General features: G+C 35.5%; 1 protein-coding gene across 1 annotated transcript; it reads left to right on the plus strand.

Moving 5' to 3' along the window:
- The first annotated feature begins 8,058 nt into the window (after positions 1–8,058).
- On the plus strand, positions 8,059–39,681 carry LOC126828565 (protein Wnt-16). The gene is made up of 4 exons (XM_050558409.2): positions 8,059–8,287; positions 9,869–10,098; positions 16,860–17,146; positions 37,058–39,681. Exons 1-4 carry the CDS (start codon positions 8,190–8,192, stop codon positions 37,520–37,522), a joined length of 1,080 nt encoding a protein of 359 aa, XP_050414366.1. The 5' UTR covers positions 8,059–8,189; the 3' UTR covers positions 37,523–39,681.
- Positions 39,682–72,089: the final 32,408 nt, after the last annotated feature.

Below are 72,089 nucleotides of genomic sequence, written 5' to 3' on the forward strand. Positions count from 1 at the left end.
TCCGAAACATTCGTAAAAACTGCAGTTATTTACTATATAAGGGATTGCCGCCCCAGGTGAAGTTGAAAGTAAATGGAAATGTATGTTTGTCTTTCGTGTTACTGGCTAATTGAAAATATAGTCAGCACATCAGAGACGCCTGCAATAAGTTTTTGAGATAGTCGTGGAACTTATATCTTGAAGTTATATACTTGAATCTATTTGTTTCAATATACATGTATGTCGATATACCTGCCGAACTTCGTCGGTTATCTCAGGGTCCTCCGGTTTCCTCCCACTGCTGCAGACCACTACCCACAAACAAGCTATTGAAATACAATTTCACAATATGCTAATTTAGAAATGACCTAGTTTATGTGGAGTGAACCTTAACCCCCTCCCCATCTCTCTCTCTCTCTCTCTTTCTCTCTCTCTCTCTGAGAATCAGAATATATAAATATTGTCTAATATTTCCGAAGCAATGGTTACGAGCATTATCCGCCCAATAACCCTCGCTACACTGACATTACAAATCGGCTACCACACCATCTGTTTTTAAATCGACATGGGGGTAAGCACGAATATAATTATTTTTTCTACAAGTAGTTCCAAGTTATAGCCGCTGGGTAAGTTATGACTTGATACAGTCGCCTTGAGATTTTCCCTAATAATTTTACCTGTGAACGCACTATTACATATCAGAGGATAAATGAAACTATCTACACTTTGGAACGAAACAATTTACCGTTCTGGTATAGATATATAAATACTGGAATAAATATGTGACACTTATCGTTAAGGTTCAAAACATGATTTAATAGGCCTAACTATAAATAAAAAAAGTTTGGTTACATACGATCCTATAGAAGAATCTGAATCAGGATTCATTTTAGATTCAGTATCTGCTCATCTTAATTCTGTTCGAATTTGAAATCATTTTATAAGTTTAACGTTTGCTGACTGGAGTCTAATTAGAAGAAAATACCGAGTAAAGAATGCTATTTAAAGGAATACAAATTTGGATAGTGGCCAAACACACGTTAAATTATCAATCCCTGGAAATAACTCGACTCTTAAAAAGCCCATGAGCCACGGTCGCATGGTGGGTATGACACTGGCTCACTAATCAGGGGGTTCGATCCCGTGTTGACCGAGGAAGTTTCCCCCCTTCAGTAGTGCGATAAACGTAAGACGTTAAAACTCTCAACATGATACCGAAGAACCGTCAGTATTTGTTTGTTTTCTCATAATATGAATGATACCCTGGACACTTTATGTGAAGATACCAAACACAACTCTTTAAAGGCATAAATCATCTGGTCAAAGGCATTGTTTATGTTATATTTCAATATTAAGAGCTTTATAAAGCAAATATCATATTTTCTTATCAAGATGTTGAGACATTTGTTTGTCCGTTTTTACCACACGTACCCAATGAAGAACAACAGTGTTTTCGTGAACGTGTACGGTATCAGTTTCTTCAAACTGTTGGTGTTTGCTCATAACTTTGTATCTTCTTGTATTTGTGTGCTGGTTGATACAAACCTTTAATAGTTGGTAGCTTTGTAGCGATTGCTCGAGTTATCATCCATATTTAAACTCTATTAGCCGCATATAATTCCAAAGTTTCCATTAAAGACTCAAGGGTAGTCAAAAAGTTAGGAGGACAAAATTTGCTATTGCTAAAATTGTAAATAAAAATTCAGTGAAAATTACACCCAAAGTAATTCGTTGTGTTATTTCTATACCAGTATACTAAACATCCTAAACTCTTGCATGATGAATTTCGACCGCCCAGCTGACTTAAAACCTAATTGATCGTGCTGGAGACTACATTACCGAAAATCACCCAGATAAGCCAAGTTGCTAGAGATAACCCCAGAATTCATAAACAAGATTAGTCATGAGATGGAATACACCACTCCTCCTTGCCCATGCCCCACAAATATGCAGGACCGCCGAGTGAACTTTTATGTGCCCGAGACAACATCCAATCCATTTTCATAATATTTAGAATCATTTAACCCCTCTTTGTTTTACTTATTTCGCTAAATTAGTTTAGGAAAGTGAAAATAAATCGGCAAATTGCAACATGGGCAACGGGAACGTCTCAAGGCCAATACGCTAACCGTTACCACGAACCTATTGACATTCATTCTGTCGTTAGTAACCTCCTTGGTCAGGCTTAAAGTATTTTTTTACTTTTTACACAGCCTGTGTCTAAATCTTGATCATTTCCTTATTCTTGGGATTGTCTCACTGCTACTCCTCCCTCATTAGCCAACATAATGAAATGAAACTTGACAGATATATATCGAAGCGGAGGTGGTTATGGCAAGCCTTTTCTCGATTTTCACTGGTTACAAAATTAAGTCATGGTTCAGATATACGTCAAATCGACTCTAGCATGTGCCACAGAAAGAAAGCCCACGCCATCGTGCCCACCCTCCTTCGGAGGCCTCTAGTCGTCATTAGCCCAGTCAGTGCTGAACAGTATAGGATATTAAACATCCTTTCATTTCATTTCATTTCAGTTACAATCCGATCAGTAAGTTTTAGTTTCTAATAGTGAATACACGGAATTTTCGTGAGTAATCAAGTGAGATATCCCTATCCAGAATCAGGGATCTTCTTTATTGGAATTATAGTACCTCCACCCTGTTTCTAATCGGGATGTGGGTGTTTAATTAATAAGATATGATGATCCATAAAAAATTTTCCAGTAATACCTTTGATTTGATGAAAACACTGTTAATCCATCGTGTAGTTGTCTTCTCAGGAAGAGATATAACTACCTTAAAAGATTACCACCAATAAAAATATAAATCGCTGTCACCTTGTTAGTTGTGAATTGGGGTTTTAACGCCCCCTTTCACTTAGAGTGACATCGCAGACAAGCCTATTTCTTGAGTAAATTCAGTAAATGCGCAGGACTCTTTCCTGTGTGAGATAAACGGAGTATTTACAAGTCACATATTCTCTCAGCGAAGATCGAAACAACGACCACAAGCATGGGACTCTATACCTTCTCTAGCTCTATATATACCACTTCCCACTTTTTTATTCACGGGGTAATAGGGTTTTGTTGTATTTTTGTATAACAATGTATATTTTATGTACATGACGTGTGTCTATTCTTCCTTGCCAATACCTTCGTTGCTCTGTTTGCTCACGTGTCGATAGGCTAATTACCTTTCTGTGCGGAGAGTTCCAGTCTCGTTCACTTCTCGCACCAGCAGAGAGAGTAGTTTCACAGGCATGTAGCAGTGGGTGAAGGATATGCAAACAATAAAAACTTCCCCTCTACTTCCTCTCGCTATAACAATAATTGTTTTATTAGTATAACAGGTAGCAGCTCTCTTCTCGCGCCAAAATCTCGCCTTTAAACTGGAGTTACTTGTGATAAATCAAGGAGATTTACGCGGTATGCTAATTGCCTTCACACGATCGGCGATAAAAGGTACCGAAGCTATACTGGGTACGCGGTGGCACGTTTAACACGAATGTTTCTAATTCCAAGACAATATAGAGGTATTCATCTAATTTGCCTAATCATTCGTTGCTATTTACTGATGCTGTATTACTAAATACTGGTACACGATAAATATGTCATGGTTGAACGTTTAAAACTGGTACACATTTGATTAATTATCGAATATTGTCACTGACCCGAGTTCAAATAATAAGTAGAGGAGTTAACTTTTGTACAGTGCTTAGTTTCTCATATTAGATTACACATTAAAATACTAAAAACACTGATATAAAGAAGATGTAAAAAGATTTACACAATCGCTACAGCTTAACGATTGCCTTTTCTCTTTCTTCAGATATCCCAGCATTTTATAAGCTCTAAACCACAACGTAAGCCGTGTCTTCAAGAAAGCCACGGTGGCTCGATTAGTAAGACGTTGCCTCGCTATCCTGGAGGTCCATTGTTCCATTTCCAGAGAAAGTTCATCGGGATTTTCCGTCGTGGTGCGCCCTTATCAGTCAGTGGTGCAGGGCGAATGGTCAGGCAAGGGACAACCACTAGTCGTTCGAATAACCGAGGTCCCGCGTACAGTTATAGAATTCGATATAATAGTAGGCCGTAGCGCCGTTGTTCGGGTAAAATGTTCCTCATTGCACACTGTTTGGCGCATACCCGTCTTAATTAGCCCAGTCGATGCAGAACAGTCATTTTTACAGTTCATCATTTATTTACTGTTGTTTATTATTATAGCACGACATAATTCAATTGGGAGCCGCAGTGTTTCAGTGAGTATGGTGCTGGCTGGATAAGCAAGGGGGCCCAGATTCGCTCAGTGTTTCGCCTTGTCAGTGGTGCAGGACGGAGCGCCTGGCAAATAACAGTGTCTAGTCATTCGAATGGTACGAAAAGACGCGATCCCGAGCACATATTGGCGTGTGTGGAATTCGAAACAAGATCACATAGCACCCTGCATGGTGGTGCAAAAAAAAAAAAAAAAAAAGCAGGGCGTTAAGCCCCATTTTAAGTCAAAATTGAGTTGAATATAATTTTCGAATCACATTTCGCTGTTTATTATTTATTTATTTACCATTTTCACCAACACCAGTGGCCACGTGTACGCATTTATGGAAATAGTAATTGTACTTTAACCTTATGCGCATTGATGCTTTTTATTCCGTGGTCCAAATAAAGTAGCATTTGACCTAGACGTATCGACACAAAGAAAACTAAAATAGCCACTTGATATATTGACTGGCTATTGTCGGTTCAAGTAAAACATGAAATAAAGAAATAGAAGTGGGAAGAGTTTGTCGAGTAAATACGACTGATAGACAACAAAGTAACGTTAACCGTCCAAACGTCCGGCACAATTGAATAAGTTGTATTGATGTTATTGAGACACCCTAGGATTAGAGCTTACCTGTTGATACACAGGTAAATATGTGATGAAAAGAGATAAAGATACTAAGAAAATGAATGAGTGAATACTGGTCTCGGTTGGGCATGTAGAATGAAAATGGGTTTAACGTCCTACTGTTCTGCTGCTCCGACTGGGCTAATGAAGACGGGCATGCACATGGCTCAGTGTGCTATGAGGGATATTTTTCCTGGGTAGCATTAACCGTTTCTTTGATTTTAATGGAGCCATCTCTGATATATTTTAGTTAATAACAAATGGTTTAATTCGTCTGGAAAGACCGTTAACAGTTTTATCCTGTTTAAATTCTTTGACATTTTTACAAAGAAATATTTAGCGAAGGTGTTGATATTTGAACTTCGTGCTATACCACAAGCGGGTTTTAATGCAAGATACGCCCACGGAGAACTGGGACAATCGATAAGGCACATACGCATCATCGCATCGCCCCACTGCTTCACGCCAAAATGGAAATAAACACGTTAAAAACTGTAGCCTCTATCCCGTTCACAAGGTTTTCGGGAAAGGTTATTAACACCAGAACGGAAGGTCACAGAAGGCTGAATATTGATAGCGTTCTTCCTCAATGCTTCACAGAAAATTTGAACTAAAGATAGCTTCTATCTCGTTCAGCAGGTTTTCGGAAAAGTGGGGTAACTTCGAAACTGAAGGCAGTGGAATGCTGAATATCGACAGAGTTCGTCCTCGCATGAACTTAATGCTTCACAAATGTTAAAAACTATCGCGTTCACAAGGTTTTCTGCTAAGCGGGCAAAACTCCGGGACGAAAGGTTGCAGAATGTTGAATATCGATTGGGTTCATTCTCGCAGGACCCCAATGCTTCACACCAAACTTGAGCAAATTTCGTTCAAAACTGGGGTGGGGGTACAGAACGGTAGGTCGCGGAACGCTAAATATCGATAGGATTCGCCCTGTTATGATCCCAATGCCTCACAGCGAATTGAAAAATATCCTTTTCACAAGGTTTTCTGCAGGGGGAGGGGCGGGGGGTCAGATTATCAATAGGATTCGTCCCTGAACGGACCAACAAATAACGATGAAAATCTATACTAGAGTGCCCACAAACTTACACATTTTGCGGAAATACAGGAGCCAAACCCAAGAAGTTACCCACCAAAATCAATCTCATCCGAGATCTTTTGATCCACAAACTTTGTACATATACATATTTCACATTTTATATATGCGTAAAAGGTCGGGCCATAACCCAAGAAGTTGCGGTCCCCGATTTCTACCAAATTGTAATAAACATTTGAAGGTTAATCAAAATCGAATAAATATTGTGACCTCTAGATGGTCCACAAGCTATGTAAGTGAGTTACGGTCTGATATGTGCCAAAATCCAACCCTTCCGAGATCTTTGGGATAAAAACATATATTCTAAGTTTCATCAAAATCCGATAAAGTTGTGACGTCACCTTTAGTTCTGGAGTGTCATTAAACAAATGTGAACGGACGGGTGGGCATGGGCGATGATATAATACGTCCAATTCAAAATGTAGCCCTCTAAAATTACCATTTGACGGATTCACCAATCCGACTGCAGTAATAGTTATTGTATTTTAAGAGATACTTTTAAACTGACGTTGCCTCGTAAACAGATAAATTTCGACTATTCAGATAACAGATAAATGTCATCAATATAAGCGTGGTATATCCTTCTCGATATCCATTTCTATACGGCAAAGTTTGTTATATAAGGATGTCCATTGTTTTGGGATTCGTTCATGATAATCTCCATACATCAGAGGATAGTTTAAAGTCAGTTTTAGCCTAACTAATAAGCATACATCTATCTGAAAAGCATATTTTGCTACATACCAAAACTGCTGTTGAAACCAAGTATTTGTTGAAATGTGCCGCATGGTTAAACTTTTTGAAATTGACTTCATCAAGTCTCCGCCATATGTTTTTGCTTTCCCTCGTGAATTTTTAATGTACTCTGAGTTGTTCACAACATTAGTAAAATAGTGTTAATGGGCATATACAATATCTATAGCATACTTTAATTGAACATTTTATAATTTTTACCTTACTATCCCTTTCAATTATCGAAGAGACATGAATTTTTAATATATGCGTTTGTTCATTTCAGGTTGGCCTTTTAACACATGCTTGATGAATTATACGCCTATTTTTTCTGATTCAGTGCTCAACATCCATCTTGCTTTTTTGCTGTAAAATATCTATTTTTTTTAATATGTGTTAGCTTTGATAAATAAAATTAGATTACCAATCTTTTAATTTAAAGTGCCGGGGTGAAATGTATATATAAAAAGAGAGCAGTTTCAATAAGAATTGTTACAATAAAGCAATTGCACGCTTATTAACAAATCAAAAAACGACATAATTTGTAATTTTTCAGCCCTTGGAAATGTATTATTATTCTGAACCTTGACACCTTCCAGGTAAATAAAGAGGCAAATTTTATCTGATGACAATATTGATAGAAAGGATTTTACACTTTTCTCCATATAATTCTTTCTGTGTAGATATGCCGTAAATTTCTGTAGTGTGCAACTTTTGTTCTCCTATTTATATGCGTACTGTTACATCTTTTTGGAAAAATTTCAAGTAATCATATCACTATAGTGAGCTATCGATGTTCTACGATAATAAGAAATAAATTAAGAAAGGATAAGCCCCTAGCGATACTGAAATAGTTGCATCATTTTGTTATTCGTATGACCACCTATAGCCAACAATTTGTACTGCTCCCATTTCTAAACTATGAAACTGTGGATTGACAATCTATTTAACGGTGTACATAAACAAAAATAGCCGACAATAATGCAATGTGGATAGTTGTTATTAAAATGTCTTCTATATCTATACATTTATCTTTGCCGATAAGGGGAGAAACGTACTCCGTAGCACATAAGCTATTGAGATATTTATCATCTAGTAGTATTCTATACTATCTTAGGTGTCTTATTGGATATGATATATGGATTGACCTTAAGTCGATCAGTTTACGTCATTTACTACACCTTTTTAGCGTTTACTTCACAACTTTCCATAAGACCGGTGACTAGACGACGCAATCTGATAGATTACCATATCACGTGATGCAACGACCAATGAAAATAATCCATTTTCCTACCTGGGCAGAAGTAACCAATGAAAAGATATAGCGGCTTGTAAAAAGCTGTAATGAATAATGTTCGGCTTTCAACACTGACGGGATGTATCATTTGCTCTGATAGATAGCTAGGAATATCAATACATTCGATGTGGTTTTACACCCAAACTGGATTAATACCGTAACCATCAAGTAGGAATGTGTGTGTGAAAAAAAGATGGCATATTGCCTGTTGCCGACACGGCACTGGATATTAAGAATAATTTTACTTTTTCTGTTTTTAACAGAATGCCAGGTTCTGGCTATTGCTTGGATGTAAGTGATCTTTTTTAAGTATTCATTCATGATTTCAAAACGAAATGGCGGATTTAAATCTAAGAAGACATTTACAACCATTAAGCTTTTGATAAGGAGACATTTTATTCTTCAAAATAGCCATAATAATCTAATATCAGCAAATACAATCTGAGTCGATCCCCGTGCTAAAATGTGGATAGTCACATTCACAAACATTGATAAATAGAAACGATTATATTACATATTATATCTTTGATGTTGAATTTCACTTCAAAGAAAACGTTGGCTACAGGTTAGATTTCAGAATTTCCAAATAGTGGAGACCCTACACTATTTCATTTCCCTAAATTATTTTAATTCATTCATAAGGCTGATGGGTTTTTTACTATATTATGAAGAATTATGGAGGTTTCAGGAATAATTATTTTGTAAACTTTGAAATTAATATTTTTAAATTAGTTTATCCATTAGCCTACATTAGCCCATTTTACATATTGTAAATTAATGGAGGTTATTTAAAATGCAGAAAGATAATTACTTATTATACAATATTTTGTAATATTTATTGGACAATTGATATTTTTTATTATAAAAATATTAAAATATTATAATTTTAGATTTATTCAAATCTTTTTATAATTGATATCATTTTTAAAGAAATGACACAAAATGTGTTAAAAAGAAAATCGAATCGTTATTTTCGTTACATAATAATATAAACATTGATTGGCCTATAAATTCCATTAGGTACAGACTTTGATTTAACTGAACGAGTAAATTGTTTCATTTTTCTGTTTTATTAAGTTTGTAAATTAAGACAGGAAATGAACATGCCTACAAATCATCGACTGAAGAAAAACACACAAATTATTGTTATCTTTCGTACATCACAGGCCTACAAATTATTATGTCTCAAATATTTGTAAGATCTATATTAAGGACTTACCCTACACATTTCGGTTTATATGCTTCTTTAACTGACAAATTCTCTGCTATATGTTTTCAGAATTTATTTTTAAATGTCAGTAATATATCATTTCCAAAATTCCTCTTAATTATCTCTATTGAAACAAATGGAAATTAATAGCTAGTTTGACATCTGTATTAACAGAAAGCAAAACATAGAACATTTTTTCCAAATTTTCAAGTGATAAATAGGTTACTTAAGTTGAATGATTAATTTAAACATGTCAAAAGAACTACGCGTATTTAAAGATACATTGTGCCGATTTCTAAACACTACTATATTATCTTATTTACTATTATATCAAATCTTAGATAACCTAGACACAAACGCATGTCACTGGAAAAAAAATCACTTGTATCAAGAAGTGATTTTTATGTTGTCTGTCGTGGAAAGTAACATTACCTATTTTCGAGAATTATTCAAAGTTTCGTTCTCTGATAGGATAACAATTTATGGTACATTTCCACATTTAAAAAATTTACTTTTTATTTTTTTTTAAAAAAAGACCCAAACAAACTTATGGTAAATATATAAATTCTAATATAGCGATGCACCTGGTTTGTTCTCCTGGACTTTAGATTCATAATGTTGTGTCATCTTAGAATTAAACTATATTTTGTAAAATTTTGTAGGTCTCTAGGTGTTGCTTCCCTAGCAGGATCTTTGCAAAAAGATGACTGTGAAATACCTGGCCTTGTTATTCAACAGAAAGAAGTGTGCTTGAAAAATCCAGAATCTGTTTATTGTATCGGTGAAGGTGCTCGACGTGGAATCATAGAATGTCAAAAACAATTTAAATTTGAAAGATGGAATTGTACTCTTGTAGGAAATCAGACAGTTTTTGGACACGTTCTTAGTAAAGGTAGGAACTTTAAATATCATTCAAATTTTATTGGAATATTAAAGAATTCCATTCGTCCTTTTTTGTTGGTAATATGCTACAATTATATGTTGCATTGTTCAACTTTATTATGCAATCAGGTAAACGGGTTGTGTGTTTTTTACTGAAATGTTTATTAATAACACCATTTACATGTCGAAAGGATGGTTTGATGTTGATTAGGCGCTAGCAGCAAATCATAAAAAAATTGCGAAAAAAATAATAATATGTTGACAATTTTAGTGTTTTGAAATTTGTTTAGTTCAATATATTCTCTCAATTGATTATTTCTGTAATTGCTCCAATTGCATTTAACCCACATTTATACATTATATATCCATCCGAACTAACTAAATTTGGTTTGGTTTATTTTTAGCTACCCATTTTACTACGTTTTATTCATGTGCCGAGAGGAGTTTATGATGTTTTTATTCCACACGACTGAAAGTTGAAAGTTTGGCACATTTGGCCACAAACTTGCGGAACAATAGAGATACTATTTTAAACGTCGAATTTTAGTGTCGAATTTACTTTGATCTACTTTTAGAACGACCCTGGCGTTTATGCTGCAATTGTGTCAAACGCAAACCAATTGAATTCTACTCGACATTTAGAACAGGCGTTATCTGTATTCAAGGCATTCACAATGTAACATCATAAAACATTATTCAATTCGAATAGATTATCACTTTTCTTTGAATATTGTTCGTATACGAGTCATTATCTTCAACAGAAATATAAAATCTTGTCTCCCATACCCATAAAACTTCCATTTCAATCCCAAACAGCCGTCTTCTATTTATTAGAGGTAAAAGTGAATTCGTGTTGATAGTTTTGAAGCTATCCTAGAATTGAAAGGAGTTTTCTTTTGTCGAGTTGAAGTCGTATAGCAACTATAAAAAACGGGTTAAGTTAAGATCAATGTCGAAATATGATGTCTGCCTTAGGATTCTTTAACTACAATAGTCAGAAAAACATTAATCAACGAAACATGTGCGTGATGGCAACATTAGAGGGTCATTACAGCATTCAAACTTCTATTAAAAGCCCATCAGGGATATTAAACAGAGCCTCGAGAGAATTTATTATCCAATTCTGCTTTAGACGTAGTTCTGTGAAGAATGTGCATTTCTGCTAGATATTCATAAAACCTCGTGTTCCGCTTCAAAGCTTCGTCTTTGAACTTCAGCGTTACTTCACAGGCGAATTATTTTCGGCTTGCATGCAGGCACCTTTTGCTCTTTAAATTTTTCTGTCTAAAAGCTGTTGGATCCATTAGGAGCCTTGATGAGAACACGGCAAATCAAACGACTCTTCGCTATTGCTAAAACGTGCACATCTTGGTCGTTATATGGTGTACGCCATGTTGCTGATGAAATAAACAGTTTTCATTTTAAAATCATCTTTCTTTTCATTGCACTATTTTTTTCAAAATCGCTGTAGTATTGAATTGCTGAAATGGTCTCGCCATATTTATAACGTAAAGCGCAAGTGATACGGTATAGAGGGCGTGATAGATATCACTAATCTCTTTACTGTAAGCTCTTGATATCTGCTTGTACATTATTGTATAACCGATTTAATCTTCTTCCACTCTTTCTTCCAAATTATACACTGCAGATATGAATAGAAATATATTCCCTGTTATAAGAAATATTTCCTTTGAACACGTCGATCATATTATGTTAAGGGGTCACAATATTTGAACTACAAAGATATCATTTTGGACATTTGATGCAGGGATATTCTGTAGGTGCCAAAACTAACAATTAAAATGTTAAAAAAATAATAGCTTTTGTTTGGTTTCGATCTGATATTACGACAATAAATCATTCGGTTTATTTTTGACGTTTCCCGTGTAAATGTCTTTTTAAAGGTACCACCTCTTTAACAAAGGCGATAAACACACGAAGTAAACGTTATTAGTCACAGGGTTTAAGGGAGAAAACTGTGACTCTTTTCAACAATACATGTTGGAAATGAAAGTAAAAAAACAAGGAAATATTTTCAAAACATGTCATATAAATGGCAAATGACCCTGCCTGGTAAGTTTTAGATGGTCTTGGTCTTGTCTCGAGAATATCGAACGATTTTTTTTTCACGACAGGTTGATGAAGCCATATTGAAGGTCTATATTGAATTTATGATAATAAATGTTTTTTTATTATTGTACTATGGTCTATATTGTTCAAATAAGTATAATTGTTGTAAAATTATTAAATTCCCGACTATCACAAGAATATATCTTACACGATGTAACACGATAGTTTTTTAAACAGCACCACTTGATACGCAGTAGACGCCACTGCATTTGATGTCAAATCACTAATGAAAAAATAATAATTATTGCAATAAGTATACTGGAAACTAGTAATTCATTTGGTTTAATTCAATTCTTTTGAGATATGAGACAATCGCCAAAGTATGCTGCAGTACAATATAAGAATGTATCGTTTTCATTTGTAGTGCATTGGTAATCTGCTTGCGATCTCAGTGTTTGCACATACCGTCTCTATCTCGTTTTGCCGAACAATTGACAACCGAACTACTTTAAGATGTCACGTACGACTGTCTCTGTGTTTTATTCCTTTGAAAAAATACCGTTACAAATCACCCCTTAAAGGCCATTAAAGACATAACCACCCGCCTATTCACATTCAGAAAACTTATCAGGAATGCATCCTAGGGTTTGGTTAGCGGGACATACAAACGAAGTGTAGAAAAGCTTCTTTCACATAACACAATTCTCTTTGGCTTTCGGGTGACTTTACCAACATTCAGTGGGAGATTGTCTTTAGATTGGATTGGGGGTGTGTACTGGTGATTTAGTACAATATTCAAAGCCCACTGTGACGGACGCAAGAATTTGAAGAGTAAACGAATTACACCAAATACTCAATGAAAACCCTCCATTCAAAAATCCTCCTTTCATATGCTTTTCTCTCTTGACCTCTATGCCCGTACGATAGAAAACGATAATTATTTATTCGTTCAAACTGTAAATATGCATATTATATAAAAAAAATTAACATATCGGTTATCCACTTTATTATTAAGAACCATATCTTTGATTTCGACAATAGGAACAGCATCAAACCGTAACAACAAGATATCATTCGCATAGTCGTTCTCACCAAATTCTCTAAAGGTCTAACTTACACATCCAATAAAATTGTTGAATTCGGCTTGGGGTGTATATAAATTTTATATAGACTAAACATTTGCTTTCGTTGCTGGTATAGTTTGGGATTTTGGGAGAAATTGTATTGTGGCAAATGTGGCAATAAAACTTTGTGAAGGAGAAGAACGTAGAGTATGGTTTGTATTCGTCTACATAAAAACTTTTCCAACAGTTTTTACGCCAAAGGTAAATTCCCATAAACAATTTTCTGCTTTCATAGAATCTCATAAAAGAGCAACTGCCGTATTCAAAAACGACAAAACACCTGCCCCAATAAAACGTCTGGCCCCGAATTAAAATCGGGAGTAAATGTAACGCACAGGCGCCACATTTAATGAGATTTGCAGATTTGTTGTTTCATTCTAGTTTCTACTTCTGCTCTGATGGAAACTTACACCAAATATCAATATTTTAATGTTTATAGACAAAACATATCCATTGCAAGCAAAGTTTTATTGCTAGTCCCATTTGTTTATTTTATCAGATAATTATTTTTAAAAATCTGTTTTCGTGCCATATTTTGAAAGCTTTTGCGTTGTTTTATTATGCCCATGGAAGATGTTTTTGGATTTTTATTGTCATTTCCATTTTCTTTTCTATTGTTTATTTTGCTGGAAATGCTATTTTATTATTCGTGTGATTGTTATCCATGGGTATACTATATATAAATGTTTTGTTTCGAACTATGTTACAATGGAACTATTTAGATTTAGGGATTAGAACTCTAAATGAACTTCTCAAATAAATCAGTGATATCGGACTTAGCTAGAATGAATAAGCATACCTGAAGTCCATCACTACTAATTTTTGTTTGAACGTGGGTTTCTGAAGCCGAAGCTTGAATTTTGAACTATTGTTAGAAGGAAAAACAAATCACTTAGGTACGCTGAATATAAATCATCAGTGCATGATTATTGCACAACAGAAAAAAGGTGATGAGATAAAAGAAACCTAATTACACATGCACAAAAAAGAACTTGCGACGTAAATTTATATATGTAGATGAGGAAGTGATATTCACCTCAACGGCTTTCATTGAACAGCAAGTTAACTACTGGTTCTATTTTCAATATCAGTTTTTGTATAACGCACAGTTCCAACATTCAATTTTAGCATACCATTTTGGTATATTTTATCAAGATACGAATTTCAGAAGCTAAAGTTACTGAACGGTAAACACATGATTGTTTAAATACAGCAGTTCAATAAACTGTTTTGACTGCGCAGTCCTACACACAGATTTTGGCAACATCCAGTCAGATAAGTTCCATCTAGTGTTGATTCCAGGAATCATTAATAATTACTGGAAATAACCATTGGTACCATATCCCCTACTTTTGTTTACAAGAATTTCAACTTTGTGACTTTATGAAAGAAGTTTTGATTTTGATAATGGTCTATGTCCATGTGTATAGCTATAGAAATCTGATCACATTGACAGTTTCTGACGTGTGAGCAGGACTTTATTTTCACTAATTCCTAAAAAAATAAACCGTAGTTCTGACAGAAAAAGAGAGAAATGGGGTATAGAGTCCACTCAACAAAAATTAGGCCATCTCGGGACTAAAACCGTAGTTCTGGAAAGAAGGTGCGTTTCTTACATAAAAAACAACATCCATCAGACGATATTAATTTATACCATACACAAAGGATGTACTTGAAAGGTTAATGCTTTTAATAGGTTATGTTTTATTACAAGGAATTTGTCAATTTCATAACTAAAATTTTGAAAAGCATCCTAATACGAACTACTGGGATATTTTTTGGAAAATTGCATTTTGGATATATATCCAAAGGGATCAATAGACGAAATAATTTCTACTGATGAGCTTTCATTCTCCCTCTATCCGTTATCAAACATTGTACAAAGTAGTTCCTAATGCCTTTAATTTTGCAAGCTTATGTATAATGCTATACCCATTCGCCCGTCTGCCGGAACGACGTCGAACGCATGACTTATGCGTGGCAACCAACATCCCGACTCCTCCAGTGCATACGTCTTTGGTGCATTTGTGGGGTTGGATGGCTGAATGGTTATTACGTGCGCGCTGTATCACGAAGCCTGTCATTGAGTCAACTGGCGTGGTTTCGAATCCCCGGTTGTACGTGACAAGGAGTAGGGTCACCTGTCCAACCTCGTGGTTTTCTCTGGGTCCTCCGGTTTCCTCCCAATGCTAAAGAACACTACGCGCAAGCGAATTATTGAAATAAAATTAAACCATATGTTAGTCCCGAAATGACCTAGATTGTATCGAGTGGACGTTAAACCCCATTTCCCTCTCTCTCTCTCTCTTTGGTGCATTAAAGTTATAATTTATGCCCATTACTTCAAGAAATAAATATGTTTTAAACCTTTTTACTGAATATATTGTTGGTTTAGAACTCGGAGACTTAGATCCATGCCCTGTAACTGTATTAAATTAACATTAGCTTTGCATACCTCAAATAGAAAAATAACTTAATATGCGTATCATAGCTGATACAATTTTTGCCGCCTGACAAAATCGGTCGTAAAGCATTTTCAAGGCGAGATAAGATAAATATGACAAAATGGCCATTGTATAAAACATGTCTGATGTGACTGATAGAGATGTTTTCAAAATACTGGGCTGATATATTTGATATTCATCTTTGTATACAACACTAAAGACAGTTGTGTTTCTGTCCGTGAGTAACTTAGTTACCTAAACTTTCACATTCTATTCCATTGCTATATTTTGTGACATCGAGATTTACCTTAACGGGGATTAGATATGCAGTAATCGGGCTTGCAACGCGAAAAATATTTTATCGTGTGTTGGGTGTAACCTGTGTATATTAAGTAGATATCGGTTTGCGGTTGTGTGTTTTTTTTTATACCAGGAACTGGGTCCAAACGTTAGTCATCTTTTTCGTTTTCTTGTCTTCGATAAAATCCCAAGACTCCGTCAATTGAAGTACGACCGCCATTAAACTTGGCATGTTTGTTCCTGGGGCAATGGCACATCGGTTGACTGCCTTGGATATTTGGTATGGTGTCACAATTTCATGATGTCTGCGACAACGCCATACTCGGTTCCTGGTCCATAGTACGGTCGTACTTGTTTTGGAAAATACATATTATGTGTCCATTATGCTTTGTTAGATTATTAGTGTCATCAATTCTAAATTTTAGTACTGTTTATTATTACACCAAATAAGTCCAGTCGTTAACTCAGTTCAGAATTGCTGTGATGCCGTTGATGGCCCTTAAAAATTGTTTTTTTTTAGCATATTACAAGACCTAGACGTTCCCCATCGCCTGGCGTGGCTTTAAAACCCCTGGTATTAGTGTTACGTATATTGTCAAATCATGTCCTACCTCACTCTCCATTCCACCCAAAACTGTCACTGGAACTTTGTAAAACTGTGTGATTGTTTAAAAGATAACATTTTTCATAATTATATTAGCCAAACTGGTATCTTTTGTTAATATGAATCCATCGGTTGACTTAGGTACAAGTGGGCCTATATTTTATGTTACTTCCTACATTATTAAAAAAACTATTTAATCTTATTTCATAATTATTTTATATTTTTTCAGGAACCAGAGAAACTGCTTTCATTTATGCCATATTGAGTGCCGGGGTAGTGCATTCTGTGACGCAATCGTGTAGTGCGGGAAATTTAACAGACTGTTCTTGTGACATGAGTCGCTATGGACAAGACAATAAAGGAGAGGGCTTCCAGTGGGGTGGATGCTCCGATAATGTAGACTATGGCTTAAAATTTAGCCAAGGTTTTGTGGACGCCCCAGAGATAGTGCGACACGAAGACTCTAGGGATATACGCAATTTGATGAATTTACATAATAATGAAGTGGGTAGAAAGGTAAGAAGTACCAGTTCATTTCATAAACCATTATTTATCCCAATTTCGTTTTGAAACCCATACTATTATTTATAAACTATGTTCCTTGGTGGGTTCTTATCGTATCCCATTCATCTCGTTGGTAACTGGCACTTTGTTCAAGTCTTGTTCCACCAGATCAGAGGAAGATTTTCCAGTGACAAATCTATTCAATATTTTAAGTTGTCCCCTGTTTACACACACATACATATACATTTATTAAACAAGATAATATTTTTAAGTTGTGTTTAGATCTCACACAATGAATAAATAGCTTTCTGTCATCGATTTGATCCGCACGCTGCATGTTTCCCATGACACTTTTATTATAGAACTGGTATACTGCTACTTCTACACAGCCCATATCGCAGACAATATCTATCTTAGAGAGAGTTCCTAGAAGTTTATAGATATATTGTCTGCTTAGTTACCCGTCTACGATAATTGACTGGTCGTTAACCTAACTCGTCATTATTTGTATTGTGTATTTAAATTGCGGTCGACAATCTTATCAAATTAGATCATTGCTTTCTATTAGATCGATGGACAAATCCAGCTGTAATAAACAAACTTCCGCTAATCAAAGTGAACAAGAGTCATTGTCACACAAAGCTGTAAGTGTTTTATGAGCCACTGATAGCATCAAACAACAAGAAGGCAATTTGTGTGTGAGAGGGGTATTATGGGCAGGGATTATTGGTAATCTGTACTTGAGCCCTCTATCGCAACACTTCAAAACTCCTCCAGACATCAAACATACCGTACCGATAAACATAGAGTAAATTGGCTGATAGTTTCAGTGCAGACATTGAGGTGAAGATTTCGAAGGGCTATTACTAAAATGGTGGTACACATTAGTCACAGAGAAGAATGAACATACTTTGTGTCACCAATATTATCTATATAGCTGTCGATCTACTACTACTGGTTTAAAACATCTTACTCGATTGTTCGAAGTCGTCAAATTAAAACACTGTAGTCACTACCTTTAAAATCCCAACATGATAGAATAGATGTTAAATATAGAATATACGACAATACTCAATAAACAGTAGGTTGATTATGTAAAAATACTTTCTGGTCCAAAGCTAATTTAAATTGATAAATTCTAACTTAAGTCATGACAATTTAAACTTTACGTTGGGTTCTATTGATTTTTACACCGACATCTTTATGTGTCTTAGATAAATAAAGAAATAAAGTAATAATTTTCGTGTAATCTTTTTGCTGTAATCCAGGTTTTTGCAAATTCGGAAATGCTGAACAACTACTGTCTACAGTGTTTAGAATAAAATAGTAATATTATTGACGTTTGAGATATATGTGAATGATCAGGCATATCGTGCCTTTAACTACCGGTACTCGTTAATAAATAGAATAAAATGGGGTTTAACGTCCCGTCAACCCAATGTTTGACTCATTTGAGACTAACATACGGATATTTGTCCATGGTCATGTGTGCAATGCTATGGCGGTGAATATTTCCCGGATAGCGGCGTTTCCGACTACAACTCTAAAGTGTTTCTGTACGTTGACGCCTGTATGTACACGAATGGGCCTTGAATGTTCGTCCCATCTGAACAATTAGATAACACTACTCGTCAGCTCCGAAGGCGTTAACCCGCTTGAAAGAATCCCGACGAGTTTCTCAAATCAAACCTCTAGATAGTTAACATTACATTGTCATTAATATAACATATTATATTTAAATAAAGTCATGAACATTTTTTTTTTACCTTCTTAGAGCAGTGATGAATAAACCATATAAATATAAAAATTTATTCGTACTGCTCGCGTCTCTTTAAAATGAAGATTGTACCACCTTGATATCGTTGAATGATATCGGTGTAGGTTACCAACATTATTATATACTTACTCTTCCTAAAAAAAAATAGAATCCAAGTTATGTATCACATTTATCAGCGTCATATGACAAATATATAAATTACAAAGCAATTATTTTTGATATAAAGCTATTTCATAAACAGTTGTTCGCAATAAAAGTCGTCATTTCAAATTAATTTTGATTTTTACAAATTTGAAGTACAAGGCCAATTGTGAAGTCGTGCAGTTTTAAAGTTTTGTTTCAAATTGCTTATATACGATACACAATAATACAGGCAGTGTAAAGTATCTCAGACACAGGACGGGTATAAATATATATATATATATATATATATATTGTGCCTTTATCCATCTTTTAACAAAAATAAATAAGACCATAACATACTAAATCAGAACATTGAAGAATATTATTGGTTCTGATGATAATATAAAATCTTACGTATTGGTACAATTTAACATTTTAATATATTAATAATAATTGGGCATAGCTCAATTACAGAGAAGAAAAGGATAATACATAGAGACAACCCCTTTAACGGAGATTTAGGGTGATGTTCTGGAGTACATGAACCTTACACTCGAGAACTCCAACGATTTGTCAAACTGTTCCGTGGATAATGTTGTGTATCTTTCAAATTATTCAGGTTATCTGTCTTAGTTTAACAGATTAACGTCAGTTTCAAAATCTCGGCTACTGTCATGAGTAAACATTTGCCAATAGTTGTACTTGTTTGTAGAGGATGAAGTTATGTTATTTTGTAAAGACTTGTTTTAAGCAATGTATTGTAAACTTAACCATATTCTTCGAGACTATTCTTTATTGAAAGGCATTAAGAGTAGAACCGAAAGAAGATCGAAATATCTAACTCTTAGTTGTCTCAAAAGGAATTAAGATAGTTGCGATTATCTTAGTTTTAAATGTGGGGTTACATGTGGTGGTAATTTATGGCATTAGATTATTTCTTTTGTATAAGAACCCCATTGTGAAATCACTCGGAAATCTATTTATTGTCTCGAGGTATTCTTTGGCAATTCTTAATCATTTTTATTCGGTGAAATACGCGAAGAGTCTGAATTGAATGTCAGTCTTTGGCGTCTAGTTATTCCAGTCTACACCGGTAGTATTCTCCTACATGGGATATGTTTAGCGTGGTTCATCGAGTTGGTTCATACATTCTGGCACACGGTTCGTGTGCCAATTTTAAAATTTTCATTTTGTCTTAAATATTGGACACCAGAAGCCCAACATTTCACGGTAAGATTTAAATTGACCAACAAGTCGTGTTTGCAAAGTCGAAGACTGAATGATATTGAGTTAAAGAAATGGTTCATTTATGGAGAATTAACACATGTAGATTTCATCTTTTCCTGGCTTAAATGTTGATTTTATTTTGATATCCACACATTTTGAAACAAGAATGGTCGGATGTCATGCATAAAATTGGCGTAGTTTATTTTAGAAATACTTGTGCAAAATGTTTTCAGTCCAAATTTAAGAATTAAGACACTTTTACACCTGGTTTACTAATAAAAATATAATTGCTTCATAAAGAATATTGAAGTAATTTAGATTCGACAGTTTTTGCTTAAAAATATAGTCTACGAGGTGAATTTTGAACCAAATGAACTTAGCCATATATTTTTCAGTTGGATAACGTAATTGACTTCTTTATTGAAAAAAATGTAGATGATTTGTGTTGATGCAAATTTATATAAAACATCACAGGTGTCTTCTTGTGAAACTTTCTAATTGTCCATATCCCATGAATTTTTTGTTACAGTTATCACCAGTAGCAAGGAGATCTATTATAGTCTATACTATCCTCTTAATTAAATGTTATTATATGCACATCGTGATTAATTAATATTTTATTTAGGTTACTAATTCGAGTTTTCAAACGTTGTATTTGATAGGTTTGTTGGGTTCAGTAAATATGTAGATGACCATAACTATAGTATGCTTTAAACTCCATTCAAAGACTGGAATTTTTTTTTTCGTTTTTTTTTATATAAAATTGATAACAATGTTAAAGACGTTTTCGTTAAATATAACATTTTGAGGTATCCGGGTCTAATGCTCAGGGAATATGTATCTAACCACATTGCCTCTCCGTTCGGTCCTTGCAATTGACCTGCATTCTTCTGTCGGTACATATATCACAGGCATTTCAAATGTCCATCGAAGATGCTATAATAAGAGTGCCATATCCCATTTCGTAATTGTTCTGATTTACGTAATAGTTAGTAAAATTAATGCAGGTTGCTTGTGAGATTGCTGGTTACTTGTTCAATATGATTTTGTTAAGTCTGCTCTATATATATATTATATAAACTCTAACGAACAATGTACAAACAGTATTCATATCAAATTATTCCCAGCAATTGATGCGAGGCAGACTTTAGAACATCGATGAAGGATAACTAGGTGCGAACTTTAAACAGCTTTTATTGTTCATACATAAGTAATAGAGGGAAAAAATGTCCCCAAAACTGACGTTTGTAAAGACTTAAGATTGCTTGGTCTACCTTGGTCTACCGAATTGTGAAGCATTCTCTCAGAAGTAATTTATTACCAATCGGGTAAAATAAGCGTAAAAATTGTTCATTTTTATGGTAAAATATGTGGGTTTTCTGACAAGGTGTATTAGAATTAATGGTAGAGAGAAACGAACAATCCGATTTTATTTAAAGAACCTTTTTTTATACACCTTGAGACCTACGAAATTAAGCTTTAAAAGTAGAGTTCAAGATTGTTCGGTGTACTTTATTTTATGATAAATTATTCTAGTAGACTAAGCAATTAGATGATATCGGGACTAACATATGATTCAGTTTTTTTTTCAATACTTCACTTGATGTGGGAGGAAACCGGGAGACCCGGAGAAAGCCCACGATGTCGGACAGGCGACCCTGCTCCTTGTCACGTACAATGTACAAGCTTGGGATCGGAACCAAACCACGCGACTCAATGATCTAGACCTATCGACCACCCAACCCCCTTCCAAAGACAGACACATTATATAGCAGTTCAACTCGTGGATCTCGGGTTAATTATGACTTTAAATACTACCTATATTTTCATCCCAATATTTTTTGGGGGGCATCACAGATTATTTCATTTACAATTGGCATGACTAACACCACTGAATGTCGCGGTAGAGTCAAATTGAAGAGCAAATTTACACATAGTTACATTTTAATTCGAATGATTAATTCTTATTGTAGGATCTACACTACCACTGTTACACTGTAGACTATTACTGTTCACGTCTTGTTGTGTCATTCTTTGTCATCAGCATCATACATTGTTAATAATTCTTTGTTTAACAACCATCAAATCAGTATTTGATGTCGCTTGTTTTATCATTCAGCGACATAGTAATTCTCATCGATAATGTTTGAAAATTTATTGTGCTAGAGAATTGCCGCAGTAACGCCAAGAATCGGAATTCCTGTTAATGTTTTATTACTACAATATGACGGATGTTTTATGGTGATTGCGTCATCTATGGTTATTCCCTAACACCTTTGATGTTTTGCCTTTATTAAAAGGAATTGAGAGATTTATGATGTGTAACAGATAGTTTGGCCAGCTCGTCATCCACTTTTCGACATTTGTCATGTCTTTGTCTGGAATCGACAATCACGCGTATGAATGTGTAAACCTGCAAGAGCATGAAATTCGATTTATAAATGTCGCTTTTACTAATGTGACAGTCACTCGAATGGCAAAGAAACTACCAGTTTCAGCATTTCTAATCTATGTTGTGAAATAATATACTATGGAGGCGTGGTATTCTCTAAATAGCGTACCGTTACACCCAAATTAAGCAATAGTTTACACTAATAGGTGTAAATCAAGCATTACAAACAAATTTCAGTTTTTATAGTTTATATTTACGAGTATAAATTTTGCACAACAGTTAAATAATGGCGAAACGATATTTTGTTTGTTAATATTACACCATTTGTATTGTAGCTTTTACTATCGTGTTTTCGGCAACATAAATATTAATGTTAGTCTCCAGTTTCAGTAATCCCAATTCATTTAAACTAATGCACACGTCAGGGCGAGTGATATACTCAAAATAGCGTACCATTCATTACGTCTAAATTAAAGTTTAAAAGTTTACACTAATGAGTGTAAATTAAGCAGTTTTAATAGCTTGTACTCGTGAACATGAATTTGGCAAAAAGATATATTTAGGCAAGTTACAAATATTAACGATATTTTTAGCCTAGTTGAAGATTTTATTATCTTGTTTTCGAAACCGTTAATATTAGTCTCCTGTAATGCCTTTTGGTCCAACAATTGAACACCCCACTTAAAAGGGAAAACCCTACTCTATTTCTTGTAAATGGTAATAATAATTGGTACATTGTATACCTATATAAGTTTCATGGGTCATACAGTTATATACTCTTGCTTATATCTTACATAGCACGCTATGACAAGTATATTATATTATATCCCCTTTGTCATTCCGCTTTTCTGTCCCCTTTGGTCTTTCTTTCTTACTGGTATGAGTGACAGCAAAACATACAACATACAAGTCTCCATAGAATAGATGTCTTAGTAAAGCGTTTCACCTTTAAAGAATGGCAATAAATTATGGCGCTGTTCGAACCAAAAGTAACATAACCCCCATACAATTAGTGATAAATAGGATATGCTAATATGTGATCCTCTAGATAATATTTAAGTAAATGGTAATCGTTGACTTTATAACCAGACCTCAGTTCGAGTTATTTTGCTACCCTTTTGTATCTATGAGATAAAAAAAACTTTGTGTTTCAGTTGGATATTCAATGGAGAAATGTTATTTTTCTACTTTGATTTCGACGTGATTTGAGTCATATTGTTGCGCACTTTAACAATAACTACTGGGATCATATCAATTTACTTTTGGTATACCATGTATAAATCCCTTTGGATTTAAATGAAACCGTTAAACTTGGCGAAGAGCCTTGTCTAAATTTTCAGTGTATACTATCCGTCAGTGCAGTCATCGTCGCCCAAATTCAACTTGATTCTTTTTCGTACTTGAAATGGAAAGCTAAATGTGTATTGTTATCAAGAAAGAAAAGAAAAAAAAGAGATGTGGGGCGAATGTATAGTAGACCTAAATACCAACATGGTGTATATCATTCTCTGTTTTTTATATTGACAAAATTATCTCGAATTGAAGCTATTAACAGAGTCTGCATTATTATTTTCCATTTTATTATTTGAAGAAGACCGATCTAAATCTGCGAAGCTTGACTAACTTCCTTCAATCCCCACCTTCAATTTGTTCGCTTTTTGTCTACACTAAAATTTGTGATAAGGTATTTCATTATACGTGTTCAGATGGAAGACTCCATTCTCGAAGTTTCCTTAACAGAACACTCGTCTCCGTAAAGGCCCCAAAAGTTGTATGAGAAGACAACTCACCGTAGACGTTAATATGATATGATCTAAATTTTGCTTCAGGGTATATCTTTTATCAAACCACAGTTAGGGTCAATAAATCATTTTAATAACATCTCTATAAACTGTCGGTATGTTTTCAATACGACACAAAAGCCGAAATAACGGACATGCTTGAATAAGGATATAAACGTATAGACAAATAATTGTCTGTATATTAGCATTGATATACATCACATTTATTAATACGTAAGAAATAAATATTATTCTGAAAAATGCACATATTTGACTTTATGCTCTACATCTTCATATGATGATATTAATTGGTGGAAATATTTGATATTTATCTGTACCCATTTTCTACCCTGAAGTAAATGAGTCAATTGGGGTATAGCAGATACAAAATGATGAGATTATAATTAAATAAGATGTCTGGAAAATATCGAAATAAGCAACATGTGCAATATAAATAGATTTGTCTGGCACTGAAAAAGACGACGAATACAGATGTAAAGTAATAATTTGTTGCAATCGTTTAATTTGTTAAGCATAAGAGAGTATATTTTGGAAACGAAATGAAAGGGAGTTAACGTTCACCTTTTTTTGCACTGACTGGGCTAATGAAGACGGACATACGTCTAGCAGTCTGCTATGAAGAAAATTTAGTCGGACAGCGGTGCTATGGCCTATACTCTTATTCCAGCTGTCAAAGGGCTCTTTTACATGCACAGAAACGTGCACATGGTACCACGCCTTTACCTTCCACCCGAACGACGAGACACTGTTCCTTGCCAGACCCTCCGTACTGCAGCACTGAAAAGGGGAAATCACACCAGAAGTATATTTTGGATGAATATGTTGACTTAAACGGTACAGTGCATGTATATCAACAGTTAATTAGACGGGTCCGAGAACTGACCCTTGGGAAAAACCACATTTTGGTTGAAAACGATAAACTCTGCACATTACAGAATTACCATTGTAAAGTATTCAATGGCTATGAATAAGATTTGATTAATGAATATATATATATAGGAGCCCCAAAACTCAGACCTGCTTGGCATGTTCTTTTCTTCTTTCTGTATCGCTTTTTAAAAAATAAATCGTTTCAATTTCGTAGATTCTCAAATGTAAACACCATGATGCCCCAGACGCTAAAATACGTATATAACTTATCTTACATTATAGATGAAGCATTTTATGTGTTTGTAAAGCACTCTGTGGGCACACCTGTACTTCAATCTATCATTAGGAGACGTTTTCATATCTAGCTTACATAAGGTAAACACGTTGGTCGTGCGCCATTTCATTTGAGACGCGATAATATCGCTTTGGATTGATACTGCCTCCTCTCTGCCAGCACTCTGTAGAACAAATTAACATCTGTATAGAGTATATGTAATACGTTTGATACAATTGGTGACGCGTGTAGTTGATGGATACCTAGTCACTTTCCTGCAATGATTGTGAATGTTTAATCATTATCATCTTGCTGTCTTTAACTATATCTATGGAATATTTTACAGTCCATTAATTTATTGTACTATGGTATTAAAACTGAAGTGTCGTGGCTAATGTACACAATAATTTACAGACATTATAGAATGTGTAGTATCAGAAAATGAAATGCTGAATAAAATCGTTATTTTATTCGAAAATGCGATTTGATCATTTATCGCGTCTTCTCCACTTCCGAAACCATGTAGATTAAGACTAACTGTTGGCAAGCCTTTGCTTTAATTTATATTCACGCCAACCTAGTATTCTAACGAGCTACAAAGCAACCACGAGCTAGATAATTGACTTCTTCGATGTAATTTTATTATCGGATGGGGATCATACACGATGCATACATTTTGAAATATGATGGCTTTCTTATATGGAACCGACTTGCTTATGGACAAAATGAAACTGCATATCTAGGCGAGAGTTTTCCCCGGATATTCTGATTTCTTCACACCTCTAAAGACCCAGACGAGCTAGGTAACAATTGAAATAAAAAAAACGTTTTTACGAATAAGTGTCTGGGCCATGTATCGTGCCAAAGATATCAGATATCAGCTATTACTCTTACATATACTAATGAAATATACAACACACCCCATTTATTTGCTGTGTCTGTTTTTACTTTAGTATTATCAGTTGTATAACTAAAACCGAGATTAATCAGATCTTGATATTTTCTTAGGATAATTATTTTTTAGTGAAATGAAATGAAATGGGGTTTAACGCCCTTCTGTTCTGCTCTGACTGGGCGGATGATGACGGGAATATGCCATACTGTGTGCTAAGAAGGATATTTTGCCCGGACAGTGGCACTATGTGCTACGTCTTATTTAACGTGCACGTCAATGTTTACACGGGACCTCGGGTTTTTCGCACCATCCGAACGACTATACGTTGTCCACAAACCGAAACAAAAAATTAATAAGAGATTGCTCCATCACTAATCGAAAAACAGATCTGAGTAAGTCAATTGAATACTTTATTTGAATATAAATTAATTTTGTTTAGTCCCTTTAAAGTGAAAGAAGATTTTATACACCTTACATGATGGTCCATAAATATTTCAAAATATGTACTATTTTACGTAAACGACTGATAATATTACAGTCTAAGTAAGCAAACAGAACAAACAAAACTACCTGTAATAAAAAAGGGAGTGGCTTATCGATTGCAATATTGTATTTAAGAATTTAAACGGTGCCTTGAAATCTGCAGAAACTAATGTAAGCTTTAAATAGTCATAACCTAACTTATCGATTTGAATATTTTTTGGTAAGAGTTTTTGTGATTTATCATTATCGGAGGCTTTATATTCGACTTTTATTCTAGGTTGTTGAGACAACGGTGTCTGCCGATGCAAATCATAAAGCCAACACGTTCAAGGTTCTATTTTTAAAGTTTAAAGATTCTGTCATGAATCCAGGTTCATGCTTCACTAAATAAAGTAATTATATGAAGTTGAAATGGTGGCCCAGGGGATGAGTAACTTACGGCTTTATGTTGCAATATAATTAATTCCGTGGTGTTTATCAGTTTGTGGTTTATTATACAATCCTGTTAAGTGATTTTATCGTTAGAAGTTATCACAAATATTATAAAGACTGTGAGTTTTATATTTTAAACTGGGTTGTGATTAGAGCAAATTATTTCATGCAACACTTCAGTCAGTTCTGTCTAGTTTATCCCCCCCCCCCCCACCAACTTCTTAAAACCACTAAGCGCAAGCGAATTATTGAAATAAAATGAAACCATATGTTAGTCCCGAAATGACGTGGTTTGTGTAGAGTGGACGTTAAATCCCATTTCTCTCTCTCTGTCTGTCTAGTTTAAAATAAATACGGTATTAGAGTCCTGTTCTTTCGTGTACATTGATGTAGACTGTTTAATTTTAATTTCAAAAATTAACATTTTAATGAGATTTTTATTTACCATTGGATCTTATATACTTGAAGACACGGGAGTTATGTACTAATGACATCATTTTAAAAATAGAACAGTCCAAGAAAAAAAATATTAAAAATGTTTTCCCGTCTTTGCGCACCATATTCTCGTAACGCTTTTAGACGGACATAACCCAAAAGAAATGAAATGGGGTTTAACGTCCTAATAACCCAAAAGCTATCCCGACGCTATCCCGACGCTTGACAGATTACTGAGCGGCCCACTTCTTCGGTTATACCCCCCCCCCTCTCGATCCATTTTCACGAAAACTTAAAGTTGCAATTGCAAATTTTCAAGTTATATTTTTAAAATGTATTAAAATAAAGCCTTAAAATAGATGGTATCTATAAACAGTCCTACTTTGTTAAAGAATAATCCTATTAATCCTATAATTCGCTATTGCCAGCTGAGAAATTGGCAAAAATATCATTTTTAACTTCAAATTCCAACGTTGGAAAATGGCTGCCCCATGTTGTCAATGGCAAAACAGGGGAGGTAATTGTGTTGTTATTTCCTGTGTCATAGATTTTTAAGGGTGGGAAATAATGCCCTTGATCGTATAATAGTGATTTGATAACCTATTGAGCAAAAGACATAGAAATAATTATGTTTTGACTTTCTTAGAAACTTTGAAATTCTCGCTTTAAAATAAAATATTTATAACTGAATAGAATAACACATGTCACAATTATATGGAATATAAGTTACTTAGAAGTTTATTTCTGGCGACATTTTGATGCATGGTTGTTTCGTCTTTATCAAGCAAAGTATTCCATATAATTATGGCATGTGTTAAAATTTTTATGCAGCCAGTTCATTGGTTGGGAGTTAAAATCTTAGCTCTTGGCCAATGATTGGGCTGCATTTGTACAATATATATGGCTCCTATGTAAATCGTTTAGACTAATGATAAAATAAAGCTTTCCCAAATTGAATAAACTGTCTTAAGAAAGGAAACTAATATTATGTTGACTGTTGCTTTTAATTTTTGCGTTTCAATTATACTTTTGAAATGTTTTATGTACAGCTATTCGAACAGTTATGAGCATATATATACAAGGAATATTCTAGACATTTTCAATTTTAATTGCAATGAGTAGATTCTCGGAAGACGTTATTAACTGTCCAGACTAATATAGACTTGAAATAAAGATCTTAATATAGATAAAAGGCAAACATACAAATTGAAATTACTACTGTACTGGTCAGCGGAAGAGTTTTACGAGATATAGCAAATATCGATGGTCAAGCGAGAGTGAGCGATAAAAGTAAAAGGGGAGACTCATATCAGTTATTGCCATTGCAAATTACTCATAGCACGGCTATATAGCTATGTTATTATCCGACCTGCCTGAAGATGACTAGTAAGTCAGCGAGATTTGTCGCCGCGATGGACACTAGTTTTATGGTCAGTCTTCACAGTTTATCACCCAATAGCCCTCGGAATTAAAATAAAACTTGTTTTATCAGTAAAATTAATATCAGTGGACAGAATTTAACATGCTCATAAAAAGAGACATAGTTCAAAGGTAGCCAGAGGTATAACAATATATTTTCTGCTTCGATGACTCCCCTTTCAGTTCAGTAAGTAAGTAAATCTGGCGAAAAGTAACGTATAGTCTCTTTTGTTTTTCCTTTTGCGGCAATTGCTACCCATTGCTCCACCGCCCTTTTAGGGACAAGGCAACTGGAAAATAAAGCGATTGCTCAGTATGGTGTCCTATTAGAACCAGACACTGTATCACCTTTTGGTCGATGGGATGATGGAGCTATGCAGCTTCAAATCGAGACTAATCCCATAATGGTAAGTGGTACCAAAGCTGTATCACCCTTTCGTTGATGGGACGATGGAGCTATGCAGCTTCAAATCGAGACTGATCCTATAATGGTAAGTGGTACCAGAGCTGTATCACCGTTTCCTCGATGGGACTATGGGACTATGCAACTTCAAATCGAGACTAATCCAATAGTGGTAAGTGGTACCCGATGTTGATAAAAGGTCAAGCATATCATATCTTGCCCTGCGCGCTAGCCACTAGGTGGCCGCTCTAAGTTTTAGAGGTACATGGGTAGGGCAATACTGAAAATAAAGCCCTGTTCTCGTTACCATAACTACAGATCACTCCCCGAAATGTGGGGAACTATGTCAGGAATGGTAGACATATATGTCGCCGAGCGGAGCTTTTAACATATTCTTTATGATATTTTTCAAGCCTATCATAGATCATGGCAGAAAGGGTGTTATGTACTTCGCATCGACATATTTCTACTATAAATATGCTGTTATTCATTTCGTTTGAGCACTTACATTTTGTTTGAAGGGAAAACCTGCCCTGATTTGTCCATCCTTGATTTTCATAAAAGAACGCACCGTACTTTGAGCGGCGTGGGATTTGGGGGCTTCCAAGGGCATGCAGTAAAATTGTAAAATGAAAACACATCTTGGTGACTTCTGAGAAACGCAAAGGAAATGTACAGCCGTCAAAGCAAGAATCATATTGTGGACAGTCTACAGGTCACAATTTTGACGAAACATGAAATATAGGTCTATTTCCCAAAGATCTTGGTTCCTTTCGATATTGGCATGTATCGGACCATAACTTCATGGATTATGGCCCCTGGTTGTACGAAAAATCACGTGTTTAGCTTGTGGACACTCTAGAGGTCACAAGTTTGATCCGATTTTGATAAAACTGGAAATGCCTGTTTATAACCCAAAGATCTTGGTTCCTGTCGATAGTCGCGCATATCGGATCGTAACTTCCTGAATTATGGCTCTTGATTGTACGAAAAATCGCGTTTTGAGCTTGTGGTCATTATAGAGGTCACAATTTTTATCTGGTTTAAACCAAAAAAACCAAAAAAACCCCCAAAAACGTGTGAATATATCACAGTTATACACTAATGATGGTTGAGTTCGAATTTCGTGAAAATCGGATAACAACTGACGGACATAATGGCCGCCCTTTGTACGCAGATAGTGTAAAAATATGGTATATCAAGGTTGTGGACCCTCTAGAGGCCACAGTTTTTATCCGATTTGGATGAAACTTTAAATATATGTTTTTATCATAAAGATCTTGGCTCCTATTGATAATCACACATATCCGAGAGTAACTTCCTGGATTATGGCCCCTGATTGGTTGAACAATCTCATTTTAGCTTGGGGATTCTCTAGAGGTCGCAAAATTAGTCCGATTTTAAAAACCGTTTAGATATATCACCATTCCACCATAATGAAGTTTGAATTGGAATTTTGGGAAATCGAACTGGAACTGCCCGACAAAATGGCCGCTCTTTGTACGCAAATTGTGTATAAGTATGTAATACAAAGGTTATGGACCCTCTAGAGGTCACAATTTTTATCCGATTTTGATGAAACTCAACACATATCTTTATATTCCAAAAATCTCAGTTCCTTTTGATAATTGCACATTTCAAAACATAACTTTCTGGATTAAGGCCCCCGATTGTACAAAAAATCGTTTTTGTATTTAGCTTGTTCTTTATCCATCTCTTCAAAATTTGGCCGTATCTGTCTGGCAGCCGCTGGTTTTCCAACTATTCGTAATTTTCGTTTTTGAATCGATATTCTTTCTACTATTCGAACTGCGTTTTTGAACTCTATTAAGTAAATGATATTCTTTCTACTATTCGGATTCGTTTTTAAACCCGTATAGATAAAAGATCACCAAAAATTGTTATTATGCTAATACTGCAAATTTCAACTTTGGGGTGAATCATACACACGACATTTTAGAGTCTATACCATTAGGCAGACAAGTGATGCCAACTGAAACAGGCTACAAAGAAGATTCGTGCGAGGACCCTGGAGAAAAAAATATTATGTTGTCTGTGTAATATAGCTTGAAGGGTGAGGGAGGTGTGGGGTGTAAGCGGAGCATACATATTTACTTTTACTCGACTTTTATGGCTCCGTCGAATCTCTCCTTCCACCAAAGGGCGATTAAGCACTTGTCACTGCACATCCCCCCCAACCCCCCAACGCCAATCGCCTTATATTTTAAAGGACGATGGAGCATGCATGAAGCCCTTGAGTTATTTAATGGTTTGTCCACCACCCCCGTCCATGAAGCCATTTAATTACTTAAATGATTGATTCAATGGTAAATCATTATTTTATCCACAGTTCTAGCATTCAATAAATAACAAGTACTAGATAACTAGATATTATTAAAATACATTTCCTGGTCAGACATTTGGTGCTAGTAAATATGTCTTTATTAACATAAATGACAGAATGGCTGATAATGGATTTAAAAAATGACCTTATGAGATATGACATCAACAGGTGCTATGGACTATAAGTGACAAAACACGAAGAATCGCAGAAGTAAGAGATTGACCCACAAATCAAATATATCAGTAATAAGATGGTTGAATAGCCTAAAACTATATTTTAGTAGCAATTAGCCCTATAATAATCGCCCTTTCCCTTATCATATACCATTACCTTGATCCTAGATAAAACCATTAAAGTTTACAGCATTACTATCAGATTAACAATTCTGAAAAAGTCAGTATTGACATTAAAATTAGAGGAACTCTACTAATGAAGTGGTAAAGTACAACGTATCCTTCGGGTATAAGTAATATGATTCATATTACGTTTTATGGGCTAATGCCTTTATTCCTGGTCACTTTAGTTAATAACAAATAATTATATTGTTTCTGGAAAGAAGGACAGGTATTAGTAGCAAATATACCGATAAGGATGGAACACTCTAGTGGCTCCGGCGTGGTTCTCCCTTGTCAGTGATGCAGGACGGAGGGGCTGACAAGGAAAGCTGTCTAGTCGTTCGGATGGGACGAAAAACCGAGGTCCCGTGTACACATTGGCGTGCACGTAAAAGATCCCTTGGCAGTTGGAATTCGATATAAGAGTAGGCCGTAGTGCCGCTGTCCGGGCAAAATTTCCCTCATAGCACACTGTATGGCGTATGCCCGTCTTCATTAGCCCAGGTTAGGAGCAGAACAGTAGGACGTTAAACTCCATTTCATTTCATTTCATTTCATTTCACACTCTAGTGGCGTATCTAGAGTTTGTACCGGCCGGAGCGGTCGTTGAGTTTGCACCCTCTAACCTTATGTATACGAAAAACACCGAAAAATGTTAAAGCGACGAAAGTAAAAACCTGTTTTCTTCTGAATGAAAACATTAACTACTACATTTTACAAAATTATTTTTCTTGCAAATTCAAGCGCTTAATTTGTCATCTTCAATGTCACACAATCCATACCATTGTCGACAATTTCCGACAGTAGACGGCGTTCTCTTGGGAAAATAAAAACGTGTCCGGTAAAAAAAAATCGTGTTTGGCGTCTTTATCTTTCTATTGCCCAGACAGAAAACAAAAATCACCTTTTTTCAATGCAGTCACCCTTTCAGTCTTCACCCAAATTTTAAAACTCGCCATCACACAGTCAAATACGGAAATTTATTTTATTATAACTGTAAAATATGAACAAACAAATTTATAATTTATTATGATATATACGTCGTTAATCTGAGAACGGAAGTCATTGGCACACTTTCTTATTTCATCGTCCAGTATTTCAATAAGAGAAAGAAGCGAGCTGGCATATATTCTGATGAGACGCAATAGAGAAAGCAAGTTTCCAGAACATGGAACAAGTGATTGTAATCAGTTGGTTATCTGACCCCATCTTGTATTTTCCTACTGAATTCTTCTTATCCCTTAGGGACAATGATATACAGGTTACAGGTGTCGCCCTCTGTCATCATCACATGGTTGCCACATTGCTAACCGCACCCAATAACCCCATCTTGTATTTATTTAATTTTGTTCCATGGACTACAGCAAATTAAAATTAATCGAATATAAAAAAATGAAGTTGAAGTCAATGGTTATAAGTTCGTGTATCCTGCTCTGTGTAATACCAGAACTTTCTTGTGGATCCACTGATTCAAAGTTTGAATGCAGTAACTTACGATTGTTTGTGGATCACATCAGCATCTCGGCCATCAGTAATATATATTTTAATAGCTTTGCATGTAATTACATGGGAAATAAAATCGAAGGAATAAAAAGATACATAAATATCAACACAACTCTCTTTACATTTACTTTCATAGATCATAATATCTTTGATGATCTTTGATAAATGAATATTGTTTTATTTGGTAAAGAGATAAAAACATATTTCCTACCTGTTCTTATGTCAATAAAGATACAAAGAGATACAACATCAAAGATGACATTTATTTATTAACATGCATACATGTTTCGACATTGGGCCTATGTGTATTTTAGCATGTACAAGTTTCGGGACCAATTGCAAATGATGTATCATTTAGTATAAAAACTAACACGTGGGTTTGAACAGGCGTTACCATGTGAGCCACAGGTTGCTCAGAAGGCGTTGTATGGTTCTCTTTAGTTTCAATGTCCTAGTTACGAGTGATGCTGGTACTACGCATTCATCACATAACTAGCTAAAACAAATGACGTTCGTCAAAACACAGTAATAAAGGTTAGCATATATGTGTATGAAGTCTAGACGTGGGTTGGGTTATGTACCTTCTGTCAAAGACATCAACATACCGAACATTTCTTGTACCATCTTCATTATTTTTAATACCATTGAATCATCCATCTTTTTATTGGTTTAACTATTCTATGCCACCATAGTCACTTTTAAAGGTACTATATATAATGGTATAACTATCACGTAATAGTTCCGGTTCGAATATCAGCTTTTCATTCATATTTATTGTCAAGAATATCAAACTCTAAACATATCATTAGCACGTACTCTTACAGTACCAAAGCAGTAATTCCAATCTGTGAGGGAGCTACGGTGACTCAGTGAGTAGGGCACTGGCTCACTAAGCATAAGATTCGGAACGAAGGGTCAGGCAGGAAAACGCATCTTGTTCAGTGGTTCTTAACCCTTTTATGTTTTCGTACCCCTTGAGCTTTCATAATATTTCCCTGTACCCCCTATCTAAAATGACTTATGGAAATAAATGAAATTTTATTTATACAATGAGTTGCATACATACAAATATACAGAATAAATAATCTTTCAAGTACAAACATACTAACACAGAACACCAACAATCAGGCATATTACTTATCTATACAGTATTGAATTTGACAACATATCTCGTAACCCCTGCTTTGATGTTTCGTACTCCCGGTTAAGAACCACTGATCTAGTCGTGCAGATGTTTCCCATGTACACGTTGACGTATATGCTCCTCTTTATTGGCCAGGTTTGTGCAAAAATATAGGACTTTAAACTCCATTTCATTTCCATTATGTGATGAATTTTACAGTTTTAGCTACATAGCAAAATGAAATAATACATTCTGAAAGATATTACAGGATGTTTTATTTTTATAAGTTGTCGAGATTGTTGTCGACGCAGTGTCATTTTTTACACTATGTCTAACGTAGGAGAACATAATAAAATTTCAAACTTAGAGGTATTAGGAACACTGTGTGGTCTATTCTCCCCAAAAACTCCCATGTTCCCATAGTTTTATCAGAAATAAACGGCTGGTATGCTCACTTTTAGGGAAAACTAGCGCAAACAAGACATACGAACAATCTTAAATATTATTTATAGCTTAATGGAATGTTTCCAATTGTTGTTTAATAGCCGGGTTGGTTTTGAGTATTGCTGTATAAAAGCTGTCAAATCTGGGAGATAATTCGTGCCTCTTCCAGTTGACTTCGTCAGTAATCCTGCGATCAATAAGTGGGTGTGTGGCAGCCCGTAAATGAGCAATATATTTTTATATACAATTAGATTCTAGTAAAAATTGCACCCTACGAGCCTTTATGCATAATAAAAACGGTGTTGTTGAAGAGTATATTGTAAACTATATTCATTGTACATATGAGTTTATAGACCATAAAGTTCAAAGTAAATCTATTTATTCGTACATGTGTGAAAGTTGTAAAGTGGCATACTTCAGTTCTACTTTGATTTTGATAATATAATATCAACTGAAGGCAGAAGACCCTTGAATTTGTCGCTCTTGAAATAAAACGAGCTCTCTGGTTTAAGTGCGGCATGGCGATGCCGGGGGTAAACTATTAAATGATATTAAGGTTACGTTACACTATTTCGTAAACATTTTAACGAAATTTCTTTTAAAAAATCAAACATATTCTTTGAATAACGGAAATATTTCTTACTCCTACTCCGTGACTTTTGCTTATGTTAACATTGATTTACAATTCACATATCTATCAATCAACATCTGAATATACATCACATTAAAGACAATATATAGTGACCCACCAATCAGCATATTGAGAGGGACATATGCTTGCTAGATGGATTTAAACGTCTGCTTCCACGATAGTGATATCACTGGGGCCTGTTAAACGTTGGGTGCTTTTATCTAGCATAATTAATTCATTTATGGTTCATATCATTAAACAGAATTGGTAACTTATCCGACAGTAACACATTTAATATTTAATTTTAAATGTCAATTGATTTAACTGGTTCTAGGGAATAAGATTAAGTAGGCCTGCTAGCCCCTATATTAAAAGAGATGTTATTTTTCTAATACCATAGATTTTTCACATCATCTAGATAAAATTATAGTACGCATGTTTATATACATCAGACAAGATAAAAGAAGATCAGAGAATGTTCTTTCTTTTGAACACTGAATAGATTTGTGCATTTGATAATATGCATTATACGCACAGAGAGATAGCTGGTTGATATTGAAAGGGCATAGAATCCCACAAAGAAGTTTTAACATTAAAATGTCATAATTTCTGGAAATACATATTATTGTCCTCGCCGATGTTCGCTAATCTTTCCGTCCTTATGAAAATGGCTGAAAACACTGTTCTATGTGTATTATCACAAGGGATAATATTCTATTTCGTCGCGATATTGTATCTATCGAGAGTTAGATATACGCCAGAGCTTCATTTTTGTAGCTTGTGTCATTCTGTTAAGGAGTTTATGACAGAATGTCTAGAATATTGTTGAGATTATTTCAATGACATATTAAAGTGATAATTGGAACTTTTTGAATGGAATAAAACATCCTTAATCACTCTGGTGTTATAGTAAAATGATTGTAATTTAAGAAAGTTCACGAAAACCGTTATAATGCAATCATCCCTATAATCTGAACTGTAATCTAATGTCTATTCTTATCTGTTTTTCAGATCATACAAAAAAATATGCAGCTGCGATGTCGCTGCCATGGTGTTTCTGGTTCTTGTGCGGTTAAAACATGTTTCCGAAGTCTACCAAGCTTCTATCACGTGGGCTTAGATTTGAAGGACAAGTATGAAAATTCTGTGAGATTAGCCAGACGTTCTCGAAAGAAGTTGCGCAGAAAAGACAAATCCAAAAGAAAAAGCGCCATTACGAGTGAGGAGTTGGTGTATGTTCACCGTTCACCCAACTACTGCAAAGAAGACGTTAAACGCGGCATATTCGGCACAAGAGGACGGGTGTGCAATAGGACCTCCCCAACGGAGGAAAGTTGTGATCTATTATGTTGTGGTCGGGGATATAATACTCAGGTAGTGAAATATGTCGAAAGATGCCACTGTAAGTTCTTCTGGTGTTGCTACGTCAAATGTAAAACGTGTGAAACAATGATGGATATTCATACGTGCAAATGATCGGAAGAACTGCTTACAAGTATGTGCTCTACGGTGTAAACACCACAGCAAGGTGATTCGAGAAAAAATTCAAATGTTTTTGTGATCAAGTTATATAATAAGTTATTTGCAGAACGCTATCAAAACGAGGAGGACACAGAAATAAGCAAGGATTTACGTTGAGATAGACGGGCGAATTTTGATGTGCTTAACTCAACTTCAATAAAGATAGTAATTGACATTTCTTTCAGTTAATTAAGAAAATGTATTATATATTGAATTAGACGCACATCGTTGGTCAGACAAAACGTTATTGCAAGGGATATTAACAGCAGCATGCAAGAAACTAATGGGGGGTCCGCCTTAATATCTCAGATTCTAGAAGCATTAGAGTTTGACCTACACAATAACGAAGTACAGGGCCAATTAGGATAATGTGTGCTTTTATCAGTCAATTTATTATATACATAAATATATACTAGATTTACCTTTATTTATTAACATTAACGTCGACTGATAAAGATCCGCATATCTCTATTTTATTGACACTATTGGACCTTTTTATTGGTACCATATAAATTGAATACTCGTGGCTATATTATTAAAGTACACTCACCGTTTTAATGGAAAAGGAGTACATATACTGCCGTGTAGCCTTTGACGATAATAATTATGATTAAATATTATTAGTTTTATGAAAATATTTCATACACGTTGTCTTGTTTTAGAAAGTATATAGTATTATCATATATTTAATACGCGATTTATTGCAAGTAATGTGATGAAATGATATGCCATAATAAATTATAATTTCAAATTATCTGTTCAAGGCAGATTTTTGCCCCTCCAACTACATTGTATTTAGTTTTATGTTCATTTAAGGCGAATCACGGGTAAGGACGTTGCACTCTTGGCCAACCAAGTGCTTCACTTATAATTGAGCACTCTTCCAAATTACTGTCTGTCGCCAAACTACGCCTATCTACTCTTTTTATTGCCCCTAATTAATGGAATTGCTGAAGTAGTAAGAGAAATTATACCCGGCCTAGTTTAGGACACCCGTAAACAGTTTGGCAGCGATAGTGTCATTGGTTGTAGAAAGAGTAAGAATAAGCTTGCCTATAACCCTTAATCATTATTCATTTCATATATACCTGTATAGAAGTGAAGTATAAATTAATATAACCTACCATAAGTAAAATAGATATATATAAAATATCTGCCGCGATCTGTATATTATAACCATGAAGTAGTTGTTATATGTTTTTAAAGTATGAGTGTATTTAATGAATGTGTATTTTGAAACAATTAATGTATATATAGTGCTAGTAACTGTTTATAAATATTGGAGTAGGCCTATCTATATTGGTTTTGTATATAATTAACGTACCGGCATATTTCTATTTGTAGTCTTCTTATATATGTATTGCAAAAGACGAATCGTTAATATGAACTTTCTTGTCGTTATCATCAAACTATATTCCAGAAAACTCGACGTTTCTACCTGGGATTATACATGTACTTAATTAAAACTTGTTATTTTATAGTATCTCAATTATATTAATCTGTTTTAAAGGGACACTATTACTGTTAAAAAACCTTTTCATTTTGGCGAGATTTAAATATATTGGGACATATTTGAAGTGTATTGTGTGCAAACTTGTGTGCCAATGTCCAGCAAAAAAACCCCCCGCAACTAGTATATAGATACTGCTATTGTATTCAGTTCTTAAATGGTCATATTGTGGAGTTTTCCTTGCTCCATGGGTATTTTCAATTATTACTATTTCCCCTAGAAAGTGATATTGCCTCCTTAACAGAGCATATAACATATTGTACAGCATGAATAATCCCGATGGACAATATCTGCTTTGAATATAAATATTATAAAACAAATCATGCCACATATAAACGTAGATTTTTTGGACATGTTGCCTTTTATATTAGTAAATTCAAAGGTACATCGGATTCTTTTTGTACCGTGCATAGTGACATTAATGTATATAGCGGCAATACTCAAAGTTAAGATATATATTAACTTAACAGCAATTAACACATTGAATTCGATTTAATGACATTTTCTTATGAATGTACTCGTATAGTTTATTGTGTTTTATGTCATATCTGTTGTCTCTAAGTTTGTCATGAGAACATTATACGAAATAAATTCATAAATAGAGGTAACTGTGTTTTTTTAATGGAACCTCTAATGTATTTTCTGAACACCCCGATATATCACAAATGTTATAATTTTGAGTGTCTCTAAAGCCAAAGGAGGCGATAGTTGAGCAGTAGGACACGAGCTAGACTATTATTTATGGAGTTATTGCCCAAGCGTAGGGAACATTGTAAATGTGCTATTTCGTATGAGCGAAAGAACCGTCTCAGCTCGTTTTCATGATAATTTATGTAGCACTGGTCCTTTCCCCCAAAACCTTGGAATCATGTCCCAATGGATCGTTTCTTAAACAGGTCTTATTTATTTGTGATTAACTTGATTTAAAAATTGCTAGATTTCATCCTTCAATTACGTCTGTCACTTGATTTCCCCTAAATACCAGCTAGTCTGTGCGCTCGTCCGTCTGTCCAGTTTTATTTCCAGTGCCGGGAAATGTTTGCTGTGAAATCTAATCTGGAAGCCATCAGTGGAAATCAGGGCCGGATTAAGCTTGCAATGGGTCCCTTGGCTGAAAATGTCACCGGGGTCAACAGTGAAAAACAGGCGTATTCTTCTAGTCATTGTCCTGAAATACGATATTATGGTTGATAAATAGATTAATTTTGTTTGGTACAACATAATAAATCAAATTATAAATTATTTTCTAGGACTAATTTGGGGGTCTCTTTAACATTGGGGCCCCTGGTTACAGCTCAGTCAGCACCCCGCTTAATCCGGGCCTGGTGCCAAACTCTTACAAATGTCTGGGCAGGATGTTCTAATGTTAACAAGTACAGTTACTAAATATACTTATGCCTGCTTTCAGGGGCGGACTGTACCTTGCACCGCGAGACTTGATCAGGTATAGTGATCAAGCTAGTTTCGCTTTCTCGTCATGTCACGTTTTTTTCACCACGATGGGGGTCCAAAGGAAACCTAGGCCCAGAACTACCCAGCGCGCCCCTAACAATTTAAATACGGGACTAAACGCGAAATTGTGATAATAAATGGTTGCAAACTGTGAACTTTTGTAAAAATCGAAACCGAAATCAGAGAAAATTGGATACCACCCTCAAAAAGTCGATCACCAGCAGCGTTAACTGGTTTCCTGTCCCACTAAGGATTAAAGCCAACAAACAAGGAGGATTGAGCGATGGTTCATGTACGTACATTAGTATCGCTGGATCTATTTTGGACAGGGGAAGAGCTGCAGGAAAAGGGGTCACAATGTTGTCAATAGGGCAATGCGAATTATGATGACGTTGGCGCGAGCATTTCCAGGAGCATTTGAGGTAACTTTTTCGAATTCAGGACACTTTGTCAGAAATTAGGTCACCTTTTCGTAAGGTAGGGCCCATAACTACACCCACTAGTGGATTCGGGAGTTATCAACCATTTCCGGTTTCTTTTGTTTTTGCATTCAATAGGACAGCGTAGGCGGTAAGAGTGGCCCTATCGATGTAACAACCAGGACTGAATGGGGGCCCAGAGAATGACCTTCATATTTTCAAATCGAAATTATAATCTTTCGGTCACCTACTGGCTGTGTTGATCTTGCACTCAACCCAACATGGAAGGGGGGGGGGGTATTTGTCCAACTTTGCTCACTACTTACACCTTACTATGGCAATGGGTTGGACAGGCGACAATACAAGGGAGATAAATCCTAATGCGCAGACTACAATGGGTTGAAGATGCCAACTTTATTTCTTTTAATTTGATCTTTCATGTAATTTACTCACTGTGTGTCGTAACGCCAAATTATATTAACCAATTGATAAACGTTTTTATTAGTGCAGATTATTATAGACTACTGATAGTTTCAGTAATAATCACAATCTCAACTGTTGGGGCATAGTAAAGGGAGATAAGTCTAACATTCCTCGCACGGAAGCACACCGACGATCATATTGTTCACGCCGTGCTGTTCATTAATACTTTCGAACTCAGAGACTCTCCCAATCTGTCTTAAAAAGATTTTATTTGAAAATAGTCGAATAAAGAAGAAATAGGGATAATTTCGTCCTAACGTCCATAATTTGTATTATTAACTGAGGTTTTGTAATCTAATTGAACCCGATTTTGTCGTTCTGCTACTTAGATTAGGCTATTTTCATCTTCTAAAGGAGGGTAAATCATTAATTTCAATGTTGTTTTCCCGAAAAAGAGGTATTATTCTCGTCAAAGTGGAACCCAGGTCACACCAACGAGTGCCTTTCTATAATTTATCGACGTTTTATTTTATGATGATGAAAAATGCCTACAATTTTTTCCGAAGCAGGGAGAGGAATATTAATGATGGTTGGTGCTTCACGTACCGGTAAAGAGTTGTAAGAATGAGAAAAGAGCAGATTCCAAGAAGATGTCACATAGTTGTCAAGCTCGTTCAAAGAGCGAGCGAAGGCCTGTCAACAGATGCCTGTAGTCCTCACATTTCTCTTAGTTCGTTTCTGACCCGAGGGATACGTTTTCCACCTAGTTGGTTCTTTTGCTTCTAGTCATAGTGCGACCCGAGGCACAATTTTTCTTTACCATTATTAATGAAGAGGATAATATGAAGCTTATTATTGGCGGGAAACATATTAAATGCCAGTTCCGTCTCCTGCGGGTTCTCCAAGAGTTGATATATACTCTAAAACGCGCGAGACTGACAGACTCATTTAAAAACAGAGTGCCAAACCACACGAATAATTCTTCGTCTGATACCATTCCCTCCTTTTCAACCCAAGCGAAGTTTTTAATACCAACATCTGGGGTCTCTGGGGTACCTCTATAATAACTTTAACTTGAAGATTGACAAACCGTGTGATTCAATGTAAGAGTAAAATGGAGAAGATTCATTATTGGGTCTCGCAGAGTGACATAGGTGAATGTATGACACTTCATTCTGTAAATAAATGTTATCCCGAACCGCGCTTTATCTTGTCGATGACTTTAACGAAATGAAATGGGGTTTAACGTCTTAGTGTTCTGCTCCTAAACTGGGCTAATGAAGACGGGGATACGTCATACACCATAGAGTGTACTATGAGGATAATTTTGCCCAGGCAGCGGCACTATGGCCTACTCTTATATCGAATTCAGTGCACGCTAATGTATACACGGGACCTCGATTTTTCGTCGCATCCGTGTCAGCTGTCCGTGTCAGGCCCTCAGAGCTACACTACTGACAAGGGGAAACCAGGTCGGAAAACCCCGATGAACTTTCTCGGCCAATGCAGGGATCGAACAGGTGACCTCCATCCAGCGAGCCAGCTTCTTATCCACTTAGCCACCGCGAGTCCCGACTTTAACGAACTACCCTCGAAATTACTTATTATAATATATACACGTAATATACTTTTTATATATCTAAATTAAATATTTTAGAAAGCTAAATAATTACCAAAGTTTCAAAATATCGGTGATATTAGGAATTTGATACAAAAAAAAATAAATAAATAAAAATAAAAACTACAACATATTTTTGGACAATGAACCGGGTGCTCAGCGCTACTCATATTGTTGTTCGTCTTCTGTTGTGGTCGACGTTCTTCGATAAAAGCTTAAGTACGACCGACACGAAACAAAGAATGCTTGTAATTCTTGGACAAAGACTTCGTTTGACGGACTTCGACGTGACAATTCCATGCTCGGTTCCTGCTATAGTACGCGCGTAATTGTTTTGGTTACGATGCATCGTGTAAGATACGTTGATTTACCACAACAAATTGCAACCATTATCATTACATGACCACCAGTACTATGTCTTCCTGTTTGTGTACATGGATTAGTCAGTGTTTTTACGTACAGATCTGCTCTCTGTAAACACATTACCCAAATATAGTCATACACAGTACTATTTTTGATTGATGATAAGTCAAAGGCAATGACGTATATATGAATTGTGGGCTTCCAATGATTGATTTATGATAAGCTTATTAATGATTGTTATGATCTAGTCGTGGGCATGGTTGTCACTCGTTGACAAGCATTTCCTGTCAGTTGCTTCCCGAAGAAACTTGACCTTAAAGGACAATTCTGGTGTCAGCCATTATTACATTATTGACAGAACTGGTTAAACACATTCCAAATATAATTCTAACATGGAGATCATTGCTACGGAAGATGTGTAACACACACTTGAAGAAACGGGAAATGACGACAAAAATGACAAACACTAGTTATCCTTCTATATAAAATAAAATTCGACCGTGTGTCTGTTATCGCTCGTTACTTCAGTCAGTTATATAGAAGGATAACCCGTGTTTGTCATTTTTGTCCTCACTTCCCGTTTCTTCAAGTGTTTGTTACACATCTATCGTAGCAATGATCTCTATGTTAAAATTATATTTGGAATGTGTTTAATCAGCTCTGTGACATATGGTAATAATGGCTGACACCAATATTGTCCTTTAATCGCCAATTCTTCCGGATCTGAACAGGTTTCGCTTTTATGAGTTAGGTATGAAGGCCATGTGAGGAAATTGCAAAATTTTATAAACAACAATTCCGTTATTATCATTAGGCCAAAATAAAAAAATACATGTGTTTACCGTCAGCCGAAATCGCTGACCTAAACTTTTTTTTTCTTTCCCGAGGCCCTATAACTCGGTCTTGTGATTTTCTGCGGAAAAATTTCAATACTGACATTTCGGTGTTATTTTTAAGAACCATACTCAGTTACTCAGTAATTAAGCTCGAAATGCCAGAAAATTGATAATACAAACCCCACGAAAATAAAAAAAATAATACAAAGATTTTCCGCCCGACCGATCCGATTTTTTTGGTATGGGTGTTTTGGACTTACCCTTTTGTTGGTTGTTGAAATGTTAGTAGATCTAAAGACAAATTCCAGAAACTGATCTAGAATTGGTTCCTATGGATGGTCTGAAGTTCATATCGTGAATAGATGGTTTTTATAGTCGACCACAAACACCAGCATGTATGAAAGGTAATACAGACTTTAGGCGAGGCAATGTCACCGTCTTCATTAAAATGTCATTTATCTTAGACGTGAAACCTGGTATTTTAGTGTAAAGTCAGATAATCTATTAAAGTCAAAAACATTTCACACTAATACCTTGATTAGTGAGAATCTGAAGCCGGATATTGAAATGGACGCCTATTCTATTAAACATACATTATGCAAGAGCTAAACCTGCCTATTGCAGGTCTTTCTTTAGGCCTGAAATGTTATCTAAATTATTAATTAGACATTAATTACTTACTTATCCAGATTATAATCAACTCTCGATGCCATCGGTAGCCTGCGCTGTTTCCTGGATTTAAATAGATTTTGTGAAGGATGATTTAACATCAAAATGGATAATCGCGACTTTATATTTTTATTGTGCCGACTTTAGTAATGGTAATCTAGGCTAGGCCTAAAATTCAATCGCTATTATCTCGATTCAGAGTGGAGCAATTTGACTGAAATTTTCAGCATATTCTCTTTACGTCATCTACTTCTTTTTAACTATTATAGCGAGAACTGTCAGCTCTTTACCTAATCTTTCATAATGCCCCTTTAAGTATTATGCATCATCTTGCCATTAGAGACATATAATGCATCAATGTCTCGCTATTCAGATTACTTATTGTAAGAGCAGATTAAAATATGGATGGGACAGTTTAATAAGTATTTCATTCTCAATTTTGAAGACCCGATAGGGTTATCTCAAGTACTTGTAATAAGTAATATATGGCAGTTTAGTCCTAAACTATTTAGGTTAAGAACTTTTTAGAACTCACTGTGCTAAAGTGTATATTGCCCGGGTATTAGCTAACCACCGGTGTCTACAGGCATGTATACGTTCTAGCTGGGTAAAGTGTGGACACCCAATAAATTTTACTAGTGGGAAACTATATTGCAACAGCTAACGAAAACTATGAGTCTTTCTTAACTTGCTGGAGCCAATGTGTGCTTCAACAAACGACACTGAAAGTCATGCTGTCGTAATACAAACTCCCGTGTAATATCCATCGTGCTTCACCTAGCTGGAACGCATATAGGTATATTTGATGAGAACACAAATTTTGTAACTTTTTCAGAACCAAACGTCCCTTGTTTCTGCCATGACTGAAAACCCACCTTTCAAATTTAAAAAAATGGCCATAAAATAAATCAACCGACAACAAAGTTCAATTCCAGTAATTCTAGTGGAATATAATTCAAGCGAACCAAAATCACAATGATTGTACACCTTTGGTAATTTATTCTATCGAATCAGAATTACAATACTATATGGTGCGTAAAATTACTTTTCTCACCCCCTACAGTTAACCGTTATACAGAACTACTATATTATAGATTGGTTTATAGTTTATGGTGGGAATATAGGAAACTTTGTTAGGTATTCATAACAAAATAAGTATTGTACAAGAATTGATCAGATGAAATTTATAATGCCGCTCCTCTACCACTGAACGTCGCTGGGAAAGAAATTTGGGGTTTAACATCGACTTAAAATCAACTAGGCCATTTCGGCATTAGCGAGAAATCGGCAGATTTATTGCCAAACTTATATTTGTACCGCAATTGATGAAAATGGCCGTTGACAACGAGCATTGGGTATATCTTTTTATCACCCAATAACACATTCTATAGTAGATATCGCTAGGTGATAACTTTCATAATCTATTTAGATATCGCTATTCATGAAATAAAATCTATACTAAAGAATGATATTTATTGATTTGTGTGTGTAAGAAAGGGTTGCTTGATAAAATAATATCCCCTACTCGTCTTTTTTGATATAAAAAAATATCAACACTCGTCGATACCCCCCACCCCCCCCAAAAAAACCACACATGGGATTAGCCTTGGTGTATCGTTTTTTCCAAGAATTCGCTGGTGCAAAGAGTACTTCAAACGCTAGAGGAAAGTGGTGAAAAATGATTATTATGTCATGTATTATGAATAAGCTCATGTTGGGAATAAGAGTTATTCTAGAACCTTTGACAAATCTAAAAGAAAAAAATGTTATTACAACCGGAACTTAGTAACACCCCCCCCCCCCCCCGCACACACACTTTTTTTTAGAGCCAAGTGATTCCAGTTCGTTGACATCCAGTAATTTTTAAATTTTTACTGTGGAACTTTTTAACACTAAGCGAAAAGACGGCAGCTAATGAAAAGTAGGCACATGTCTCAATAAATATCACTCGGGTAAATTGATACCTTCAGCAACAATAAAAGACTAGGCATGTGTTAAAATGGCCACGCTGTCAAAATTATTCAAGAGATATTCGTGACTAGATTTCATTAGCTGTCGCATTACCACTGAGCGTAAAAACGCGTCCCAATAAAATTTACTGAGTGTGAAGGTGTAGAAGGATTGCTAAAGTTCGTACTATACAGAGTGGCTATAAGTTTAGCTCCTAATTATGCTAGAATTTTTTTGGGCTGCTAATATCTTAAGGTAATCGCACACGATTGGAGTTTAACGGCAAAACCACCAGCAACGAACTAGGGGTTTTGACCACCCTTAAAAGGGTATCTTCAATAGTTTCGGTTCTTTTGTGGTACACCGTATTACCTTATGTTTATGTTATACAATACCAAATTATGTCATCTTATCATTTGTTCTCTAAGAGAAATTGTTTGGTCTCTGGGTAATATAGTTACGACTTGAACGGAAATAAATTATACTGAATACAGTTTTACTCTTTGTTTGCATGTTGTCAGTCAAAAACATTCTCTCCACACAAAAAGGGGAAGCTGTAATAACGATAGACCGACGTTTCGGACGCAATGATTCAATAGCTGCTCACTGGTGATAAAAAATAAACCATCTGTGTCTGGAACGTCGTACATTGGTTATAACGGTGGAAAAAGAAGTTGGCAGATGATTTTCCTAGAATTTACTTATACTTCGACATCTATGGTAAATGAACAGCGACTAACGACAAATACAAGCGGGGGTTGGATTCTCCCCCAAGTCAAGTCACGTGACAGGTAAGGATGCTTAAAATAAGATTCTTCAGGCATGGGGTAGTTGTCTTGGGATTGAGGTAAACTTTAGATAAAGTAGTTTGAATATGCTTTAGTCCATCATCAAATCACACAGTTTGTTCGCGGGAGGGCACCTTTAAAGACAGTATATTGCCAAAGGGTCATGGTGAGGTGACACCATTATTCGTAACTTAGTTTATATTTGTGTTGACTATTAAACGTAATGGTCCCATTCATTAGGTACAGTTTTACAGTCAGACACTAATAAGCTATTTACAAGTTACCATGTTAGATTATCAGCTTCACCAGATGATACTGGTCCCCCCAGTCATCAGTTAAACTTAGTGTCATGACGTTCCAACATAGTGTAGCTATCTATAAAGATTTACCAGATATAGATCAACACGCAATATTCTCGTTGATTTTACCTTGGAATTGCTTTTCGCTCTACTGTCTTGACTGTGTTACTTTCAGAAGTGCTTCTAGTTTAACCTATCAACACTATGGAATCCGATCACTGATGTTCTCGTCATCACTTTAAAACTGAACCAGTATGATTTTTATATCTCGGACCCTACATAGGTTTCATTACCAATATTCTTGATTCAAAAGAACACATATAGTCATCACATTTTTGGAATAAATCACCACATAACATACCAAATAATTATTTTTAAATGTGCTCGTGACTTTAGAATTCACGAAGTGTAGGGGAAAAAGGTTACAGGTGGTCGATGGTTGGACTTGACTGTAGTGGTTTCATTCTGTATGGAATAACACTGGTAATTATTTCCCAATGCATATAGTTCGCTTGTTTATAGCAATTGCATCTTTACCCACTTTCGCACCTTTTCCGTGTCACTTTCTGTTGACTCTTTGGTGAATATTTAATTATGATTTTGAGCTGGAGTATCATGCGGTAAACATATATGAACAAGCCAACAGTGAGGCTGATGTACCCCACCGCTATCCCAAAATAAAAAGGATGACAAATACTAATTAATTGCACAAATTTATCCTTTTGAAAAGTATCGAGCAATCAAACTGATTATCTATACTTAGCTTAAGCAGAAAATGTTCACGCTCGAACTCAGTCAAGGTTTCGAAGTACCTGGCAGTGAAACTATACACTAAGTTTCATCACTCTCCATCAGTTAAAATCAAAGTTAGCTTACCCCCGAAGCATCGACATCGACCAATGTAACACTATGCGTGGTGGACAGCCAGTAAGCCGAAAACTCCCCACATCCAACGTGTGACCCGTGCACTCTTCTGCTACAAATTTTAATAGCCTTGTTATCGTCTAGCAATATTTGTTTCTTATTCTCTTCTTTTGGCTAGGAATCACGCTGTGTATATATTTTTATCTCAGCCGTTAAGACGTTTGTCTTACCAGGAATAACAATGCAACATTTCATTTCTACATTTTTATGTCAAGCACTGGATACATAGGTTACAAATATAGGTTACATTAAAATACTTAAAATTAACACTTTTCTCTCAACCAAGGCAGTGTCTATGAATCTACATGGCTGTCTGTCGAACGGCCAGAGCTTTGATGTTTTTCTACCCCTGGGTTCCGGCTTTCAATTATCTAATTAATTAATTATATGTATAACGATTGGTTACTAAGCCAAATGATACAATAAGGATTTTTCAACCATTAGTGATAAACATAATATTCTGGTTTCACCCAGAATCGGCTATGCTTTGATTTTATAAATCGACCCATCGCTCATTTTAATTTGAGTACGTGAGATATGATATAATGCATATATGTGAACCCAATAATTTAAGATATAATATTAATATAATGCTATTATAAATTTAAAGAGCAAACATTCTACAATAGTCTTACACCAATGAAATTACTTAACCCTGCTTAGCTTTAGCGGGTAATGTTAATCACTGAACTCGGTCAAGATATTCACCTCATAAACATCTACACCAAGTTTAAACATTCTACCGCAATTAAAAGCAGAGTTGTTATGTTTCAATGTCTTGACCAATCAAATTGGATATTGCTACTTAGCCTAAGCAAAAAATTCTCATCATCGAACTTAGTCATAGCGTTGCTATATAATGAATAAATACTCTGCGTTTCATCACCCAATTAGATCCAAAGTAATCGTCTTCCAAAGTCTCAATCAAATTGCCTACCTCTGCTTAGACTTCGTGTAAGATGCCCATCATCGAATGTAGTCAAAGTATTGATGTGATGAAACTACAGGCGAAGTTTTACCACTGTCACTCAATTAGAATCAAAGTTAACCCAATCAAAATGCATATCGCCTTGCTTACCCTAGTCAGAAAATGCTCATTATCGAACTTATTCTAGGTATTCGTATAATGAAACTATGCACCAAGTTTCGTCACTCTCACTTAATTAGAACCAAAGCTATCGTGCCCCAAAGCGTCAACCAATCAAATTGCCCATTTCTGCTTACCAAAAGCAGAAAATGATTATCTTCGAAATCCATAAAGGAATTCACCCAATAAACACCTGCACCATGTTTGAACATTCTAGCTCAATTAGGAGAGTTATTGTGTTCCAAAAGATGTGACGGACATGCAGACAGACAGACGAACCCCTGCTTTCTTCGAAAGGCGGGGGACAATTAGAAAAATATCTTACGAAAATGACATCGCAGGCCACATATGGTCAGTATTTAAAGCAGATAATTGTGATATGTTGGACTTTTTGTGGTTTAAAGGATAAGGTCATCGGATTCATGAAAAGAATGTAACGAGCTAAAAATGGCATTAGCACTGAAGTCAATACGAAGAAAATTGAGATAAAGTTATCTCCCTTATTCTTTGTAAATAATACTCACAGCAATGAAATGAAATTGGTTTTATCGCCCCCCTGTTCTGCTCCGACTGTGTTAATGAAGACGGGTATACGCTATGAGGGAAGGTTTGTCTTGACAGTGGCGCTACGACCTATTCTTATTTCTAATTCCAACTATGTTTCCATGGGTTCTTTTACGTGCACGCCAATGTGTACACACGGGAAGTCGGTTATTCGTCCGATCTGAACGACTATACGTTGTCCCTTGCCAGGCCCTCTGTCTGGAAAATCCCGATGATCAATCTCGACCAACGCATGGATTGAACACTGGACTTCCACTTTAGCGAGCCAACGCCCTACCCACTGAGCCACCGTGGCTCCCTAATACTCACAGACAACAACACAATTGAGACAAAAAATCCACAGAAAAATTATGAAAAATCGGGTAATAACACGTGGACTAACCACATAAGACAATTTCGGATGCACTAGATTGGGCAAGTGATCCTACTCTTTGGTGTCGAAACTACGCCCCAATGACATACCCTATGATCTAAAAGGCACGCGTTATACCATTCGGCCACTCTTTAAATGAATTCATTTAGCTATCCCAAGCTTTCCTTACATTTTACGAATTCATTATTCAAGTCAACAAGGTGTGGGGTCAATATCCCGACGGCTCTATACAACATCGAGAGACGGGTTCTATGCAAACCTAATTCATCCACAACCAATTCATTACTCTAATAACATTTTGTTGATGAAAGGTTTCTTGGTGACAATTTGTTAAAAGATCAAGACATGAATAGCACCGAATTAGATAATATATCTGTCTTAAAGATTGTTTGAGCGCACAGGAACGTCATTTATTAAATAGATGTCATATTCGTTCCATGACAAGTTTTTAGAGATCTTCCAAATTACAGCACTTACAGAATTAAAAGACATGCCAACCGTTATGATGAATTGCTATTAATGCACTCAACGAAACAGTTTTGAATAAAGTTCTATGAAAAGGTAAATACCGTGCTATTACCATATTCCAATCAAGTCCACTATAGCCGAGATAGTCTCTATCATCCAGAAAAAATATTCTACGAATATTAGTCTGGATGCGTTGTCAATATTATCCGGTCTTTTACATTATCATAAACAAAGTCTAAGGGAGGCAACTAGTCCTAAAACAAGATGTTAACGCCCATGAAATTAATTTAAGAATGCCATTTCAAAAAATCGATTTGATTACATTGCCAGTTCGATATCCAAAACTCTTGACTTTTTTAATTGTAAAATTTCTCTCTTCATAGGCCATATCTATGTTTTTCTTTTTATTTAATCCTAATTCGTCGTCACGATTCATGTTTGTTTATATTAAAAATACAAGAATTATGGAATTTATTGCGGAGGGTCGCAACTCTTACTTGACTTGGCCAAAGATACTGGATAATCAACCACATAAAAAAACTCCCAGTTACGCATGGGCAATGGATCTTTTCGTCAAATATTGACAACGGTCCCAGACCCTCCTCACGTTGAAGACTATGAGGTTCTGGGTGATCGAGACTATAGCCGAGACTGACTACTGTACAAACAATGGCAATACCGACAATGTCTCGGCTATTTTAATGTTATAACACTTTATTTAAAACACATTTATAATTTCTAAGCTGTCGTTACCCACATCTATTTCAAAGTCCTAAACAGGTGGAAAAAGTTAAACCAATCATTGTTTGACCTCGTTTTCTATAGTTTTAGAGTTAACTACGAATGAGCTTATTTTCCTCTCGAAGATAACTTACTGCGCATGTTCAAGGCTGGCTGAAGCCTACGCTTTTGACTCGTTCAGGCGGCCAAGATAAGTCGACTTTATAAAACCTTCTCGAAGACAGGTCGCCAACTGAAGTTTTTAAATTGATTTATTTTCGCCATCTTTGCGTTCAGGCTACTAGGGTAATCATCAAACTACTAGGTTAATCAGCGTTTTCAAATCAGCTTACTTAACCGTTTCCATGGTCAGAAATGTATGACAATAGATTGTAACATATACTCAGGCAGTCTAACAAAATACTAAAGAGAAGTTTGGTTTATAATTTTTCATTTTCAAGAAGCCGCTAAAATATAGTACACTTGCAAGATGACAAGTAGATCAGCGCTGGCGTTACCGGACAACCTGCTGGTAATGCACGCTTTGTGGTAGCCATTGCACTCACAGTGGTTGATGCTCTGTTGGCTGGCGTGGGTCATTAATATATATGCTAATACGCTTAAAGGACCATTTTCTCATTTGGCTTGTAATTATTGGTTATCATTGAAGTAATGTACTTAGACAGATAACGATGATTTCTATTAGAATCCACTTTTAAACCTTCTAGACGTCCCCGTTCAGACGCCACACCAAATTCAAAATTACATTTGTAACGTCACTGGAATAACCAAAACTAAAACTTATCAATCTGAAAGGATAGTGGCATGACCAACAGTTAAATTCAACACACAAACTAAACGAACTGCAGGCAAAATTGTTTTACAGACCTACATGGTCCTTTAATCTTTGCACAAGAAGTTGGGTTACAATTCACTATGAACAAAACTACCCAAGGAGATTATTGTATGTGGTTGCATTGTATTGAAAACTTTGAAAATAAATCTTTTCTTATTAAAGAAACAAGTATGTTATATAATGTGGGCTAGTGTAATATTGATCGTGGCATAGAAAGAAGCGTGCCAAATTTGATTTGTTGTAATATAACGAGATTGTACTGTACTCATGACATTGCTTAATGATTTCTGTATAAAACTGTCTACATCATCTCTTTTACAATCATCAACTTGTCTTTTAACATGCTACTCATTTCAGATCATCAACTTTCCTGAAAATGGTCTGTGTGATTACGGTTTACTTTTCGAACACCCTCATTTCGCATGAGTATATATTGTAACCAGTCTGCAGAGATTTTTGAGTTTGTTTTTTTAAAAAAACATGTGGATATTGAAAGGTGATGGTGAGGAATCAGATCATAATTCAGACCATCTTCTCAATGAGTTGCTAAATTGTGCAAGTGTAGAGCGGTTGCTATAAACTTCACGGGTCTAGAGTTGTTTAGATGAATTCAGAATTGCATTTTTAGCACAATTACTACTTATGTGCAGTATTAAGGTCAGAATTAAATGGAAACTTGCTTGGATTGTAAACATATAATGCGTAACACATCCATCTAGTGGAAATTAATTATTTGGTGGGTGTAGGTTTCAGGAAATGGAAAATTGTCTCCACTGTCACCCAAGATTATAAAACCTATTTGGAAAGAAAATTACTAAGGTTTGTGATAGGTCATCAGCTAGAGTTGGCTCGGTTCCGTGTGCATGAAGCTTGAGTGGAACCTATTTTATACCACTTGAGATTTGATTTATAATGTTGCTTCATATTACTGTACATTATATTATGAAACTCCAGGGTGTTTTTCAACAAATCAATTCTTTTTTTCTTATAAATATTTATTTTATTTAGGTATACGGTCTATGCTTAACATTTTAAATGCGAAAATGTCAAGGTTAAGGTCGTTCATGTGTAACTAAAAATAAGATACCGAACCAAATCGGGGAACCGAGTAAAACCGCAACATCTACCTGAACAGTCCAAATTGAACAGCAATTGTTTGCGCCTCTTAGTCCAGCCTATGTTGTTTTTATAAAGTTATTTTGTCTGTGAATCAGCCATTATTATTTTTTTCCGCATTGTCTTGTGGGATATGATGTTCTTTGTTCATTACAAATGGAGCTCGAAACCATGAAGCACACGTCGTCTTAAATATTGTGCCTTAAATATTGGATATTAGGATCCCATATTTTCACGGTAAAATAACTTTAATATTGTTTGAAGTAATGGACCAAAACTGAATTCTAATTGATGTTAATAATTGCGAATATTATGGATAATACTGGGATAAAGGTTTACCTCCTTTAACCAGATTATTTCTGTACTTTGATAATAGTTACATTCTTGTTACTGGTACTTGTATCAATAAGGTATCATTGTGATTATCAATTAAGACCTAGTATTTGATTAACTTCCATTCACTTTATCAGTATTACTTCATGTTCTAATGGGATTTTTTTTCATTCAATAAAAAAGCTTTCAGTGGGAAATTCATTCATTCTTTTCCTAAACCTGTTTGTAAAATTTTGAGCGCAAAAAATAACTCTTCTAAGTTCAGTTCAGAAGATATTACAGCCTAATGTAAAAGATAATTTTGGATTTCTTTGAAAAGGTATACAAATTCAATTCGGCAAATTACATGTAACTAAGAACATCGTACTATTGAACTAACCACGTCGATAGAAATACGCTTCTTTGTCTAGCCATCTTTGGAATGTTGTCTTAAACATTTCCTGGAGGTATTTTATTCAGTGAGCTATCCCTACTAGAGATAGCTATCCAATAAAATTCGTTCCGTTACTTTTTTGCCAACTGAAGGAAATTTGACTAAACGCCACCGTGGTTAAGAGAAGGAAACGAGAGAAGAAAAAAATACAGCATTGATCGCTTGATGAAGTGAGAATCAATAAGTACCCAGAGTTTAACCAATATATTATAGCGTGTCCACGGTGATTTCATTTCCTATTTTCTTTGCTATAACAAAAATCCATTTCCCAGTTTAGAAACAAAGAACAGACCTGAAATCGAATATACTATTGGTACTCATAATATTTATTTACTTGATAATTCTTTCATGGCTGTTTACTGTAATGACGTACTACATGAACTAAAACAAAAAAAAACTGCCCCGAGCCTCAAACGAAACGAAACAAAGCCGTTTAAATAATTTTTGCTTCTTTATTTTATTTTATGTCAATCGGATTTCAATTCTTTGTGGGTGTTGAATACTTTGTGAACTCATTTCCTCGTTGACGAAGTTAACGTGCTTTGTTGTTGTTTAATAAATAAAATATACCCTTACAAGAGATTAATTAATACGGAGGCCCGAAGACAACCATTCTATAAAGCCCCCATCGCATTGTTTACACAGGTTTTGAGTTAATTATAGTTAATTATATTATATTAACATCGAATAACGACATTCTAAAATATGTATTATTGAAATATAATCCAAACTTTGGGCAAGGGAATTATTATATTATATTACGCCTACTTTAGCTTGGGTATTGATTAGCAAGCAGAAATCGAGGTTTGGGTGTTAGTTTCCAAACTAAAGTAATATCTAATGCAATAGATCACTATCCCTCTCGTGAAAAATGACCACCTAGAGAACTCTGTTATATCCTTGTACTAATTTGATGTCAGGGATCTGTTGGCTAGTCTATCCTATCAATCATGTATTTATCTCAATTAGACAGAAAAACAATATCCCAGAACTCATACAGCTATCAGTTATTATTAAGACAATAAAAAGCACATGGCTACCGAAGAGTGATCGGGGAGCTAGAGACGTGTGTGTATATATTACTTAGTTTTACAAATTGTTTTTCTTTATTCTTTATTATACAACGCACATTAATCTTCCTTCCATGTCTGTACGAAACTAATGAACAACTAAAAAACCCACATACGCCAGAATCCACATCCAGGCAAATTGCCGTGTCACTTAAGTTTGTAAAAAGTACAAATTATTTCTGAAACGGACGAAGTTTACGTCTAATCAAGCTCGTACATTATAAAAATAACCAAAGATTTTATTGTCGAACACGTGAAAAAACTGCTCTAAATATATACTCTTCAAAAAAGTAGGGGATATTCAGAAACAATAAAAAACTGCGGAAATGCACTGCTGTTTTTATTAGAGGTAACCAGTGTATGTTAATAACAGGCCAATTGCCTACACATGAACGTAAACAGTTCATATGGGCGGCTTGTCTGACGGCCCCATTTCACTCGCAAAGAGATACACTGTCAAAAGTGAAAATGGACGTTTTTGATTTTTGTCTTAATAATGAGTAATTGCTCCACCAATCCTCAGACATTCAGCAATTCGTCGTGGCATGCTCCTAATCAACCGTCCAATCACGGTTTGGGGCAATCTGACCCACTCCTCTTGCAGTGTTGTCGGTTGATGTTGACGTCGACGAACACGTCTCCCGATCATGTCCCAGACATTCTCTTCCAAGGCATATGGACAATATGGTTACGCTGGGAGTAGTCATTCACGACACGAGCGCGGTGGACACGTCCATTATCATCTTGAAAGATAAAACGTCGACCTGCACGTTGAGCAAAGGGCAGAACTATCGGTGCCAGGGTGTGGTCACGGTAGTACACACCAGTAGCCCTTCCTTGAACAATATGCAAGTCCGTTCTGCCAGTCATGGTGATTCCTCCCCACACCATAACAGACCCACGCCCGAATCTGTCATGCTGTCTGACGTTAACGTTATCATGAAGCCCATTTACACGCCTCCAAACTTAAGCACGCCTATCGGTGAAATCCAGAGTAAATCTGGCTTCATAAACATTACACGCGTCCATCGACGATTACCCCAATGCCTACACCATTGACGCCTGTTTGCCATATGCTGGCGAGTTAATGGAGGCACAACATGTAGCTGATTTCTAATCGTTTGGGGTGTAACTCGAATTCCTGTAACTTGGTACAAGTTTACAGAAAGCTGATTGGCCGTTTGTCCTCGATTTCGCAGTACCTGTGTACGAGTGTATCGATCCTGGGCTTGTGTAGTGGTTCTAGGACGACCTGAACGAGGTCTATCATCAACATTGTGTGTCTGTTGGTACCAAATTAAATGTAACACATTAAAGCAAAGATACGCTAAACAGTAAATCTTATGCAAGAACCGATAGGAAAGCAAACATGGATAGGATAAACCAGTACGCGGCAGTTTTCCCCAACCCTTCCTTGAAGTGTCAAATTTGACAATGAATCCCTCCCACGTGTATGGCGCTATTGCGTGTCACAAGTGCAGCTCAGTGATTCTGTTGGGGCGATAAGTTCTTCATCTGTGTGAACATACTCTCAAAGCATGTCAAGTGCCCATGACTATTTATCATATCACAACCGGCATAGGTATTTGCATTTCAATATCCCCTACATTTTTTGATGAGTATATAAGAAAAATACCGCACGATATTAAATGAATTATGTGAAACATAAATCTACATGGTAATACATGCTTATGTCGTCGACATTTGAGATCCTACATACCATATACAAACTAACTGGATATTTCAAGTCAAGTGTGTTTTGACTGGGCTATTGAAGACGCGCATACGCCATACAGTGTGCTATGAGGGAAATTTTGCCCGGGCAGCGGCGCTACGGCCTACTCTTATATCGAATTCCAACTGCCAAGGGATCTTTTACGTGCACGCCAATATTACGGGACCTCGGTTTTTCGTCCCATCCGAACGACTAGACAGCTTCATCACTGACAAGGGGAAACCACGCCGGAAAATCTGGATGAACTTTCTCGGCCAATGCAGGGATTCAACACCCGACCTCCAAGCTAGCGAGCCAGCGTCTTACCCACTTAGCCACGTGATCCTCCAGAAATAAACGTATATACGGCGATGTATGGATGAGACTCGCTTTACCACGCTTGCTCGACAATAACATACGCTGAAATATCAATGACAGAAGCAGGTTTGGCGACCAGTAATTAATTTCATATATTGTGTGTTTAGTATAAAACTTGAGGCTATGTGTTTTCTGGTCATTATAAATATCATAGTTTCCACGGCAATGCAATGTTCATTTTCTGGAAATTAATTTGTATATTATCTTTTCAGCTTCATATAGATGTCGTATATCCATTCTCCGTTTCTTTCCTTCAATATTCTCATTAGTATCGGGAGTATCTCTTGATCATTTTATCGTCTTATGTAGAGCTTGGATGAAAAATTATCCTTGGGTTTTAATCAAATAGCTATCACATTACCCCATCGTCTGCCACTGCCTAGTTCGTATGACGTCATATTCAAGGCCCGATCATAATATGACTATTGATTTATTTACCAATTTACTAAAATCCACCCACACTAAGATTACACAAACAAACCTAATCAATAATATAGCTAGAAGGAGAAACGCGTTGAAAAGGGTTCTTTTGACGAACCATGACATTGCTTAAGTTCATAGATATATAGGCATTAAGTTTCTGTTTCTGCAAAGTAAATTTGACGAAAAGGTTAGATCTAAATAAATATGGCGGTCATAACAAACACGTTTTAGTTTAATCGTTTTTCAGCTGGGGTGTGGCATGTTTCTTAGGACAAGTAAATAACAGTTCAGCAAATATTTACGTCAATCTTTATTATCGAATGATTGATATTGATTTTCTCAACTATGGCGAAATTCGGAGTACAAACATGTATGTTTAAGCAGATTAGTTCCTTTGTTATTTTTTAAAATTTCAATGATTGCCGTAATCGAAAGATTCATTGTAACACATTACCGGCCATGTTCAGGATTTGAACAATTATGGTGTTTTATTGTGTAGTATTTGAGATGATTTATATTTATTTAACGACACGGTTCAGTATGTCAACAACAGGAAACGTTGAATAAAAATCGAACGAAAAATACAGTAATTCTATTAAAACACCAGATTTACCCTGCAAAATTACTGTTCAATTATCATTTAGATTATGTTTTCTTCATTGTAACCTGAATATTTGTCTTATTGATGGAAACAGTCAATCGATAAGAGAATAACGGTGCCTTAATTTTAGAAATGCACTCCTCTCTCCGTAATATTTGCAAGTTGGATGGTAACTATCGTCCACGAAACCTTGGATGCTTCCTCTAGACTTTACGTGGACATGCGCGTAAAAGAACTCGTGACAGTTGGAATTCCGATTAAGAGTATACAAAAACGCCACTGTCAGAACAAAATGTACACCCCCATTATCTCGGTTGGTGCAGACAAGTAGGACGATAAATCACAATTCATTTCATTTTCATCACAACTCTCTTAAATTGATCAACTATTTTGCATAACATGGGCCTGACAGCCAATGAGTGACTGCTGTTAATATTGGAGGGTAATTATTGCATCGTGAAACGATGTTTGTTCATTAAGAAGAGTCGAAGTCTAATCAAGTCTGATCTGCTTATTGAACGTACTAGTTGAACACCTTCTAATCGTCTTTTACTTCATCCAGTTGCCACCTGACCTTTCACCTCTGCTCAAACATTGATGCTTATTGACGAGAAAGAGAATAATTTAATCAACTTATGACACTTTCAGTGAGCGCTGCTATCACTCGATCGTGGCAATTCATTTATCAATTATCTATTTCTTCCATTTTATCCCGACCTATATTGGTACTTAAAGGGGTAATTTAATAGTTGTTCGTTTTGCTTGAGATTGTATAATGTACGTTGAACAATCTTTATAGCCAATAGACTACAAAGAGTATCATTTCAATGTTAAAGCATAAAAAGATGTTTTCTATGTGTTATAATATTTGTTTATAGCTATTGGTTAATTGTATAAAAGTTTAATGGAATTGGTGTGTCAAATATCCTGTATTTTATCCCCAGTGTGGATTGTTTTCTTCGCCATAACAGTAAAGCTGCTAAAATAATTGCTTATTTACGAGTATACTCATTTATCGAAATATACAATTCAAGGAAATTAATATGCCCCCTCAACCCCGTCTAATCGACGCAACCTTATGATATAATTTTAATGTTGCAGATTTGGCTTTCTATATCTAATCACATGCCAATACATCACATTTGTGAATTCACTACTCTTTTCTAGGAAAGGGTAGGGGCATTATTTTACCCGAAGGTTATAGCAGTATTGATCTATAACTATTGTTTTACAGCCATTTAGGGTTTTAATGAATGGTTTGTCTTTTAATAATTATAGTTAACCCTCTCACTTGATATAAGATGATTCTCATCTTGTAGCAAACATTCGTTGTACTTTTGTTAATAAATATCTGGGAAAATAAATAACTTGCTGTCGGCGCCACAAGATTTGGGAAACGACAATACGTCCCTCTAATCTATAAATTTTACAAATGCCGTTCGGTCTGTTAGATGTAGACTACAGGGGCTACAGGCTGTTAAAGGAAGTAATCTACAGGCCAGTAGATGATGGTTTTCGTTCTACCGACAAAATGTCGGGCACTGATGAACTAGTACCTGATATTTTAAACTTTTTGTCGGTCATGAAATAAACTATCATGAGTGCCAGACAAAACACACGAGGGGTTGTACCTGACAAAGTCTGAATTTGTAACTAATATTGTCTGTGACAGGTGCCATATTTCAAGGCTTAGTAGTCAAATAACTATTACGAAACATTATGGTTCAGACAATAGACCGACATCCCTTTTTTAATCTAAAATTCTCTGTACTTCAATTAAATTTGTTTTCTCCTCAAAGTAACTGCTTGGCGTCTTTGAATAAGAAGCACTTATTTCTTTCCCTTTAAGGTGTAATTTGTCATAGCAACAGCACCAAGATATAGCACTCTAATTGGCTGGTATACACTCCAGGCAACGTTTATTTGCATATCCCTAAAGAAATATACTGTCGATACTCAACCTTATAGTTATAAGTAAGGATGTTACGTTAAACATAGCCCAGTACAAACTGATCACTGGCTAATAAGACAAGTCAATTCAATTTTCTGCTTAAGATCGTATCTTGGTCGCGTTCAAAATAATTTTGAAACCAGCAGTAGGAAACCAAAGTCCAGTGCACACTACCATCAACTATTGTTTAAAGCTATACATAGACTACATACTGCGATATTAATAAACAGCTGGCAGTATGTTAACCCGATTATTTTTGAATGGGCCTGGCCTTGGTGCTGTTTTGAGCCAACGGTATGTTGAATAAAACTCTGTCTTGAAATGCATTGTTTTGGCTTAAAGGCCAAAGATTGATTAACGGTTAGTTAAAAGTAAGAAAAATGTAAGGTATAAGTAATTCTACTAAATGTCATCATCGGCAGCTTTGCAATCTGTGTCAGAATTGTTCAAAATAGACATTTGACGAACACTCTCATAATAAAATCAACTTAACACGTTATAATTACATGACAGTGCGTTTTTTTCCAAAAATAAAAATTGGTGGAACAAAAGATTTAATGTCTAACGTCAAGTAAACCTGTTACAGTGTCATTTTTGGACCAATATGGCGTGGATAAACACGGCTTTATTATAATGATACAACCTGAAAAAGTTTGATTTCTATTTTTTTTTCTTAAGGGTGGTATACTCATAGGATTTCAAAACGACACTAAATCGGTTAGTTTTCGTAACTTTTGTCCCAATTCTTTTGTACACAAGACCTGAAATATTTTTCTTTTTTTTCAGTGTTTGGTATGTCTCTGGTGGGTATCGTGCATACGATGTATATATTAGTTGAGGTTGTTTGGTGCAGATTTCGGATCGATTACCGTATTATATAATCGATTGAATTACAATTAAGAATGTGTTTGTGAGAGAATCATGCAAAATTGAAAAATAACGGCACAAGTGGGGTCTGACGATTTTGACCAAACTTTGCAGTTTTTGTCATTGGGTACACCATATACCCCACATGAAATATGAGGGTCACCAACCTTGCAGTTACGGAGAATCAGCTATGGCCATTTTAGAGTTTAAACACATCTTTTTTTGTGACAAAAAAAGCCCTTAATTCAAATATTTCCCATAAATTGCCTATTGAATTTTTATTTTTTAAATTATTTTTTTATGAATGATCTTGTCTACTACTTCAATATATATGACTATTAAATTTTCCGAAACCATTTGACGCCATGAGGAATTTATTTTGAGACGTAGTTTTTGCTATATGCTAAAACATATAAATTTCATGATGCTATATCTCACCCACTGCGGGGCCGAGGACAATTATATTAATAATGGAAGTTGAGGACTACTAATACTATTATTTAGTTTTGAGAAAATGACTGGCACGGATTTCTTTCATATTAAATTTGATGGTCAAACTTGAAGAAAATGACTTCATTTCTGACATTATTTTTCCAATAAAATCATTCATTGCCTGGATTATTCGGCCTAATAATGCCCCGTGCAACCGTCTTCCAGCAACCCTATGTAGGGCCGGTACAGATAATTCAGGAGTTCCACAAGGATCAGTCCTTGGCCCTATCCTTTCTGTAAGGTATACTAAGAATTTAGGACATCTAATCGATAATTGGGTTTCTAGGACGACATTCTTATGCAGATGACACACAGCTGATTGCAAATTACTCCTTTTCAAAAACTGTTTCATCCCCTTATTATTCTGACATCAAGTTGTGTTGACGTGGCATTAAAGATAGGATGACAAGAAATATGTTGAAATTAAATGTAATTGAATAAGTAAATCAGAATGTATTTTATTTGGCCCAAATACACATCTGAAAAATACAAGTCCAAATGATATGGTTGTACGAGATGCAATACTTGTACCATGAAACACTGTGAAGAACTTAGGATGGGATTCAATTTAAGCATGGACAGTCACATTAGTGAAATTTGTCGACAATGTTATTTTCAGTCCAGGAACATTGGCCATATAAGACAATTGATTAGCTACTGTAACAGCTTGTTAGTAGAAACATCTAGTGCCAATATTAAAAAAAATCAACTTGTACAAAATACCGCAGCTCGAATTGTTACCAGATTATCAAAATTCTCTCATATTACTCCTGTTCTGAAACCACTCAATAAATGAAAGAATCATCTTCAAAAGTCTGCCTTTGACGTTTCAGTGTGTGAATAGCTTAGCCAACGCTTATGCAAATACAAGTTCCCTCGCGTAATCTCCGACTGGACACAGCTCCATCAGTTGTGTTGCTCAAGGTGGAAATTAAAATCATTTGGATACGGATCGTTCTCGGTAAATGCGCCTAAACTGTGGACCAATCGTCCGGAGATCATTAAAACATCTCAAATTCTTTCTTGTTTGAAATCAAAACTTAAAACCCACCTTTGTTATCAGGATTAAATAAATGAATTCCATTGTATACGCAGTGAAAATGCCTCTGTGCATGGCGTACGTGCGCTGTATAAACGAACATCATTATTATTATTTGCTAGGCCGAAGTTAGGTTTGTACTCCAGCATCCAAGATGACGGCTGAAATCAACTATTTATTTTCCTGTCTTTTTCCACAAATAAAATGAGGTTTAGTAGCCAGTTATCCGAAAGAAACTACAATAGCTATTCCTGAAGCAATGGCCTGAGAAATATCTCTCTGGCCATTGCTGGATTGACTTCTGATACTTGATTTTTTAAGGAAGTGTGTCTATTCTTTCCATTCAATCAAATCTGCAAAATGACAGTCTTTCGTTTAATCTTGGTCTTCCAAAACCTTTCGTGAATCATGATGTAACGTTATGTAAACATGTTTGGAGCTCTGTTTGAACCCGAATGATATTGTTACGCAGTTGGGTATTGGTTATTAATCAGACTATTGACCAGTCATAATTTGGAACAGAAACTTGCTTTAATTGCGGCAGTGTTGATTGGGAATAGGTCTAACCAAACGAAACACTGTGAGGGGTATGCTACAATAGTGACCTTGCGCGCATAGACTATTTGTTTTATATTTTTGAAATATCGCTTGATTCGTTTTTCAAGTATAGACAGATTTGTATGACCACTATATGTTAGTATAAATTACACTATTTAGTTTTTACGATTTGCTGTTTAAAAATTCATCATCCTTCTACTACTAGTAGTACTAGATCATGAGATTATTGCCAAATTAATAAAATGTTAAAAAATTAGTCCAGAGAGATTAATTATATTTACCAAGAACAATTCTTTTGGTATTTACAGTAAATTAAGCTTTTCAAACTTCAACGCTTAAAAATTTTAACGGTGTAATTGTGAGCTCGCTCAATTTTCATGATTAGATACTTAATGGAACTGGAACCCACGTTAATTTGGTTTCCAGTGCCTGTTACACAGTTCAGTGTATACATAAAGCGGCGCGTTTTAGTCATTTTTGGTGAAAATCGTTATTTTGGGGAGACAAATGGAGATTATTTACTACTAAACGAGTTGCGTGCCACCCAATTTTTTTCTTGATCTTAATACTACAGATCTTTGCCTTTTCAGTCAGCATTCCCAAAAAATTCTTATACCCGCATTGGGTGAGATATAGATATAATAAAATGGCATACCTAAATTGAGCTATTTTGGTACCTTGAAGCACTAAGTCCCTATACCAAAAACCTCTCGATGAAAGTCCATCAAACTGTACATATGTATACTCACTTATCATATCTGCTACCCAATAAAGTTTCATTAATCTACTCGCCGTGGTTTAGTTGTACCCCATAATTGAAAAATGGCCAGAAAATGATGATTTTGGGGACTTTTTTTTTGTCTAAAATTTCAAATTTTTTCTACACTTTAGAAATGGTTTGATTGATCTAAAATTGTGGCAGTGGGGTTTGGAGGGGTTACCCATCATGTATAAACAAAATGGTGAAAATCGGTCACCCACCATGTGCCGCTCCCTGCATGATTCTCTCGCAAACACACTCTTAATTTTAACATTTTTATTATTAAATTGCAAATATATGGTTTCTGTGAAAGTAATCCCGTAAATTACAATTTCTTTTTGGGAATGTGTAATCGATTACATTTTATAATCACTTGATTACTTTTTAACACTCCTTTCTTCAGTTAATATCGGGCATTATGATTGGCGAAAAAAAAGCAAAAACATAAAAAAAAATAACAAAACAAAACAAAACAAAAACAAACAGGAGACTACTAAAAACCAAAGTCAGTGTAGACATTATGATGTTCAGACTCCTACATATGGAAAAGCTATATACTGTAACAATTTAAGTCTACTTAAACAAAAATCAAAAATAAGTAGACTGTAAGTACAATGATTGTTATAAAATCAGTATAGATCTAAAAATAACTGAAGTCATTAAAGAGGCCCTATTCAAGAGCTAAATCTGCCTTTTGCAGTCTTCCTTTCGGCCTTAAATTATTAATTAGACATGTATTTCCATGATAAGGCCATAAGTAACCCACGGTGCCATCGGATAGCTCCGATTTTAAGTAGATTGGAACGGTTCGGCCATTTAATGATTTAATTTAAAAACTGGAGAAGCGAGGCTAAACTCGAGTAACCAGCGCCGTGGTTACGATGATAAACAATCAATGCACACATCATGTCAAAACTGAAAAAACAATGATAACTTCGCTCAGAATGTAGTAATTTGAATTAAATTTTCTTTATCTATTTTTGAACTGTTGTAGCAGGAAAGGCGAGGTCTTTTTTTAGGGAAAGCAAGTTCACATAGATATATCCTAAAATTAAAAAAAAATGACTGTCATGCGCAGAGGAAATTGGGGGAGGAGTGGGTTTCTCGATTTTCAGTCTCGGAAATACAGACATACAGAATCGTGATATAGTGATTGGTGGAAATATATCTTTTTGTATCTCCGCGACTGACACTATTCGGGAAAGTGAAAAAATTATTTTCCGGGATGTTCAATCGGATATCCCATTATAATTGTTTTAAGAATCCACTGAAAAATTAGAAAATACAAGTACAGTTGAAAATTATTTTAACGTTATGTAAACCATGATATCATTATCAAGTGTTCATATTGTTTAAATACTTGAATCCAGAGGCAATACAACCAATCTAAAACCATTATTCTGATATAGCCATCATCATTTTGATATTTAACTAGAGTGTAACAGCATATTGTTCTCTTCTGTAGCATTAACCACGTTTACGTTAGATTACCTGAATAAATAAAGTCGATTACAGCTGATTACGATTACCGATTACCCAAGGGCTGGTTCAGTATCAAAAATTCTTGCGAATCTTGTAACTAACAGTCGTTTTGGATTTGTGCTCTCACTTTTTCGCGAAACGTGTTGTCTGTGCTGTTATCGTGTATTTAACTGAAAAGTATGTTCAACTGACCGGATGGTACCAAAATGAGGTCCCATTTACAAATTGATACAACAAGTAATTGATCTACGGCTGTTTGAATTCCTAGAAGAGTCGGCGGAAACAGTAATATCGACAAATATAGCATTGGTATCAAAGAAACCCAAATATCGTCTTCTCCAGATTTACATCTTCCTTTTGTATCTATATATTTTTTTTTTTTGTCAATAACTTGAACAGTTTTCTTACATCGGCTATACATTTGTATAAAATGTATGATACGCAACTAAAACATAACAAAAACAACAATCATTCGACCTTGAGCTAAACTACAACCCCTTCCAAATTATGGGTGATGAAGAAGAGCCAATTTTGGGATTCCAGAAGGCTTTTTTTATCTTCTAACATTAATTTATTTTATTGGATAATTCAAATAATTGGAACAGAGCGCATGGGCTAGTTTACAAAAGGAAGGCGTTATTAAACACCTGCAAATTAAATCACGTGAAGTTTATCAATAATAAACACCTATATAATCTTTCTTTTAAAATTGAATTATTATGTTGAACTCTGGCCAGGTGTTTAATCACGTATTGATGATATAAACTATGTTTATTGCAAAATATTTATATGTTCCTAATAATATAATACGAATCATTTGAATAACATTATTTATGTAAGTTTATAAAAATGTGTTTATGTGTCTATAAATTTTTATAGCCAATGTTTTAGGAAACGATGTTTATGATAACTAATACGAGAAGTGCAGTGATTATCATAACAACTGGAAAATAAAATATATAGTAATATCGGAGAAGCCTCGTTGTCCCACCTGTACCCGTGAATCGACGTGGGTTGCATTCTAAGCCGACCTGAATATTTCATATTGGATCGACATAATTATAGATATTAAAAATAAAAGAAAAAAAGTTGTACTTAATATAATTGGAAACTTTGATTAGAGTGGTAAATAGATCTCGTATATGGACTATAAATTAAATTCATCATGAAAAGGTAAATAATTGTGTTGATTTATTGGTATCGATTACTGGGTCTTCATAGCATTGAAAAATACTTTAAAGTGCTATCCAACCTTACTAGGCCCCGAAAGGCGTCTTGGCTGGTTTATGGTCGTTTCAACTTTTCAACTTGACTTAATGCTTAATCAAGAATTGTCAATCATGATAATAGGTTATTATGGTAAAAGCAAAGATTGGCCTTTTTTTATATTCTACCCAATAAATAGCACATAAATATGACTAAAGGGGAACCATGACTAAGACATCATATATCATTATATAGACAAACAATGGTCACGTGCCAATATCACCTGTGTTCATGTCAACGAAACGTGTCGCCAGTCAGAAATATTATTTTATACTACACCAGATCCCACTGATGCGCGTTAACTCGGTACCCGATTTGGCTCGGCACCTTATTTTTATTTACAAAAACGCGCTCCATTCCTTAATATATGTGCAAGTAAAGTGGCAGACATACATAATATACAATACTTTATTGGTTAGATTTAAGTCTGTAGCTTAATATTCCTTAAAGGCAATGTTAAATTGTGAAGCAATAGGATTAATCAATTCTCGGCTGTTACAAAAAACACGTTGATCAAAAACGTAGAATAAAATAGATACGTAACTAATGCTTTTCACCCGAAGTCCCATACCCAGTGAGCCCAACCAAACCGGGTACCGAGTCAACCCGTGACACAGGGTTCACTAAGTTCGCTCTTTGGAAATATCTGGCCATGTTTCATGAACATTAAATTACATTTCTCAGTAAAAACAAACCAAAGTGTTTATACAAGTTCAGATTGTTTGTGCACTTAAAGGATTAAAATTGGCAGTAGAATCTTGGGTAAAGTCCTACCAAATATTTCTCTGTTTATCGAATGCCAGCTAGAAAAGCAATAACGCCATTTAATTAATTTTGTGGAATTAGTACGGTGTTAATGATTTATTAAGATTATTTCAGTAACAGTTCGTCTTTTAAACAGAGCAAAATTTGTCAGCTTTGTGAACTTCTATAGCGAGAAGTAGTAAAAACCATGAGTTATAGAAAGAGTAAGCATACTCTGTCTTCGCCCACGACACCCGCCAATACTTATCGCTAACAGGGGGTAGCTGATGTTAAAGTCTATTACATAACTTTCCTTTAAATTGGTAACGTATGCATGCGATGTCTTGACCAAATAAAATGTGGAGCCACGGTGTTTGCTGGATATGGCGCTGTTTTGCCAAGAAGGTTCATCGAGATTTTCCAGTCTGGTTTTCCTTATCAGTGGGGGAAGACAAATGGTTTCTAGTCGTTCGAGACAGCACAATAAAGTTTTCCTCTCAGTTTGAAATCGAAATTAGTGCAGTATGACGTAGAGCCGATGGCAGAGCAAAAATTCCCTCATATCACACTTCATTAGACCTTGGTGCATAAATTAAACACACTGTTTCATTTCTAAAGAAATAAAAACTACCTACATATCAATATGTGAAAGAGATAGCTAGGCAGCGAGGTAGTCGATTATTTCATTACTAACATGCTCTTTCGATTTTCTGTACCTTGTAAACAAATTATTGCACATTGTTTCTCAGAAAAATTTCATAACTTTTTGGCTGCGTCTGAATGAAGAGAATCACCCAACTTCGTCTGTTGAAATAATTCTAATAATATCTGGCGGCAATGGTTCTTTCTGCCCCCCCCCCCCAAAAAAAAACCCCCAACAAAACCTGACGTGATGTCCATTGTACACATTTGGAAAATTTGGACAGTAAACCCCATTTCCTTTCATGACGTTTTTCCTAGGGTGGTGAGGGCCATTAAACCCCAGTCATTTATGTAAACGTGAATCCGAATCTATCAATATATGTGCGAGTACCAGGTTCCACCCGACTGTCTAACATCTAAGACACAGATTTCATACAGATTAAGATATTCTCTTTTATAAACAAATGCGACATATCAAGATCATTTGAGCGTGTCCACGAGAGCACCATGCAGAAATTGAAAAAAACGATAACCCGGGGGGGTCAGCAAATTTCAACCATACTTGGTCTATGGGGACCCCTAGGCGACAGAAGTCACATGATGGAGTGAAAAAATTTTGAACTGACACCTTCCGGTATAACTGGAAATTGTTGTTTTGGGGCAAAAGTTGACATATTTCGACCAATTTGTTACCCTAATTTCAAAACGCTCCTACCCGAAAAGTTGTGTCTCTAAATTTTTGATATTGGTCAGGTATGATAGGCCTAGTAGTCGTCTTAAAATCCTGCAGTCGTTTGGGAATGAATGAATCGTGTGGAATTTTCTGTGAGCGATCATAAAGTGGTCATTTTACATATGTTTAAAACTATGCTATCCTAAAACGCATGTAGCTGCTTCTTTGCAGGTCTGACATAGAATTGCTTGGTGTGGTTGTGAAGGGCATTTCTCAAAGTAAATGTCAAAAGAAAAAAACTGATCGGAACGCAACCCACTAGAGTGCTGTAATATTCTGAAAATGTGTAAAAACGGTATTTTCCACGAAATTCGTCTTTTCACTAATGACCGAATACTATTTTCAAGAGTTCAAATGACCGTTGATTATGAACATTAGTACTATTTTTTGTTACTTGAACGTTCCTTGTGCCAAATATACTATCTTGGTTAAAAATCATGAAGTTTTTGTGACAAAATCGGACGTTCGCGGTCATCGTAGGAAAGGGGCTTAACTGGTGTATAATTTTGCAGGATCAGGCAACGATTATTCTCACCTGTATTCAGTAGTTAGTAGCACGGAAGTGCATAAATGTAAGGACTGGCATAGCAAGCTTTTATATTAGCACAATTTAACCAAAGCAGCACCTTTTCAGCAATGACCAACGATTATCTTCAAATGACTACTGATCATCACCATTACTTGTAATATTTCGTAATTAACGTGAATCGTGTCAAATAGATCATTTTGTTTAAAATCATAATATTTTTGTGACAAAATCTGACTTTCACGCTTGCTTGATAGCCATAGGGAAGGGTCATAAGTGGTGTGTAATTTTGCAGGGATCAGACCACTGTTATTAAGATCTGTATTCATGAGCAGATCATCGTATAAATTTGACTGACATGACTATCATAAACTTGATATCTTTTAATTTGTACACCTGCTCATGTAAAGAAGAACCATAAGAAGAAACATTCAGAAGTGTTCATGTAGGGACATTTAATGTCTGGTATTGAAATCTCTGAATCATGGAATAGATCAAAACAGGATTTATGGCACTCCAGGATAATGTTGACCGCATGTGCCAAACTCCTACATATACCTACGTTCGAGCAGAAGTGCTCGAGTGTAAATGCTCTCTGACCTTCCTTCAAGGTTTTTGGACCACAGAGTACTGTTTTATTTTGTAATACTGTTTTTGACCTCTTCTCCTTCAGGGATTTCAATATGGAATTATCATAGCCTCCCGATCTGTAATGCCTCTCCGTGAAAACGTCCAAATGTTTCCATACACTGATTGGTTCCTAAATACAGATGGGAATAAGCTGGTCTGATTCCTAAAATATGTTTGACCAAAATAACCGATTTGGTACAAGGAACATTGGCAGAAAAGGTGTTGTATGGTCGTCTTGCTGATTGTGTGACTACGACTTACTGTCACTGGATCATCTACAATCCCCTCGTCCTTAAAACCTGTTACAAGAGCGAACATGTACATCCCTCAGAAACACTTCTTTTACCCAAGAGCTAAAATATGCTTACACTGAATCGTGTATCATATTTCACCTTTCATTATATCATATTTATAGAAGATTTGTTCTGTTTAAATTGCATTGGACATTCATGAAACTTGTCCCTGGTCTAACACATAGACTTTAGATCCTAAGGTCTGTCATTGAGTTAAGTGGTGTGACAGCATGCCGGTGACATGGTGTGGTGTTGTTTGTTCAACCTCATGGATATTCTCTTTTCCCACAAGTGTATTATTGAAGTAAAATTGCACCATATGACCTAGTTTGTGTTGAGTGGACCGTAAACTCCATTTCTCTCTCTTAAGTCAAAATCACCCTTGCTAACGAATATATTAACTTTGTGATGATGTCCATAGATACTGTATGCATCACCATATTATGCTAGTCCCAAAATGACCTAGTTTGTGTCCAGTGGACTTTAAATCTCATTTTACTTTGTTCCTCTCATGTGTAAATCATCCTTGCTAATGACTAAATGGAATATATTAAATTTGTAAAGATGTCCATACATATACTTCATCTGGAGTATTGATAGACGGGACATTTTATCCTAATTTTTGGTGTTTTTGATATATTTCTCCTGTTTTTATTATGACTGTTCCGGTCATTTTTATTTTTTATTTTGTTAGTAGGAAGGTTGCTAGTTGTGGGTAACATTCAACTTTGGTCCTAGTCCCTGCAAAGAACGAGCTATAGCCTCTTAAACATTGGTTTTCATTAAATTCAATTTTCAGAGAGAGTTGGGTATCCGGCCAGTACCAAGGTAGCATAAGCAGTAGAAACTTCAAAATCAGTGTGAAGGAGGAACCTGAGTGGTCCTACTAATGCCCAAAATTTTGTCTATCCAAATCAATTATTGTCCGAATAGCAGGTCATTCAAATTTAACCTCGGTGTATATAATAAGATAGAATATCGTGGAGTGGATTAATCTAAAAGATGTTGCCCGTCCTGGTGAGCAGCACTGTCAGCAAGTAAACAATATAACAATACCATCCCTTATTGATCTCACCAACTATTTTATTTGAATAAACTAAGAAATAATTGATAGATCATTACACAGACCTTTCATTCATACACTAGAAACCG

This window comes from Patella vulgata, chromosome 7 (assembly GCF_932274485.2).
Source record: "Patella vulgata chromosome 7, xgPatVulg1.2, whole genome shotgun sequence".
NCBI lineage: Eukaryota > Metazoa > Mollusca > Gastropoda > Patellidae > Patella > Patella vulgata.

Coding starts and splice junctions, on each gene's coding strand:
- LOC126828565 (XM_050558409.2), top strand. CDS start 8,190: ATGGCATATTGCCTGTTGCCGACACGGCACTGGATATTAAGAATAATT. Junction 8,288..9,868: donor GTTCTGGCTATTGCTTGGAT/GTAAGTGATCTT, acceptor AAAATTTTGTAG/GTCTCTAGGTGTTGCTTCCC. Junction 17,147..37,057: donor ATAATGAAGTGGGTAGAAAG/GTAAGAAGTACC, acceptor TCTGTTTTTCAG/ATCATACAAAAAAATATGCA.